Source organism: Meriones unguiculatus, chromosome 16, assembly GCF_030254825.1.
Source record: "Meriones unguiculatus strain TT.TT164.6M chromosome 16, Bangor_MerUng_6.1, whole genome shotgun sequence".
Lineage (NCBI taxonomy): Eukaryota > Metazoa > Chordata > Mammalia > Rodentia > Muridae > Meriones > Meriones unguiculatus.
The window spans coordinates 10,467,154-10,534,595 of record NC_083363.1 but is presented as its reverse complement, the minus strand read 5'-3'; the positions used below and the strand labels follow the sequence as shown (position 1 = coordinate 10,534,595).

Below are 67,442 nucleotides of genomic sequence, written 5' to 3'. Positions count from 1 at the left end.
GACAGGGTTTCTTTGTGTAGCCTTGGCTGTCCTGGACTCACTCTGTAGACCAGGCTGAACTTGAACTCAGAGATCTGCCTACCTCTGCCCCCCCCCCCCCCCCAGCACCAGGACTAAAGGAATGTGCCACCACTGCCTGGCTTCTATTGTTAGAGTCCAAGAATCACCGAAGAAAGACCCCAGACTCAAGTAGTATGCTCAAGCAAGGAGTGTTTATTCCACGCAGAAATTTTCCAGCGTGCTGGGAGCCACCATTCCTTAGAGCAGGTCTACAAAGTAAGCATGCAGGCTCAATTTAAAGGCAATTAGGAGGATTTCCAGAAGGAGGTAAGCTTTCATTTGATTGGTTAGTACTGACTTGGGAGGTAGGGGGGCTTAGGACTGGCAAAACTGTTAGGAACTTACCAGAGTTGCTAAGGACTTTTCCTCAGGTTTATTGAATCATTGCTCAACTCCATGAGTTAACCTTTACGCTGATTGGTTGCCTGCGAGCTGCCATTTTTCCAGAAACTGTTTTTCTATGTTCTGAAGAACACAAACTCAGGCCTGGTGAGGCAAAGTTGAAAATGAAGCCTGTCATGGAGTCAGATGAGCCAAACAGATTGGGGCCTTCTCACTAGGTTCTTCATAAAATCTCTACTCTGAAATACTTTGTTCTCGAAAGAGTAACAAACTAAGTGGTGGGGATGAGAAATGCCCTACACGCTCGTTCCTGTATTTGAACACTTGATCCCTGGTTGGTGGCACCGCTGGGAGAGATTATGGAACTTGGCTTTAGGCGTTCCCCCCCCCCGCCCATTTTATAAGACGTCTCAATCTTTCCAGTTATAGTAATTTATTTTATTTTACCTTTAAATATTATGTGAATGGAACAAGGATCAGAAGCTTTTCACGACGATGGTGCTGAAAGCCAAGAAGGAAGAAGCTCCTGCTCATCCCAAGACTGAAGCCAAGAAGGCGGTGCCCGTGCCGAGAGAGGAGATCCAGTCACAGGGGAAGATCTGCACTTCCTCCCTTGTGGCTCTGGAGGCAGCACAAATACCCTCTCAAAAGCATGCCGGGAAGAAAGAAGCTTGACCATTCCACCGTCATCAAGACCCAGCGCCACACACACACACCCCATCCCAACCACAGAGTCAGCCATGTAGAAGACTCACGACCTTATCACACTTGTGCTCATCATCAGCTATGTCAGGGCTGACAAGCGCCAGATCAAAAAGCCTGTGAATGAAGCAACTTTGACACTGATGTGGCCAAAGGCATGTGTTCGGCTGGCTTCTCACTGAGATGTTCTGAATGTTGCCAAGAAAATTGGGATCATCTAAACTGAGTCCACCTGATTAATTCTTAAAAAAAAAAAAAAATCACAATAAAAGTGTTTTGCCTGCATTTATGTCTGTGCACCACGTGTGTGATGGGTACCCTTTGAGGCCAGAAGGGGGTGTCAGATCCTCTGGTACTGGAGTTACAAAAGGCTGTGAGCCACTATGTGGTTGCTGAGAACTGAACTCACGTTCTCTGCAAGAACAGCCAGTGCTCTTAACTGCCGAGTCGTCTCTCTAGCCCCAGTCATAACACATTCTATTATGTCAGAATCAGTCTCTGTTGCTTGCAAACCAAGAACTGCATTGCCAACACAGAGTAACTGTGAGTTCAGAGAGAAAACTGGTCTGGAGAGAAACGTTTGCTTGAGCACAAACACCTCAGACGCGTCAATGTAAAACCCACAGCTCTCATTTTGTTGTTATTGTTTTCTGAGACGGGGTTTTTCTGTGTAACAGCTGTGGCTGTCCTGGAACTCACTCTGTAGCCCAGGCTAGTCTTGAACTCAAGAGATCCTCCTGCCTCTGCTTCCTGAGTGCTAGGATTAAAGGTGTTCACCACCACTGCCTGGCCAACAGCTCGAATCTTGTTTTGTTTTTGTTTTTGCTTTTTAAAAACCAGCTCTCATCATAAAGGAAATAAGAGATAGTTTATTCCGGGGCCATTCTGACTCCCCATGGCCCCAGAAGATAGATCTAGGTTACCCCAATTTCCATGTTCCAACATGGAAACAGTTTCATGAAGTTTTTATAGTTTTACAGAACAAAGAAAGTCACATATCAAGGCAACTTTAAAATACATTGGTGAGTACACCAGAGGAGCTAATGCCAATGAGATGGGGGTGTGAATTCTGAAGGCCCAAGATGCTATCGGATGACATTCTTAGCTCCTGGATTGGTGGAAGCTAAGTTCTGCTGTTAATAGCTTCTAAGAGGTTTTTACTTATCATCACAGTCGTTTGTTCTAAGTTAATAGCTTTTAAGAGAGTGTAGTTATTATCATGAGGTGTTAGTTTAGACAACAGAATGGGGCTCAGAAAGGCTGTTCCAGAGGCTAAACTTAGATAAAGCAATTAGCCTCTGAACCTACAAAATACCAGTCTCCCCACAGTACTGATTCCAATCAGTCTGTCTGTGTCTCTGCTGACACAGACTCCTCCCAGTGGTTTTTTGTTCACAGCCAGACACAGCTTCTTTTCAGGGATTCTTGTTCACACATGGAACTAGAAACCAGCCCTTCCTCTACCACGTTTCCTTGAAAATATGACTCTCGAGGTGGATCTACAAAGAAGAAGCTGAGGAGCCGACCTGGGCCCAGAGCCTGTACCCTGTCTCCTGTATCCTCCATTCCTCAGCCTGCACACTGCGTGCCCGTCACTGAAGAGCATTCAGGAAATACACAGGAAACTGTACTTTCTCAGTATGTGGCGTGGGTCCTGTCAGCCGTGCTCCCAAGAGCCCTCCCAGAGGATATCGAAACACAGTGAGGGATCACACAAGCAGAACTATGTTCTGTGGGTGAATCCCTGAACGTACTGTGAACAGAGCTGCCAGCTAGCCACCTGAGGTTGAACAGAGGTGCTGGACAGGGTCTTGTATTGAGCAAACATCAAAATGCCAGACCAATGAGAATTTCCACAAGGCAGCAAGAAATACTCCTGAGCTCCTCTTATGTGCTTGAATGTTTTCACTTTCAGTATCTCTGAAAGCCTAAGGCAGCAGTTCTCAATCTCTGGGTTGTGACCACCTCAGGGGTCAAATATATATCAGATATTATCCTGAATATCACATATTTACATTACAATTCATAATAGTAACAAAATTACAGTTATGAAATAGCAACAGAATAATTTTATGGTTGGGAGTCACCGCAACATGAGGCACTGTATTAAAGGGTCCCAGCCTTAGCAAGGTTGAGAACCACAGGCTTAGAGCACAGCCATTTCTAGCTGATCTACTCCGGATGCTGCTGCTGCTCCTTTACACTCACACATACTACATCTGAAAAACATGCTGAGTAAAGCTGTCTCCCCACCGACCACCTATCATTGTGGTGGTTTGAATAAGATTGGCCCCCATAGGCTCATATATTTGAATGCTTAGTCACCAAGGAGTGGAACTGTTTGAAAGGATTGCCAAGGAGTGGAACTGTTTGAAAGGGTTGCCAAGGAGTGGAACTGTTTGAAAGGGTTGCAAAGATTAGGGCATATGGCCTTGTTGGAGGAAGTGTGTCACTTGGGGTAGGCTTTGAGGTTTCAAAAGCCCATCATGCCAGGTCTGATCTCTCTCTCTGCCTGCGGATCAGCACATAGGGCTCAGCTCCACTGCTATGCTCCCTGCTATGCTGACAATGGACTAAGCCTCTGAAACTTGAAGCTCCTCCCAGCTAATGCTTTCTCTTATAGAGCTACCTTGGTCATGGTGTCTCTTCACAGCACTAAACAGTGACTAAGCCAACACTACAGTGTAAGCCAATCCTGACTTTGTCTACCCAGAGTTGCCATCGAATTCTACCAGCTGAAGGGCTCAGTCCCACAGGACTGGCCCTATTTCAAATGAAAAATTCAAGCCCAGGTCTGCTATATTCCTACTCATCAGCTATATAAATTGGGTACTCCTATGATCCTCTCCTTGGGTATAATAAGTTGCTGTAAAGCTGGTCTTAGTGATACACACACACATAAATACATATGCATGCACACACATGCATGATTTACTAGAGGAACTTATAAAAGTCAAAAAGGCATTTTCCTTTTGTTTACTGGCTTATTATAAAGATACAAATCAGGAACAGCAGATGAAAGAGACGCACTGGGCAAGGTTCTGGGAGTCGGGCTGGTGGCTGAAGCTTCCATCTCCTTTCCGGGTACATCATCTTCTCAGCCCCTCACTGTGTTCACAAGTCTGCAAGCTCATTAGATCTCACTGTTCAGAAACTAAACAAACAAGCAGAACTCTCCTACACTCTCTTCTCTGCACAACACCCCCTCCCCTCCTTTGGGCTTTAAGACAGTATCTAATTATATGGCACAGCTGGTCTGAGAGTCTCAATCCTCCTGCCTCTGAATTACGGTATCATAGGCTCATCCTACTTCAAGAGTGTTTGTTTTCTGTTGTGTTGTTTTAATGGGGCTTAATGTACAGTTTCCTCTCCTTCCCAGGGGTCAGGGGTTGGGGAAAATTCTGACCCCCATCACTTGGCCTTTCTGTTGACTGGTTCCATTCTGCAGCTGCCTAGGGGTTCCTAATTCTCAGCACTAGCAGAAACTCAAGTATGATCAGAATGGGCTGCTTCCAAATAACAAAAGATGGTCCCATCACTCAGGAAATGCCAGGGGCTTTAAACAGCTCAGTGTCAGAAATGAGGGACAAGGACCCAATACAGATCTAGTTACACATCCTCCAATCCTGCTACTAGCTGTCCACACCCTGCTTCTGCCCTGGGCATATTCCTGTCTAGTCCCTAGCTGACTGGCTTTGCCATTGGTTCTGGGCAAAGGGGAACACAACAAAGTTCCTCCCGTGGAATCTTTGTCATATGGCCCATTATATAATGAGAAGGGGTGATAAGGCTAGTTCGTTTTCATGACTGCGTGACTGCCTCGTGTGCATTCTCTGCGCCTCCCTCAGTCCTTTGTGAATTGTCCTTTGTTGTGTCTGAAATGACTCAATGTGTCTTGTGGTTCTATGAGGCTCTGTCTGGGCAAGCTCTTGTATTCGCAAGTCCTGAATCCGTGAGTTCAATTAACTGCAGACTGGAATCCTAGAGAAAGTGATCATACTGTGCTGAACACCAGCACGCCTGTCATTCTTTCCCATAGCGACTCTTCACGCCGCACTCACATCATTAGGGTATTGGAAGTAACCTAAAGATGATTTAAGCTCTACAAGAGAATGTGTGTAGGCTCTATGCAAAAATCACACCATTTTATAAATGACTGGAGCATGTACAAGTTTCAGGGTTCACTTGAACCTGTGGCTATTTGAGGACAGCTGTATTTTTTCAGACTATTGCTTTATTACTCTCTTCACTGTTCAGACTGGGAATTGGACCCACACAGACAAAATGACTTGGCAGAGCCCCAGGCACAGGCCAGGCTGCATACAGGTAGTCCAGCCTCCATAGTCCAGAACTGAGGCTGCACACTTGTGACTGGAAGCCAAGTGGTTAGGAAAGACAGTGCATGGAGAAAACCTGGATGCCCTTTGGTTGGAGATGAATGTTAATCTTGGGCTTCCCTGCAGGGAGTGATGGAGAGTGGTGGATTCAGGTGTGGGGGCCAGTCTCTCCTGCAGCAGTACCTACACCTGTTGCCATGGTTCCCCTTGGATTAAAGTCTTCATTAATGATGCCTAAATGGCGATCAGCGCTTTTTTTCTTTTCTTTTAATAGAATAGTTTCTTTAATGGCATCTAAAACTCAGGGAAAGCCTGGGGGCTCAGGAGAGTCTCAGTTTCAACAGCTGGTGGTAGCTCATGAGAGGCAAGTATAGAATCGGATTGGGGCCTACCATGGAGAGATTCTCTCCTCAGTCTTTTGAGTCTGCAGTGAAGCTGGCATGCAAATAAATGCTCGTGGAAAGAGTGGATTAAATAGAGCTTAGAATGATGGTATCCTGTGATTCTAGAACTGGGAAGAGAGTGTGGTGGCAAGAGGGCACCAAGTTCAAGGGCAGTCTAGGATGCACAGCAAGGCCCCATTTTATAAGCAAGCTGGATGTGGTGGTGCACTCTTGGGGGTGAGGAGTGAGGGCATCTGGAGGATCAGGAGTTCAAGGTCTTCCCCTGCTACATGCCAAGGCCAGCCTGGGATACATGAGAAACTGCCTCAGACAGGTCTGTTGTATTTAATAAATTGGTGACAGGCTATATAATATTTATTATTCTTAGCCCTGTAATTATTACAGCATTATTATTTAACCCACTATCACACTCAATAAAACACAGACACCTGTTAGTTTTATAATTGCCTAATTTACCTTGGGCGGAGCAGACATTCCACTTAACGCTGTCTCAATAACCTCCCCATCCACCTTCCAGCCTCCATCCAATGCCATCCACCTTAACCATTCCTGTTTGGGCTACCTTCTGTCCATAATCTTATTAATACTTGCTTACATTTTTCATCTTGGTATTTCCTCCATCCATACCATCCTTGGAGTCCTTCCTCCTGGCCCACATGGTTCCTCCTCCATGCTAACCCATCCTAGCATCCTCCTTCCTCCTTTCTTCCTGTCTTTCTGTCTGTTTCCTGGGATTCTCCTGAACCCAAAGCTTGTAGGCCTTTTAATCAACCAATCAGGAATGATGTCTTAGGCAGGTTTACCGAACAAGAACAGGCAGTAACCAGATCTTGAGGGCCAGTAATTAGCATCAAAATACAAACATCAGACCAACCCCCAACACTGGTCATCTTGAGCCCAGGCTGTGAGGGTAACTGGTCTTATCCTCCATCTGCCTTTCCATCGTGCTGATTCAACATAGCCTGCGCGGCATGGCATCAGGAGGGCAGCAATATACTGCTAAGCCCCTCCCTACATCTAACTCAATACCCAGCTACATTATTGCCACACAAAAAAGACTTACATATCCTGGCAACCAGGACCTGCAGGTTAAAATCACAACAACACAGCCACGATTAAACCCTCATCAAATGAAGTTTCATCCTGATAGTGCCAAGTGTTAGTGATATGAACTGAAGCACCCAGAAGAACGGGGGTGGGGTGCACGTGTGTTAAAGATTTTTTTTTTTTTTTTTTGTGTTAAAGATTTTATGAGGCCAAATGACTGAACTTGGAGACTGTGGAGTCAAAACCTTGCAAACCAGAGCCAAATTTTCTTTGGCTCTTTAAGTGTGTCTGAAAGGCTTCATTGTCTATCCCGTGTCTGAACTAACATCTTAAAACGTATTCTTGGCAGAGCACTAGCTTTTGACAGTCCAAAACCTCAGGCTGTTGTCAGCTACTATCTGGAGGCTACAGTAGAATTTCCCCCACTACGTTCTAACGCCTGACCTGTAGCCCCCATGACAGGAAGTCCTTTGATTTATTATTTTCTTTGTTCTGTAACTAGCAAAGTCTCCTGTAACCTATGCAAACCTGAATGTGTCTTGTGTTCCCCGACCATGCTGCTCATATCTGGCTGCAGAAAAAAACTCTCCCTAATTTCCTCTGAGGTGAGAACTGTGGTTTTGTGCCAACAGTGGTGACTGGCTAAAATTGCTGCTGCTCTGCTGACCATGAAAACCTAAGTTGGTACGGCAACTCAGGAGAGAAGTCTGGGTGTTGGCAAATTCAAGTCGTAAATAGCTCTGGATCAGCAACCCTCAGCAGGTCTTTGGTCTGCTTTGGAGAAACTGTTACTTCAGTGTCTGAAGGCTCTTCACACCGGAAGCATTATTTGTAGCACTATTTGTAGCACAGAAAAACCGGAAACAACTTAGATGTCAATCATCCAGTGAACAGAGAAGAAATAAGTCTTGGTATATAACAGAATAAACCTCCAACTGGATTAGAGGGAGAGTACGGGTAAAATCCTCATGCTGCTGTAAGTAGAAATAAACGTTATTTGTAGGGGCACTAAAGTTGGAAGCCAGACGTGGCGGCAGACACTTACAATCTGAGCAGTGGGGAGGAGGAGGCAAGGGCTCAAGGTCAGCCTAGGCTACATGTGACCTGGGTTCACCAAAAACAGTCAGAGAAAGAAGCGAAGGAGGTCGGGGAGGAGGAGAACCACAGCTACGAACATTCTTACATTATGGCTGTTGTAAGAAGGTCTGACTATGAAGTGGAAGGAAGTGTGGGAGGGGCAGGTACAAGCTGGTTCTCACATTCCCGTGTGCCCATCACTGCTTTAGGGATAGCGGGTTTCTTTGGTTCTCCCCGAGATATTTCTTGGGCACCCAGCCCACAGTGTCACTGGGGCTGATGGGTCTGATGTGTGCAAGCCCTCTTTTCTCAGCTTTTCACGAGGAAGTGCAAGGTTCGGCCTCAGCAAACATTAACTGACGGTTTATGGGGTGGAGTCACAGCTGTCTCTCCAGCAGCCGGGCAAAGCATTGAGGTCAAGAGGTCAAGCACATGGCCTATACCGCCTACAACCTGCTGGAAAAATAGGAGCTGGTCTTATCCGAATGCCAAGTCCAGCCTGGAAACTCAGCAGGCTTCGCTGAAAGTTGAGGTCAAACCCACCAGCTAGGGACAGGGCTGTCCAGAGAAAAGCCCTCCCCTCCCCCCAGCCCTGACTCCCAGCCCTCGGCTTCCAGGACTGAACCTTCACCCGGTATTTTTATCCAGGGAGAAGGCCGTGAGTGTAGGTGAGATGCGCATGGACACCAACTGTTCCTGACCCCTCCTACATCCTGGGGGGGGGAGGAGGGAGGGGCGGAGTATCACTTATTTTGAGGACAGGATATGATAGAGTGCCCCAGCCACAGAAATCCGTCTGCTGATACTATCCCTGTCAGCCACATCTGTCTGTACCCTCTACAGCTGTATCTATTTCCGCAAGCCCAGGGTCCACTCCTCTAAGAACCCTGACCAGCTCCTAAATCAAGCAGAACAATTGTGGCCCAGAGCCGACCCACAGCAGGAACAATAGAGCGGCTCCTATTAACGACAATCCGTAAGCCCAACAGGTACCCATCCTTGCTCTCCCCGGTCCCTCCCGCAGCCCGTCTGCTCCTCAGCGCCTCCGCCTGGGGACCTAGACTGGGAACGCACCCCAGCCAGGCGCGGAAGCCTTGCCAGGACTGCTCACATCTGCCAGGAGTGGCCTCATGCTAGGTCTGACCCGCCCTGGCACCACCCAGTCCTGGCTTAATACTGAAGATTTCCTACACTACGCATACACTGTTGTCGCCAGGTGGCGACAGACTACATGGTCTGCAGAAAACAGTCTTTGACATTTATTTGCGCGCGCGCGCGCACACACACACACGCACACGTGCGCAAGCCCCCCTCCCCCTTTTGTTTTTGAGACAGGGTTTCTCTGTGTAGCCCTGGCTGTCCTGGACTCACTTTGTAGACCACGCTGGCCTCGAACTCACAGAGATCCGCCTGCCTGTGCCTCCCCGAGAGCTGAGATTATAGGCGTGTGCCACTATGCCCAGCTGTGAAAGCCCTTTTTAACTCACGTGCCACAGTATGTATGTAGCAGTCATAGGACAACTTGTGAGAATCTGTTTTCCCCTCCCAGCAGGTGGATTCTAGGGCTCAAACTTGGGTCATCAGGCTTGGAAACAAGCACCTTTAACTTCTGAACCTCCAGTGCCCACATTAATATTTTTTTAAATGGGTATGTCTGTTCATTTTTTAGTACATTTATCTTGTCTTAAAATTCCTAGTCCAGAGCCAGGTGCGGTGGCATACGCCTGTAATACCAGCACTCAGGAGGGCAGAGGCAGGTGGATCTCTGTGAGTTTGAGGACAGCCTGGTCTACAAAGTGAATCTAGGACAGCCAAGCTACATCGAGAAACCCTGTCTAAAAACAAACAAACAAACACACACAACAACAACAACAACAACAAAAATAGTCTAGCACCTAAAATTCCTATGAAGCCTCTTTGGATTCTGGACTTTGGCCAATTAAAACACACACACACACACACACACACACACACACTAATCACCATCAATGCCACAGTCATTGGAAACTGACTGTTCTGTATCATTTGGATAGGAGGGGTCAACCCAAAGTGTTGGGTGGCCTAACAGGAATTGAAGGAGAAGTTACCACATGGCAGGCCCAAGACTCAGTTTGTCATGGGGCTTCTCAGACTCTTCCAAGCTAGCATGTACATCATCTGAAATTTGAGTTCAAGAGACTCCTACAAATTAGAATCTATATGATTGACTGGTGTGGTTAGGTCCTATACTGCGGGGCATTCAGCCACATTTATAGGCGCAGATAGCGATTAGGATAAACTATACTGTGACAGAAAATACATGGTTATAATAAATTGGCCATTATCTCTATGGATTTGCTATATTCTAACATTCCTAATATGGACAGTGATACAGTTGGTTGGGCCCAGTTACTTTTTCCCTTTTCTTAGTAGGAAGAAGTTCTGTTGCCCTTGGCTCTGGGAGTTTGAATTTAAAACAGAAACACCCTAAGCTGAGCATGGTGCCACATGCCTGCAATCCCAGCGTCGGGAAAGCAGAGGTAAGACAACTGTCATGAGTTCAAGGATGGCCTGATCTACATAGTGAGCTATAGACCCACTATGCTAAATCGTGAGATCCTGAAGGCCGCTCAGCAGGTTGCCATGCCAACCTCATGACCTGGGTTAGATCCCCAGAACTGCTGATAGAAGGCCAGAACTGACTGTACAAAGCTGTCTTCACATGCCCACGTGTGCACCACGACACGCTGTATGCCCTGTGTGCACGTGCTAGGATTCGAGGCATGCACTGCCATGCCTGGGCTTTCAGACGCTTCTAAATTTCAAACAAAGTAGGCTGCCCACATAGTCTGATGGCCTAGAGCCTTCGGGTTAGTGTTTCTTGGTGATTATGTGCTCGTAGCATTGCTAAACTAAAAGAGGCAAGGTTGCAGTGAGCAGGAGAGAGGAGTTAGAGAAATCGGGTGAGCAGCAGATGGAAAGCGCCCACAAACAAATGCTCCGGTTCTGCTGCTCTGACAGGAATGCTCTGAAACCACTCTTCACAAGCCAGTGTTCTCCCTGAGGGAAGGGAATGGCTAACCAGCTCTGGAGAGTCTGCCAACCTGAGGAAGCAAAATGGTCACTTGGGCACAAAGGCACTGATTTGGGCGAGTCCTCTAGTGAAACTGGTTGTTCTTAGGGCCCCACATTGGTTTTTGACGATGCCTAGTGCCAACCTTAGTGTTTGGGTTCAGGGGAAGTTAGTCTGAGAAGAATCATCGTTAATGGTTATACCTGCTAATCAAGAGCCTGTTAGGCCAGGTACAGGGATAAGCAATGAGTGACTAGCAAAGGAACTAAAGCTAGCCCAAGTTAGTCTTGGCTCTAGATGTACAGCAGTACAATTCCCCACAACCACCAGGTTCTGGCCAATCAGCCTCGTAGAACTGCTGGCATGGGTGAGTTCACAGGCTCAGCACAGCATCCGCCCCGTGAGCAGAGCAGCTGCAGCTGCAGCCTCACCCCCCAGCCCCTCCTCTGACTCTGTATTCTGCTCTGGCATAGGAGGAAGTACAGAACTGTCGGTTGCAAGAGGACAGGATGCTGGGACCCTTCTCACTGCAGCCTTTTGTCCCTCCCCTCCCCCACAAGGTGAAGATCAGGAGTCCCCATTAGGCAGGCACGCAGGGAGCAGCCACCTTTAAGCAGTAGGTCAGCCATAGGGCTGGCTATGGCGATGCCCATGGGGGCTCCCACAGCTCTCATAGATGTAAACGTTCTTTCTGTCCTGACCTCTGTTTGCCTGTCTGGAAAACAGGGACACTTAGTAAGAGTTGACGGGCCCAGGGCACAGGTTATTATGCCCTCAGGTCTCTGTGTGTGCTGGTAACAAGCCTCCTGTGAACATCAAACCCCGCTGATGCTCCGCTCAGACAGACTCAAGTTGTGGGTGTTAGGCAGCCACTGGACAGCTCAGTCCAGGTTGGCGATGGGGGTGGCCTGGGGGCAGCTCCTAACCCAATATAACCTTCCCCTCCTCCCTGGAGCTGGCATGGGTTCACTCAAGTTCTGGATCTTATTTTCAACTTAATGGCTTAAGAAAAAAAAAAAAAGGAGAAGAATGAAAATAAACTCAACCCTATGACTGTGGGTCACCTACTGGCTGTTCTTTGATATTTGAGGACTAAGCAATGAGGCTGATTGCAGAGGGGAGATTTGAAACCAGCATAATTAACAGGAGAAAATGTGTCTGGGCTGCAGTGGCACACACCTTTAACCCCAGCATTTGGGAGGTAGAGGGGCGTGGCTGCCTCTCTGTGAGTTTGTGGCTAGCCCAACCTACAGAGTTTCAGGATAGCCAGGACTACATAGAGAGAGAGAGCCTGTTTCAAACAAAACAAAATACGAAGGGGAAAATGTCCATTGTGGGCTGTTCTAAAAGCACAGTGGAGTTTACTTTTGGAGGGGAAAGGGGGAGGGTGGGGGTCACAGGAACTGGGAAGGGGGAAGGGCAGGGGGACACAGGGACTTGGGGCAGCAGTTATGCGAAGCGAAGCTTCTGTCGGAAGCCCTGAAGCCTGCATTCTTATATGTGGGTACCTTCTCTCAGCAGACCACCCCAAGAAGAGGAGAGCAGGGAAATGGCCAGCCACCTGTGGCCTGGCACGTTAAAACAAAGGCTTCTGTCTCCCACCAGCAGGTGCACTACTGATGGACTGGCTACCTGGGAGGCAGGTAAGGCAGGGGCTAGTTTGAACCCAGGAGTTTGAGGCAGCCCAGGCAAACATTGCCCAGCACTACTTGTGTCTCTAAGGCCCCTAAAACTTGGAGTCTCCAGAGCCTCTCCCCACCAATATCTCTCCAGGTAGAGAGTTACTGAATGGCCCAGAAGTGTCTGCGTTCAGCAGTCCAGGGGAACAGAACAGGGCCTGGATTTCTGTCCCAGGCCCAGCTATGATTCCCACCCAACTTCAGTTTCCCTCTCGGCAGAATCCTGAGACTCTAAGCAGGAAGCACTTGCTGTGGCATTTCTGTTTCTGCCCCCTCGAAAGGCCCGTCCTTCCCTCCAGACAGACTACTTGTGGCATCCCCGGGCTCCAGGCTCCCAGGAGCATGCTTCTCAGATCCTCAATGCAGGCACCTGCCTTATCAGGCTCAAATCTCAGGGGAGACAGACATTCTGGCCTCCTCCATGACAATGGTCCCTTCCCACTGGCCCCAGCTTGACCCTGAGCATGGGGTGGCCAGTGCCTGCAGAGGGAGTCCCTCACCTTTCTAGCATGAATCTTCCTTTCAGACCTCCCTCCACAGGCTCTTAACAAATGGAGCTGTCCCTGGCGGGGGAGGCGGGGGAGGGGTGCTGGTTACCCCACGGCTGCATATCACCGCCCCCTCCTGAGTGGGCTCCGCTCTGCCTGGCCTTCATAACATAAGTAGATGCTGTGGAATGGGGTTCTGCAGCCTGCACCACCCACCCCTCAGTGCTTAGGTCCAAGCTCTGCTGTCTAGGGGGCACTTACGGGTCACCTTACATGCCACAACCCACGGGAAATCGTGTCCACTTTAGGGCTTTCTGTTCTCCATAATCAGGCACTGGTTCCCTCTTGCTCTTGGCATCCACCTGAGACAACCTGAACCAGTTTCTCTCTCGGCCAGACTATACCCTCAGGGCTCTGTTCAGAAGATACTTCATCTTCCACACTGGTGTCCAAAGCTGGGCTCCTCCCTCCGGCTGACAAAGCCATATCTGTTTGAGCATCTTCCTTTCCCTCCTGCCCCGTCACTGGGGGCTTTGCCTAGCTGTATCCCACAGTCCCTTCCCAGACCACCTGTCCCTGAGCTGCTCACTGCCTCTCTTAGTGTTGAAATCCTTTCCTGGCTCAGATCCTCTTGGCCTCCTGTCTTTGACTGCCTCCCAGGCCTGGCTTCCTCTCCATGTTAGGCTGGACACCCTGGGAGGAGGAGACTGCAGCTGCTAGTCTTTACACCCATTGATCAAGTGCAGTTTCCTAGTCCCAGATAAACACCTACACTTTCCGTCTCCTGGGAAAAGCTTTGCCTCAATATGGCTGTGCCCATGTCATTGACACACATTAACTCAGGACTTCGCTCACTCAGGGCTTCCTCCATTCCCTACAACCTCTCATAGGCCTAGGCTACAAATGTCACTGACCTACTGATGACTGACATTCACCGGTGGACTTTTGGTCCATCCCCCTCTCCCAATACCACACTTGAGATTTGTCCAAGCAGATGTCATATAGATGCCTCAGAATCAACTCAGGCCAGAACGAGACTCTGCCTTCTGCCTTCTCTCCAGCATTCCGCATCTCTGCGACAGGTAACACTGTACACCACACGCTCTCCAAGCTCAGACCTCTCAATCACCCTGGAGCCCTCTCTCACAGCTTACGGCTAAAAACCGCTCCACTTCCTAGACCTCCAGGCTCCACCTGCTCAAGCTGCCACTGTCCCCTGACATTCCCTTTGCTCACTGAGTACTCTGCTAATCTTTTGCCCTTCAAGATGTTAAAAAAAAATTTTTTTTTTAGAATTTTATACTCACGTGTTTTTATCAAGTCTACCTATTTTCCTCCCCTTCCCTCAATTCTCTTTACCTTTTCCTCCCTGTTTACCTCTTTTTCCTCTCTCCCTCCCCGCCTCTTGAAACCCACCGAGTCCACTTAATGTTGCCAGAATGTGCATGGGTGTAGGCCCATCTGCTGTAGTGTGAGTAAGTTTTCAGGAGCTGCATCACTGAAGGAAACAACCTCTCTCCCCAGAAGTCACCAACTGTTAATACCTTCTCAGATTCAGGTGGGACTTTGAGAGCCCTTCCCCTACCTTATTTCTGTGAGTTCATGCGAACAACAGTCTAGTCACATCCAGGCCGTTACACTCAGAAATTTCTTTTTAAGAAACAATATGGCTGAGGTGCAGCTCAGTGCTAGACGTTCTGCCTGCACAGGCAAGGATCTGGATTTCAAAGCCAAGAGCATTAAAATAAGAAATACATAAAAGCCGGGAGTAGTGGCACACTCCTGTAATCCCAGCGCTTGGGGAGGCAAAGGCAGGCGGATCTCTCTGAGTTGGAGGCCAGCCTCGTCTACAAAGTGGCTCCAGGACAGCCACGGGCCACACCACACAGAGAAACCCGGTCTTGAAAAAAAAAAAAAAAAGAAAAAGAAAAAAGAAAAGAAATGAGTGCATAAATGAGAAAAAATGTGTAATGACATATATACGTAAAATTTCACAATGAAATTCATTACTTTGTATGGGAACTTCATACAAAACCTTTTTTTTTTTTTTTTTTTTCCAAGACAGGGTTTCTCCTTGTAGTTGACCAGGCTGGCCTCGGACGCAGAGATCACCTGCCTCTGCCTCCTGAGTGCTGGGGTTAAAGCTCTGTAACACCAGCGCAGTACCTCCGCCTGCCCCTTGCCCGTCACTTTACGCCTCTTTTCATAGACCCGCCCCCGTGGCGACCCCGTGGGGTTTTGTCATTGGTCCTTCCCTAGATGTTGTCAAACGATCAGTTCTGGTTGGCCACGAAGCCTCCCACGCCTCCGCAGCAGCCACAACAACCGCCATGTGCTCTGCCGTGGGACTTCCTCATTGGCTAGCCGCCTCGGCCGCCTGAACTTCCCGCTGCCTCTCCCCATTGGCTTTCCAGGCCCGGGCCCGGCTCTCCCGACGCTGATTGGCCGCTAGCGTGGGGCGGGGCTTGGGGCGGGTTAAGAGCGCCGCGGACCAGGCGAGCGCGGAGCATTTCCGATGGCGGGACAGGGGCTGGCGGCGGGCTTCTTGCAGGTGCCCGCGGTGACGCGAGCCTACACGACGGCCTGCGTCCTCACCACCGCCGCCGTGGTGAGCGGGCCGGGCGGGCGTGGCGGCGCCAGGACTCCAGGCCCTGGCCGGCAGGAGGGGGTTAGGGCGGTCGCCGGAAACCGGCGTCTAATGCGCTCCCCGTCCCACAGCAGCTGGAGCTCCTCAGCCCCTTCCAGCTCTACTTCAACCCGCACCTGGTGTTCCGGAAGTTCCAGGTGAGGCGGCCCGGACTCGGCACATGTCGGCCAGGGCCTTGCCCTTGCCCTTGCCCCACGCCTCACCGCTACCCCTACCTCTTCGCAGGTCTGGAGGCTCATCACTACCTTCCTCTTCTTCGGGCCTCTGGGATTCGGCTTCTTTTTCAACATGCTCTTCGTGTATCCTGAGCCACCTAGGGGGTTGGGATGAGTCCAGGTTGGGGTTGTGCAGGGCTAGTAACAGGGAAACTGAGGCCCAGTCGACGTGGCACTTCCTATACCAGTGTTGCAGCTTCCGCTACTGCCGTATGCTGGAGGAAGGTTCCTTCCGCGGTCGCAAGGCTGACTTCGTTTTCATGTTTCTCTTCGGTGGTGTTTTCATGACTGTATCCTTCCTTAGGCTGTTTTATTAGGTCAAGGGACACCTCCTTCTAGCCTGTCGCAGCCCTGGGGTCTAACATGGAGCGCGCAGACCGGGAGGAACAGGCATTCAGAGCTTAGCAGCGATATAGCCTACCTAGGTGCCCCAGCTGGATCTGAACCATGAACCCAAGTGCCAGAAGAAATGAGTGGGCATGGGAATCGATGGAGCCTGGGCACCAGAAGACCACAGAGAGGGATTCTTCTTGATCTGGAATAGACCAGGGATATGAGGGAACCCGTGGAAAAAGTCAGAGAGGTACTGAAGGCAGCAGACTGCTCCGGGGAGCCTTGACTCTGGCCCAGCTGCTGGGAATCCTGGGCAGCCTCTTCTTCCTGGGACAGGCCCTCATGGCCATGCTGGTCTATATATGGAGCCGGCGCAGCCCTCAGGTGAGGGTCAACTTCTTCGGCTTACTCAACTTCCAGGCACCATTCCTGCCTTGGGCTCTCATGGGCTTCTCGCTGCTGCTGGGCAACTCGGTCCTCACAGACCTGCTAGGTGAGCCTGCCCGCCCTTCCCACTCACCCAGGCCAGCTGCTCCCGTGGGCATGCAGCTCACATCCCTTCCCCTTGCACTGGACCTCTTACGCACCTCCCCAAACCCTCTTCCGGTCCCAACTCCTGTTTTGTTCTCAATGTCCCCTCAAACAATCCAGCTTGCCCACAGGATTTGCATCTGCAGTTGACACAAAACCTGGTCCTAGGGGTGGTTAGTTTCTGCTTCCTGGCTCCTACTCCCCCAGAGTTCTCAGGCACCTAGTCCCAACCCCTCCCCAGGTACTTTCCACTTTTGAACCCCTTTAAGCCTGTCTTTCAAGGCCAGTTCTGGCCTGAACCAGTAGATGGCAGGGTACTTGTGCTTTGGAACCAGGGTTATACTGGGCTGTGGAAGATGACCTCTGCCAGCCTTTGGCTCTCTCGCAGGGATTGTTGTGGGCCATGTCTACTACTTCTTAGAAGATGTCTTTCCCAACCAACCTGGAGGCAAGAGACTGCTGCTGACCCCCAACTTTCTGTGAGTGTTGGACAACTATTTTCCATCCCTCAGGTGGCAATCTACCTACTCCATGGGGGAATTTGTATTTACCACAGCTCAGTATAGTTGTCCTGTCTCCACAGGAAGCTACTACTAGATGACCCCCAAGAGGACCCCAATTACCTGCCCCTTCCGGAAGAGCAACCAGAGCCTTAGCTGCAGCTCCTGGTAGGTCCACTTTGGTCAGGTTGCAGCTTCTGGCAGAGCACTATCTTTCCCCTTCACCTCAGCTCCAGTCAAGCACCCTATCCAAAAGCCTGGATCACCAGCAGCCTTGGTGCCTCAGCCAGCAACACCCCACATGTCTCTGTGCCATCTCTCTTCTCAACTGTAGGTGCTAGGACATGGGGCCCAGAGAGGGTGGAGACTGCCTATGGATGCCTAATAGAGCTCTGAACTCACTAATTACAGACTCACAGTTCTCATCGTCATGTGCCAGTGCCTTGATGGAGCACCAGGAACAAGTCCTACACACCCAGACTTCAGTGGCTGGGTCCAGAATTCCTGCCTGTGGGCTGATGCCCATCCACCTAGCTTCTCTGTCTTCATTTTAAGCAAGCGAATCTTCACCTTCCTCTCCAGCTGATGACCCAAATGTCCCGTGGGCTCAGGTTCAGAGGACAAGTCTGGTCCTTAGCCATCTTAGTGAGCCCACGACCTCGAGGTCTGTTTTAGCATTATCCTGTATACAGCAGTGGTAGCTCTGGGACGGTCCCTTCTGCCTTCCAGATGAGGCCTGTGTGGGTCTTTCCTACCTCTCTCTCCTCTGAACCAAGGATGTCCAGTGTGGCCAGTTTTCTTTATTGCTCTACATCTGTTCCATTGGGGCTTACTCCAGGATGCCCAACAGCATGGAAATTCCCGAAACCACTGCCTGTTGTTTCTATGGTAACAAAGATGTTTTCTACTGAGTCTGATTCAATTTTGTAGTGAAACCTGGTGAGGCCACAGCTGTGCTGCTGTGTGGAATGAGGATGATTAAAACCGGCAGGAACTGAGGGGGTGGGTGGTGGCAGCAGAGAGCACTCCCTAGGAGGACCCACTAAGAGTGAGGGTGGCAGCAGTCTGGAGCTGGGGTGCCAGCATCAGTGTCTTCAGTCACAACCTTTATGCCCAACTTGCCAAGCAGAGCTTGCCTCATTAAGAGCCATGTTACCTTAATGGATTACCTTAATGGATCCTATGTCCATTCTACACCACAAATCAAGGACAAAAGGAAAAGAAGCTTACCCCAAACACTGCTTGGAGAATGGAGTTAGAGGGCTGTACCTCCTCTCCACACACAGCCAACTCAAAAGGATGGCACATGGCCATGTGCTAGTTCCCTATTACTCATAACAGATGGGGGAAGGAGAAGCTGGCCCAGACCACATGGAGATAGACAGTTAACCTTTTTAGGGGGTTGCTAGAACTTAGACATGGAAGACTTTCTGTTTGCACACTAGTGATGTCATGGGCAGCTGCTGCCTACACATGACCAAGTCCTCTAGAAGGGACTTTAGAGCAAGGTCCTCCAGCTGGCAGCAGCCTGTCTGGATGTGACCAAAGCCAGCGAAGGAGCCTCTGACACACTCCTGTCAACCTCTTGGACCTGAGGAGCACAGAGAGCCCCTGGGCAGCTGGAAGGCTCACAGGAGAATAATGATGGGGCTCTGCTCTGGGGGCCTGTGGCTGGCTGTGCAGGCCCAATCCTCTCCACTTCCCACCTGAAAATTAGCGGGTGGGAAGGACGATGGACTGGCACATCCACCTTGGCCACAGACCCCTCCCAGGCACAAAGGTTCCATCAGGCCCCACTCCTGGCTCCTACTTTTATGGTATCACACCAAAGAGATTGAACATGTTACTTTTTATTTAAAAAGTGTTCCTAGCCCTGCCTGGGGCTCCTATACAAAACAGAACACAACCTAAATGAGGCTGCTTTCCGACTCTACACGCTGGAGCACAGTGCTAGGAGTTAGCAAATGGAATGTGTGCTGAAGGAAGGCACCCAGGAGGCTCCTACCCCATTCCTCAGGATGGCACCAGCTGTCCCGTTGCCTTTCTCTTCACCACAGAGGAAGAAAAGGCAGTCTTTTGAGACGCTCCATGAAGTTGAGCATGGATGGCTTCATCACCATGCTGGGGCAGTGTTGGCGAGACGCCTCATTCGCCTGAAGTAGGAAACAGGTGGTTAGCTGAGGCTGGTCACGGCCCTGGGTGGCCACCCTCCTGGGTATGTTATTTTGCTAGAGTAGCTAGGTGTGGGGGCCATGTAGCAGGAAGAGTCTCCAGCCTTTTCTTGACCTTGCCAGTTGGCTGCACAGGCCTTATTTATCTCTATAGAAACCTGTGAGGAGATATTGTTCTCTCCAAGGAAATGTACCCTGGGGCCTGATCCCCAAAGAAACTGCCTCTTGAAACTAGGTTTCTAGGGAGAAGATAGCCCTGCCTCTGTCAGGGATGATGGGTGCCTGTGGGTATACCTTGTGTTCCTGTCTTGATCCCGGATCTTCTTCTCCATCTCAGCATCGGTCAGCGTCTCCAGCAGGGGGCACCACTGGTCAGCATCTCCTGTATTTCGGATGGCGATCTCCACCGTGGGAAGTGGGTTCTCACTGAGGGAAGGGAGACAGGGAAGAACAGGGCTAGTTAACAGAACAGCAGTTAGGAAGTGCCCCAGAAAACACTGCTTTCCACCCTGCTGTCCCTTAGCAGAGGGCCAGGCATGGCAGGGAGACCCACTTTCTTGTTGGCTCCTTCAGCAGCAATGCTGATGGGCAGCTGGGGAATGGCCTCTATCACTGTCTCAAGCATGATGCCAGGACCTGCCCCAGCAAGAAACACATTCGATAGCCTCCCTTCAAAGCCAATTCTTGATAAGAATTGAGAGCGCTTCTGGTGGGTACAGCTGTCCTGTTTACCCAACTGTTCAGGGCCGGTACCCACCAAGATAAGAGGTGGTGGTGTATAAAGACTTCCTCACAAAGCTCAGCCTCCTCACAGAGGCCCACTGGGCTGCCCTGCTCTCAGGTGTTGTATACACTTACTCCCTGGCTCACTTCATGGGGTCCACACTAAGCCCTGGAGAAGCCAGCATATTTGTTTTGAGACAGACAGCTGGTTGGCAGAGAACTGAGGCTAGATACGATACCTCCAGACCTGAGCCTTCCAGATACCACCTGACTCTGCCTGAAAGTAGAGGGTGGCCACCTGTTCAAACGTCTTGCCAAATGTACACAATGGTGTGAGCAAAGTGGGGCAAAGGCAATGTCTGTGGCTGTGCGCCTCTGGACCTTCGTTTCCAAGTTGGTAAGAGGAAGCTAAGGAGGTGCCCAATGTGTTAGAGCAAACCCTATCCTGGCAGGAAGCCTCACAGCATGGCTCTAACCAGGTACTCTCCTCCTCTCCACTGTCACACTGGCCTTCCCTAGCTTTTAGCCCTCTCCCAGCTAGATGGCCTTCCTGTCTCCTGAGGCACAGTCCCTCAGGAGATGGTCACCTTACTCTACCTATACAATCCTAACCAGGTGTGTGCCCACCCTGCCGTCCTGCGGTACCTTGTCAACTCTGGGAAAGGAGGAACCTGAGGGTTACTTGGCAGAGGAAAGTGGGATAAGCACAGCTGAGTGGGCTGTTTGGTTTTGTCTAAAATATGGGAGCAGAGTTTACCGTCAGGAGAGTTAACCTTAAAGCAGCTAATATTCACTGTCGAAGTCTCCTCAGAATCAGGTCTTTACACAGCCTTCTTTAGGCTTCAGGAATAGTGGACTTCACAGAAGCAAACTCCTACACTTGGTTTGACGGCAGTCACGACTCCTCACCACTGTACTATGCTAGTACAGGCCAAACCTGGCAGCTAAGAGTGAACCCAGCCCAACTCAGAAAGGCTGGGCTGGGACCAATTCTTGGCATAAGGATTTCAGGGACCTCTAGCCTGATCAAGGCCAGAGTCTGACTGAAGTTGGTTCCACAGACCAGGAGAGCCTAGGCTCCTTGGCAGACATAGGTCTAACTTGCTACTGAAGTTCAGCTTACAACACCCACACCCACAGGCCCCACAAAACCTGGAAGTCCAAACTCCTGATAGTGACTCAAAGGCCCGAGGCTGTCAGCCCCGGCCCTTGTGGTCTGTTCCTGGAGCCAGCCTCTTCTTGGCAGCTTGATTTAGAAATCCAGGAACAGCCCAGCCAGACTCATCCCTCATCTTCAGGTCATCTCCCTCGGGAGGGCAGCCTTGAAAGGCGCCAAGCCCAGGCTGAAAGAGTCAAAACATGTTTTCCTCTGAACTTAAATAAGAGCTGGCAAACAGCCCCAGGGGCCCCTTTGTTTACCTCCCCTTGACTCTGGGAAGATTTCACACCAATGGGTTTGTTCAAAAATAGAACTGCTAGAGCTGACCATGGAAAGGATGGGCTTAGAGCCAACACTAGCTGCGTCAGGTTTGTGGGGACATGCAAGCAGAGACACTGCCCTAAGTCCCAAAGTCTGTGGGCCACTGGAGTCAGCCAGCATCCATTATACCAAGGGAGTTCCTACTCATGAACTTTGAGGCCAGGGGGGGGCTCTGGACATTCTCCTGCCACATAAGGGCTGCTGGAAGACGACAGTGAGAGAGGAAGGACTGATGCTACTGGAGTGGACTTGAGTTTGTTTTTGATGTAGGGTTTTTTGTTGTCTTTTAAGACAGGGTCTTCTGTAGTCCTGGCACTCAGTATGTACATCAGACAGACCTCTACCTCAGAGATCTACCTACCCTTTCTCCCAAATGCTGGGACTAAAGGCATATGCCACCATACCAAACCTCAATGTTAGATTTTGTTTTCATGACCTGTGACAGGCAAGCTGAGAAGCAGTATCATTTTCATTATAAAAAAAGAGAACAGAGACTGCCCAAGGCCACTCAACTGGGGGGAAAGAGACCAAATTCTATAGCCAGCCATGTTTGCAAGTCTTGGCTGCCATGCCCCTTCAGTGCTCTCTGGAAAAAGGCAATCTTGTGGGCAAGCTGCTAATACAATAGGCATTAGGCAGTGCTTTTTAGATGTAACATGTACACAATATATATTTCCATATATATGTATTGTACACATAAATGTGTGTATAAGACAGATGACACTAACATCTGGACTTAGAGCCTTCATCAAACTATCAACTTTTGTGCTACAAAGGACGCTATCAAAAGTGAAAAGGCAGCCCAGAAGATAGAAAAAGATATATACAAATCCTACCTACTGAGGAATGTATATCCAGACTAAATGAAGAACTCTTAGAAACCAACAATAAAACCTGTTAAAAATATAGGCTAGTAAGAAAGCTTGGTATGGTCCCAAGTTCAATTCAAGTACCTACAAGGTGGAAGGAAAGAGCTGACTTCTACAATTTGCTCTCTGTGCACATGTGCACCCGCACCCCTCCCCCAATAAACTGGGGTGGGGCCAATTACCTGAACAAGCCATTTCCAAACATGTTCCACACACACACACACACACACACACACACAAAGGGGCAATAAAAATGAAAAGATGCTCATTAAGAAATGCAACTCCAGCCTGTATTATTTTACATTCACCAGGATAGCTAGAGTCAGAAAGTAAGAGCAAGCACTGGCCAGGATGTAGACTCCGAATCCCACAGCACAGGTGGGATCTGTAGGATGATGCAATCACTGTAAATAAAACAAACAACAACAAAAAAAAACCAGTTCAGCAGTTCCTCAAATACCAAGTGTGATAGCTCATGTAATCCAGGCTCTTAGAGGAGTCTGAGCCAAGAGGACTGCCATTACTTAAGGGCTAGGCTGGGCTACAAAGTGAGATCCTATCTCAGTAAAACAAAACAAAATAGAAGTTAACAGAGTTACCACTTAATCCAGAAATACTACTACTGTATAGATAGCCAAGATACTGACAAGAGTATTTAAACACAGCAAATATCCTTAGCATAATTTACAATAGACAAAAAGTAGAAACAACCTACAATTGAATGGATAAATCAAATGTATTTATTTAAGCAGAGGAATATTATTCAGCTGCAAGAATGGAGTTCTGATGTTACAACATAGATGACCTGAAAACATTATAGTAGGAAGCTAGTCATAAGGCCATATACTGTCAGCCCAGGCTATGTGGCAGGACCCTTACTCAACAGAATGAAAACCAATCAGACCAAACCAAACATGCAAATAAAGGGCCAGACATGGCAACTCATACCTATAATTCCATTTGGAAGATAAAGCATGAAGATCAAAAGTTCTAGACCTGCCTAGACTACAGAATGATTTCAAGGCCAGCAACTTAGTGTGACCCTACCTTGAAACCAAAAAGTAAAAGGAGGCCAGACCTTTAACTCAGGGGTTGGGAGGCAAAAGCAGCAGATCTCTGTGAGTTTGAGACCAACCTAGTCTACAAGTGAGTTCCAGGCCAGCCTTATGTTCAATTTCTAATAATAACAAAAATTAAATACATTTTAAACTAAATCAAATGTCTAGTATGGTAATGTGAATTGTCTCTCAATGGGTTGGTTGTTATAAAAATAAAACCCTTACCAGGCGGTGGTCATATACACCTTTAATCCCAGCACTCAGGAGGCAGGGGCAGGTGAATCTCTGTGAATTTGAGGCCAACCTGATCTACAGAGTGAGTTCCAGGACAGCAAGGGCTACACAGAGAAACCCTGTCTTGAAAAACCAAACCAAAGCAAACCCCTCTCTACCAGTATGCGCTGGCTAATGGAGTTCTAGGTTACCTGTCCTCTGTGGTGCATGCCTAACCAGCCCAAAGGAGATCTAGCAATCCCCTACCTGCTGATGCTGCACCAGCAGACGACCATGTTTCTCTGTCCCTCATTTAGGCTCAGCCAAGCCCTCTGACCAAGTAAACCTTCATCAAGTACACCAGCACACAATGCTGGCAGGGCTGTGGATGTAAGCACAGCCTGTCCTCAGAGGACAGACACTAGTGGCTGAGCTCCACACAGCACTACTTGGGATGGGCAGTGTGGCCTTCTCTCTGCTCTTCCTGCCCCAGCTGACCCTGACCATACAGCTTCCCCTTCAGCTTGGTGCCTACCCCAGGACCCTTTCTTCTGGTATACTAGGAGTCACAGCACATTGATGGCCATATGTAACACACCTGTCTCTCCCCTGTACCAGACAGGATGCTGTTCTCTGGTCTCTGGGTTTGGAGCACAGGATTAGCTCAGGAGAAATTATTAGTAATTTTGCAATTCTCCTAAGAGCAAGCTCCCTGCTGCCTTACCTAGCTCCTTCCTCATCAGACCCATTCCATTTCCCAATATTTGTCACAGCCCTTCTTTAAAAAAAAAAAAATGAAAAAAGATTTATCGGCTTCATTATTTTATGTGTAAGAGTGTTTTCCCTCCATAGATGTATGTGTACTATGTACATGGGCAGCTAGAAGTGGATGCCAGATTCCAAGTTACAGATAGGTGGGAGCCACTAGGTGGTAGAAGGGCAGCAGCCTGGGTCCCCTGCAAGAGCAGCCAGTGCTCTGAACCACTGAGCCATCAGTCCTTGGCACAGCCCTTCTGTCCTCGTTCTGGTTCTGAGATGTCTGTGTTGCTCTAACTCAGTTCTGTACTGTAGGAGTCTGGAGCCTGTTACTAGTCGGTCACACACCTACTTTTCCCCTCCTCGTGCTTCTTCTTGTTCCTGCCTGCCTTTATCCCCTGTCTGTCCTACCACTAAAAGGCACAGCCTTCTAATACATGGGTATCCTGATGCTGTTCACATGTCTGTGATCAGCAGCTCTCTCTGCTATTCTGTAGATACAACCACCGACTAGGGCCCAGTGGAGTGGGTACAGGGGAAAGGACATGAACATGCAGAGATTGGCAGACTGCCTGGGAGGACTTTAGTGTGCTTCCAACATGAGGTCATACAGGCTTAGAACTTAAAACTCGTTTAAGAGGTCATGGGATACAGTGCTTGCCATATTCTGTGCATGTCAGAGACCAGGCTGGGGCTCGTTCAACGAGGAACTGTAAGGATGGTAGGGACAACAATCATTTTCCTGTGCTAAGTGGTTAAGAAATCCCTATTTCCACATGCCCACGGGGAGAGGTGATGCAGTGCTGGGAACAACGGGAGCATCAGGAGTTCTGGTGGTTTCTGTCCTCTGGATGTGGATGTGTAGGAAGAACTAGGCTCTGATTCTCTATGTCCTGATTGCCACTACTAGGTCTCATGATGCCCAAATGGTCCAACATACAGGACAGGTTTGAGAGCTCACCAGGCCTGGTTGGCTGGGAAGATAAAATAGCCTTTTCTGATTCTGAGAACAACTGCTGGGGATATATTCCAGGAATCCGGGCAGGCCACAGTGGAAGGACATTTATTTGCTCATAGTTCTACCAGGCCTACACTTAGTCCCAAATTTTGAAATCTGACCACAGCAGAGCCAGACCCTTCTAGTCCACACCTGGGACTCATGCAATGGTCCCAAGTTCTGTCCTAACACTACTGGGTGGCTTCCAGAGGGTTTGCTCTGGAGCACAGGAAAACTGTAGGCAGCCAGGAAATCAAGGACCTGAAGCTGTAACGTAATGTAAAGGTCTGATAATGTAAATGCTGTTAAGTGTTGGCAACTGAAGATGGCAGCAGGACCCTTCATGAACCTCAAGAAGCTGCACTTCTCGAGCACTTGAGGCTGCCACAGCAGGGTGAAACTGACACTTGGTACCTGGCTGCTAGGAGCAGCAAGGGGCACCTGCATGTACACATTCTGAAAGTGGGTTCCTGCTCAACTACTGGCTTGTGGATGGATCCTGTGTGTCAGTGTCACTCCCAGGCCTAGACAACGTTACCAGGTATCACAGGACCTCAGCTTGACTCTGGGGAGCTAGGTCACCCTACATCGGCTCTGCGGCCTGCTGGCCTTGGCTCCACACAAGGTGAATGGACATCCTGGATGCACCTACAAGTAGGCTTCTTTCAGGAATGGCGAGGCATAGGACCTCAGAAATCAAGGCTGGAGAGCAGAGCTCCTTGGCCAATGGGCTGCTGGAGAAGTCACAGCAGCTCCTGCCTGCTTAGCTAATCAAGTGCTTGGGCTGAGGGGGACATACCCTTTTGGGTGGGCCTCATCCCCCTCCCCCTTTCTAAAAACATTTTGATTATTTTATGTGCTTGGGTGTACTGCCTGCAAGCATGTCTGCATGCCCCTTACAGTCTCGGTGCCCACAGAGAGCGCTGGATACCCTTGGGACTGAAGCTACTTCTCTTCAGCCCTCTTTGCTCTTGCTCATACTTACAGGAAAGCTGATTCTTGGCATGTCTGGTAAACCTAGCTGAGTAAAAAAACCTACTAACAAACTTCCTGAATTGCCATGTCTTTGTAAAAAGCCCTTTGTTCTTGCTTTTCCTAAGCATTCCAGTTTCCAAAGAAGTCTCTTTCCATTGTAGGCAAGGAAGCGGACAAAAATGTAAGACCAGAGGGAAGGATGATCATACTAGTTATCCTACCTGAAGGCATAGGTCTTCTGGTGCCAGCTCAGCTGTCCCCGAATGCTGTATGCAATGGTGGTGACAAACTCCCCACCTAACCCCAGCTCTGAGCACAGCTTCAGGGCAAACTTCTCAGGGGAGTTCTCCTTCTCTGACATGTCCCATTCGAACTGGTCCACCAGGGAGATGTTTCCCACATGGATGTTCAGCTGTGGCAGAAACCAATAAGCACAAGTGAGAGCTGGAAATATTGTCAGCCCAGGAATGCTGTGAGGCGGTGGGGACAAAGCATTCTCAACTGCCAGGTCTGAGGAAATTGTGCCTATGACTCAGGAGTTAAGTACCATGGCTGGCCCTGGTATGTCTAGTTTCTTGTTTACAAAAGAAGATCAAACCCACAAATCTCTCAGGTAGTCACTAGACACTGAGCTTCTGGGTACCTGATTCCACCTTAACCCCTCTTCTCATTACCCTTGTATCCCATGCTGAGCCAGTGTCTTCCTTGTCCTTTACACCTGTGGCAATCAATCGTTATGTAGCTATGCTGGATACGTACAGTGCAGCTTACATGCCACTCTTCAGAGACTGTTCTTGAGCCTGTTTTAGCCACTGTCTATTCCCTAATGTCACTGCTTTAGAATCATCTTACCTGGCAACTCACAGGTACACTGCCTTATCTACTCCTTACCCTTTAGAAAGACACGCCTATTCTCCGTGGAAGGAAAACACAAACTCCGCAAAGCTGTCCTCTCAACTCCACACATTCATCACAGTAGGCAGGCCTGTGTGGCACGCACGCACGCACCCCAATAGTAGTTAAAAAAAAAAAAAAATCAACACAGACACATGCATCCTAGCACACACACTAATTATAAAGCTAGAAAAGATTAAACACAGTAAAATATACCCATTAGGATGGCTATTATCAAACAAGGGAAGAAGGGAGGGAGAAATGAAGGAAAGAAGGGAGGGAGGGAAGTAGGGAGGGAGGCAGGCAGGCAGTAACAACTTCTGGTGACTATGGGGAGAAATTGGAACCATAGTGAATTGTTAGGGGGAATGTAAAATGGTGTAACTGCTGTGCAAGTTTGGTAGGTCCTCAAAATACTAAATAGCCAAGTGACCTAGGAATTTTAACTTGTGAGTAGAAACCCCAAAGAACTGAAAGCAGGAATACAAACAGGTATGTGAAGCATATTTCTGGCCCAGCCCAGAAGGATATTGCATTGATGCTATGCACCTCACTGTAGCCTTTCATACTCTGCCCACCAGCTGCTTTCACCTTCTAAGGCGGGGTTTACTGACTCAGGGCTCGGTGGAGATATAGCAGCACTGGCTGTCCTACCCACAATGTGACACTACTCTGAAAAGTCAGCCCACCCACTCCTGAGGACATAGTTAGGTTGTCCCTGAAGAGTGTCTTCCCAGAAACTACATTCCACAGCAAGAACCCTGCAGGTTTCCACCAAGGGCTGAGTGTCTTCTTAGCATCTACCTTGATGATGACGCGCTGGTCAGATTGATCCTCCAGGATGCTGTCTGTGGGGTAGGACTCAATCTGCTGTCTAATGGCAGAGGCAATAGCTGGCACGAAAGTCAGTGGATTCAAATCCAGGTCATCACAAAGGATTTCTGAAAACATCTCAGGGGTCATTAGCTTCTCTGAAATTAGAAAATGCAAATGTTCCAACCTGTTTGTAGTGCCTCATTTCATGATGCTCACACCTGTCCAGACTTCTCCCATCCCCTCCTCCTCTGTCAAACCTCTCCTCATGCAGATGTGCATGACTGGGCAACTGAACCTGGCCTTCCCAGACGCTCACAACAGCAGAGGATGAAGTGTCCTTTTCCTTCTAGGCCCCAGGCCCTGCCCGAGGGAATCTTTCCATGGGTCACATCCTATGAAACTAGAGTGTATTCTCAGAACCAAATCTGGGCAGTCAAGATTCCCTCTATTTGACCTATTCTTTTGCAGCCATGCCTACTTGCCTCCAGCCACCCTTCATCTGTGATATCTGTTTCTGTAATCTAAGCATTTGAGAAACTAGAATCATACCTTATGCAACTTTGGGAGTAACTTTTTTCTAGTCAGAAAAATTCTTCACAGAAGCTAGCCATTGTGGTGCATGCCTTTAATCCAAGCACTTGGGAGGCAGAGTCAGATGGATCTCTGATTTAAGGTTAGCCTGGTCTACACAGCGAGTTCCAAGCCAGCCAGGGCTACACAGTGACACTGTGTCTCAAACAAACAAACAAACAAACAAACAACAAAAATTCCGCAGAAATTCATACAGGTTGTTACTTCCTTTTTATTGCTAAATGACATTCTACAGGGGATTCACATTTTGTTTAACTACTCACCCACCAAAGGGCATAGAGGCTTCCTCTGATTTTTGGCTATTACGCACAGAGCTACCATCAATATCCACATCTAGGTTTCAGTGTAAATACATGTCTTCAGGACTTCTCTGGGACGCTCCCTCTACTGCAGCTGTTCCCTCACACTGCAGTCCCGGCTAGCTTTTCAACTGTTTTCCAGAGCAGCGTGGACTTCTGCATTTCCACCAGTGTGTGAGGGACTCCGGTCTTTCACATCTCACCAGCATTAACTGGCATTGTCACTAGTTTTAATTTGCATTTCTCAAATGGTTTATTAATAAAGCAGAATACCTTTCCGATGTTTACTTCCATCTATGCATCCTTAGTGAAATGTCTCTTCATGTCTCCTGTCCTAAGACATCTTTTCAGATTTATTTATGTGTGAGTGTTCTGTTTGAATATGTCCGTGTATCCCTTGCATACCTGGTGCCTGCAGAGGCCAAAAGGCATCAGATGCCCTTGAAATGGAGTTACAGACCACTGTGAGCCCCTAAGTGGGTGCTAGGAATTGAACCTGGCTCCTCTGGAATAGCAGCCAGCTTTCTTAACCTCTGAGCCATCTCTGAAGCCTGTGTTCTTATTCTAATTATACTGTTTGCTTTTTTGAGTTTTCCCAATTTGTTCTTTCAAGTTTCATACAAACTTCCTTCCCTGTGATCTTTTTAGAGACAGGGTCTCACTGTGCAGCCCTCCCTGGCTTGCCTGTACCTTGCTATGTAGACTTTGAGCTCGGAGATTAGCCTGCTTCTGTGCTCTGGGAACTGGGATCACAGGACTGTCTTCTTTTTCACTCTTCTGACAGGGCCTTTTCCAGAGCAAAGTTGTGATGACATCTAAATTTTAGTAATTTCTATTCTGAACTGTGCTGCTGGTGTCTAAGATTCTTTGTCTAGCCCTAAACACCCAAGATTTTCTTATTCCTTCCCACAACAAGTTTAATAATTTTGTGGGTTTTTCTGTTATTGTGTTATTGTTGTTTGTTTTGGTTTCGCAAGACAGTATGTCTCTGTGTAGCCTTGGCTGTCCTGGCTTTGTACAATAGGCTAGCCTTGAACTCACAGGGATCAGCCTGCCTGCCTCCCTCAGTTGCTGGGATTACAGGTGTGTGCCACCACACTCAGCTCCAGTTTTATGTTTTATATACTTTAAGTCTGTGATTCTTTCAGAGTTTAGTATTAGGTATGAGATTAGGTCAAGGTTTATTATCCTTGGATATTCAATTGCTCTGGCATCATTTTGTCTGAGGGACTATCTTTTTTTTCTCTAATCAATTGCATTTGCATTTGTTTGTTTGTTTGTTTTTGGGTCAAAATCAGTAGGGTTAGGAAAGGGGTGAAGGTAGAAACATGAGTTGACCTTGTGACTTTAGAAACAAAGCTGAGGGTGAGCTGTGGGGAGGCAGCTGGACTGGGTCTGAGCAATATCTTGGTCATCAACAGAATCAGATACTTGCCATGCCAAGCTCCTAGAGTGGTGCTTCTCAACCTTCCTAATGCTGTGACCCTTTAATACAGTTCCTCATGCTGTGGTGACCTTAGATACAGAATTATTTCGTTGTTAATTCATAACTAATTTTGCTACTGTTATGAATTGTAATGCAATATCTGTGTTTTCCAATGCTATTGGGCAACCCTGTGAAAGGATTGTTCAACCACCAAAGGGGTTGTGACTCACAGGATGAGCACCACTACCCTAGAGCTAACTAACTCACGGGAGGGTGGAGCCTGAAACTCACATACTGTGGTCACTGGTTTGTGTTTATGTTCTGCTGTTTGTTTTTTTGTTAGAGCCTTACAAATGTAGCCCAGGCTGACCATGACTGCGCGGCCCTCCTGCTTCTACTTCCAAAGTGCTACAACTACAAGTACACAGTGCTTGATTTCAGAAATGCACTTTTTTTCTTTGTTTTATTTTGGGAGCTTAGGTCTCACTATGTAGCTGTAGCTGTCCTGAGACCACGATGGCCTCAAAATCATAGAGATCTGCCTGCCTCTAAATCCCAGTACTGTGACTGAGGACATACCTACCACCTTTGGGCTCCAGTTTTATTTTTAAATAAACACAAAATATTGTTTCCCCATCGCTTTTTCATATATCCTACGTGTTGTTGACTCTCCTCCCTTGCTGTTTTTTCCATGCTGATTGATATACTTTTATCATTCACATTGCTGATTTTCACAAATTATTTTACTTTATCTTCTCTGTTGCTATATGGATTAAGCCAGTCAATAGAGCCACATACCACTACATATGTATTTATTTATTGAGAACTGTAAGCTTAAGGTAGTACAGACAGGCCCTGCCTTCTCTAATGAGTTCTCATTCACTTGCTACAGGGCCAACTGTCATTAACTGTGTCCTTATTTTGTCTCACATTAACATCTACTTTCTGCCATGAGTGGAGGCATTGTGAGGCCTCAACAGAAGAAAACTTTATTTAGCAGCTGAATCTTGGACGTCCCATCCTTCAGAGACAAACATCAGTGAGTCTCTTATGTTTACTTATGAATCACCCAGGTTTGGGTATCTTGTTATAGCAAAAGAAAACGAACTAAGACACATGCCCAGTCCACAAGGAACAGGGCACATGACAGAACAAACCCAGAGTTTACAACCTTAAAAACCATGCCACAAGGCTGCAAATGTCAAGTCTAGAATCAGCCTGAGAGGCAGCAGGTGGGAAAGTGGGCATTTTCACATAAGGCCATGGCAAACTGACTATCCACATACCATTCATGTTCCAGGTAAAAGCATCCCGCAGCTTCTGCCCATCTATCTCCATGTCCAGCCGGATGGGTACCAGCACCTCAGGCTGTGATGCATTCTCATGGATCACAGCTGGATCGTGGTCATCAAAGCTGAAAGTGACACAGTAGCAGCTGTCAGTGAGAGCTCTAGGGTTCCCTGTGTCTAGGTCCCCAGGAACACAAGTTTCCAGCTTCCCTCTGCACTCTGGGGCACTGTAAATACGGTTGGAAGAGAAAGGCCATTTCTTCCAGGTATTTGTCATCGAACACTGAGGAAGCATAGAAGAGGTTGCCAGGGGTTCCCAAGGCCCATCTAATGGGAGTACAGAGGAGGATAAACAAGCTCAAACATGTCTACGGTTAAGTTCTGCATCAGGGCAGACCAGTATGCTTCATAAGCACATCAGAAGAACCAGGAAACTGCTGCCCTGGAAGGAAAAAAAACGATACATGCTAGCAGGGTCTAGAAGCTCATGTCTGTAATCCCAGCACTGGGGAAGCTGACCCAGGAAAACTGCCAGGAGTCTGAGGTCATTGTGGGATACAGAGTAGATCTTGTTTAAAAAAATCAAACAAAACCCACCCCTTCCTCTTAAAGCTCAGAGAATATCTCTGAAGATAGGGTAGAAAACACTAAGAGCCATAGGTCAACACTTACTGAGAAGAGTGGGGAGGGAACTGTGAAAGGGAAAGTGTCTTCAACACTCAAAAGGTTCACTGCACTCAGGAACTCATAGCACCTTTGAAAAATCAAGCCAGCGTTCTAGCAGGAGTTGGGGAGGGCCCTAAATTTCAAGTGTTCTTCTAAGAAATCCAGAGGGAGCTTTCACAGATGGAGGAGCCCATCACAGGGGCAGAGACTGGAATGATGTGGCTGTGACTTTAAGCTAGGGAACTTACAGCCACCGGAGCTGAAAGGGGTGGGCATCAGATCCTCCCTAACCCCCCACGCCAGCCTCTGAAGGGAGCAATGACCCTCCCACACCTTGATCAGGCCTATGCACCTGTGTCAGACTCCTGACTTAAGTACTGTTGTAAGTCACTACAGAGGTTTCAGCAGCCATTGAGAACTGACCTGGTGAGAGTCATGTGGAAATCATCTGAAACCCTCCAGACAGGCTGTGGGGTATCAGATGTAACATACACCAGGGAAAGGCCCACACCCCCAAAAGGTGTGGGTGCTACGGAAGGGGAATACTCGAGAGACACACCAGGCAGCCAGGGAGGATGGGAAAAGCCAAGGATGACAATCTGAAGAGAACCTCATCGGAGGCAGTGGCTGGGTAGCATCTGTGAAAACTCAGGGTCACTGATGAGTGCCTCTCTGGGAACGAGACTACAGAGCACTGGGAAAAGGGGGAATGTGCAGAGCCGAGCACAGCAGTGCTTACTCACCACAAGGGGAAAGTTCTCTTCTTGTCCCGACCCATGCGGTTCCTGTTGATCGTGGTGGAGCATGGCACAGCATCCAGATGGTGGGAGCTGTTGGGCAGGGTGGGGACCCACTGGCTATTTCTCTTGGCCTTCTGTTCCCTGAAGAGACAGAGAAGAAAGTGACCCTGTCAAAGCAGGAGTCAGATTCTGCTCACTGGGAACCAACCCATGTTCAGTGGGCACTACTGTGTCCCTGGCAGGCTCCCAGATCCTGTGGAGGACATGTTACCCTGGGATACTCTTCCTGGCACCTAGAGGTACCTGTGTGAGAAGGGCACAGACATATTAGACACAGAGTAGAGCATGGTGGTGCAGCTTTTAACCCCAGTACTCAGGAGGTACAGGTACTGAGTGGTAGACGATTTTTTTTTTTTTAAAGATTTATTTATTTTGGGGGCTGGAGAGATGGCTCAGCGGTTAAGAGCACTGGCTGTTCTTCCAGAGGACCTGAGTTCAATTCCAGCAACCACATGGTGGCTCACAACCATCTGTAATGGAATCTGATTCCCTCTTCTGCTGTGTAGCAAAACAGTATTCATATACATAAAATAAATATATTAAAAAAAAAACATATATATATATATTTTTTTTTTGGTTATGTATACAATGTCCTGCCTGAATGTACACCTGAATGCCAGAAGAGGGCATCAGATCTTATTATAGATGGTTGTGACCATGTGATTGCTGGGAATTGAACTCAGAACTCAGGACCTCTGAAAAAGCAAGCAGTGCTCTTAACCTCTGAGCCATCTCTCTAGCCTGATAGAGGAATTTTTGAGTTCCAGGGAAGCCAGGGTTGAGGCAAAGTGAAATCTCGAAAGACGCCCCCACCCCCTTTTATTTTTGAGGGAAAAAAAAAAATCTAGGGCACTTAACACCTTTAATGCTAAGGTCTAGGGCTACCCTCTGGGCAAGGGTGGGGGCAGGGGCACAGGACCGTATGGTCTGAAACACTGCAAGTCTAGCTCGGCCCTTATGATCTCCCACCTTTGAGACCTGGGACATAACCCCAGGAACTGGGGACTAATTTGCACACAACTTAACAGCTGGCACAGCCGACCAGTTTCCATCTCAGCCTATGTGGACAAATGGTTCATGAAGAGTGTGAAATTTTAAGTAGCAAATTCCTAAGCCCCACCCAGATTCAGTGTCCATCTCTGGAGGGGGCAGGCCTTCTTTGCACCTTCCAGACAATTCTAGCGCAGCTGCACCTGCATTTGGAAACTGCGTATCTTTAGCACTCACCCCTTCTGTGCTGACCCCACCCCTTACCCTCAAATCCTGTCCTATCTCCAATCTTTTCCAAGAATCCCAAGACAGGACAAATATCTAGTGACAGGAGGGGTAGGCTTCCAGGCCCTTTGTCAGGCCGACTGAGCAGTGTAGCTGCTTGCTTCAAACGTTGGACACCGCTTTCCCTGTTTTGGCTTCAAGGCAAAAGGAATCTACTCCCTCAGCTGGTCCTCATATGACACAATCAAGAAACTGTTTACCGCTGTATAAAGGGCCCCCAGCTGACATGTGCAAACATAAAAGTGTCAGCCATATGTACATAATTTCCTTCTGTGACTTCCTGGGAAGGTCTAACTATCCTTATGTTCTTACCACATCCCTTGGGGGGAAAAAGAATCTGCTGAGCACACGTCTATAAAGCTCACAGGATTGGATGGACGCCACCCTCTCTGGAGGCTGAGGGGGACCAGAAAAGCAATCGAACAACAGAGATGAAGAAAAGTCTGGATGGAAATAATTCCCACAACCACATCAGTCTGAACAGTACCTTCCTCCTTCAGGACCCTCAGGCTCTGTACATTAAAACTTTCTTTTCTCTCTGCTTCTTGATAAGGTCTCACTATTAGCCCACAGAGGCCTTAAAACCACCACCCTCCTGCTTTCACTTCAAAATTCTGTGATTACAGGTGTGTGCCAAACTATTTTTTTTTTTAAGCTTTGAACTTTTAAAATGACATGAGTGACTGGGGATGTAGCCCAACAGGAAAGCATGGACATGATTAGCAAAGAAGGCCCAGCTCCATTCTCAGCCCCATCCCTACTACAAGATTACAGAGAAGACAAGCATTCCTCCTTTGTTTGTTTACCTCTTGTATTGCTAGATATGGACTGCTTGTTTCTCGTGTTCCATGGTCGGGGTGCAGCTCAGAGGTGGAACACAAGCTCATGGACTCCTGGGTTTGATCCTAGCATCACTACTTACCAAATCTACTGGCGTTTGCAGTTTACTTTTAAGTCTAGATGGGTAGACACTAGATACAACACAGTGCGTTTTTAATTATTTGCCATGTTGTTGCACAAATACTTTCATAAAAGTTCTGTTCTAGGCTGGGGAGATGGTTCAGTAGGTAAATGCGCTTGTGTTGCAAGTGTGGTGATCTGAGCACGTGTAAACATGGGGGGAACTCCACAGAGCTGTCCCCCGACTTCCACATGCATGCCATGGCAATCTCCCCAACCCACAAAAATAGATCTTTAATAACTATTTTTGGGGATGCGGGAGGGAGGGTGGAATGGGGAGGAGAAGATAGAGGGGCCTATGACAATTAAACTGAATTAATAAAAAAAAACCCACAAAAAAGAAAAAAATTGCACTTAAAACAAACTTATTTTTATACTTTTAAAAGAGGGAAACGCAGGTGGATTTCTGAGTTTGAGACCAGCCTTGTCTATAGAACGAGTGCCAGGACTACACAGAGAAAAACAAAACAAAACTTTGTGTTTGGACCTGAGGAGGTAGATGGATTGGTGCAGTGCCTGCCCGGCAGACATAAAGTCCTGAGCAACCCCCAGCACTGTGATAATCAGGCATGGCAGCACACACCTGTAATCTGTGTAGCCAGGAGGTGGAGGCAGGAGGATCTAAGTTTAACACCATACTTAACTATACAGCAAGTTTAAGGCCAGCCTGGGCTACATGAGACCCTGTCTCAAAAAGAAAAAGTTCTTTCAAAGTTCTACATGTATATATTAAAATATTGTTTCTTTTTGGGAGTTTTATCTGAGTCACTAATTTTTTTGGTAAATGAGTCCCAGTTTCAGAACATTCCAGAATTCAAGACTTGGCCTATTTTTCTTAAGAATTCCAAAGATACAGAAGGAACTTAGACACCTAGGTCAGATGACTATAAACACAGTAAGTAAAGTATTGAAACGTGTTTCAGTTCAATCTCATTGTAACCTGCTCTTCAATATGAGAACTGCCCACCCACCACACCTGAAGCATACGGAGATTAGGAGGGTGTACCTGAGGTAGGTGGGGGGCTCTGTGCTGATGGACACAGCCTTGTACTTCTCATCGTTGCCATCCAGAATCTCCTCTACCTCGGAGGCCTTCAGCAGTGTCACACTGGTGGCGAGGGTGGTGTAGCCATGATCTGTAGGCAGAGAGACCCCACTGTGGTCATCCTGCAGCAGTGTGAGTGAGCTGCCAACCAACTTGATTCAGCACATGAGGTCCTCACATGCGGGAGGTGGGGAAAGCAAGGTGTCAAACTCACTACTGCTGGGTGCTAGCCTCTTCCAAAAGGGCAACCAGGCTGACGGCCATCTTAGGGGAGAAAGCCTCTGCTGGGATGGATTTGAACCAATTCGCCTCCTAAGAGCACTAGCTCAGGGGCAGAGATGTTTGGGGCAGCAGCAGCTAGGGGCTGCCAGGAAGGCCTCCGAGTAACACCCCAGTGGGAAGAGGTCTGACACCACCACAATCTAAACACAAAGCAAGGTAGGAGACAGAATGAAAGAGCACTACTTTTCTTTTAAAACAAGGAGCCCAGAGAGTTGGAAAGAACTGTTTCACACGGAGCAAGTTACCATCCCTGAGCCAGTCCAGGTGTGCTGTCTAGAAAACAAGACAGACTTCATACGCTGTTACCCCAGCTCTTCTAGGAAACCTTTGTCAAGAGCTGCTACTTAGCTGCAGAACCTGGTTATCTTCGCTGGAGGAACCTCTTGGTTACAGGGAGGGAAGACACACAGCAGAAAGACCACTTAGGCTTCATGGGAACTAAAGGAAGGGCAGGCAAAGCTAGACAGCCACCATGCTAGTGACTGTACTCCACTTGTGGCAGAGGGGAAACAGAGGAAACTGTTCAGGCAGCAGTGGATCTGCTTTAGTGGTGACCAAAAAGCAGCTCTGGCTCCTGCATTAAAAGAACCCCCAATTTACCGTGACAAAACTACATTAGCACCTACAGACAAGACAGACTGCAAAGTGCTAGCGAACATGCGTGCACACATGCACGCACGCATGCACACATGCACGCACGCATGCACCGAGGCCCAGGGCAGCTCTCTACAGGGTGCCTCTGCGAAGCCAAATGTCCTGTCGCTCCCCTACCCACATGTTCCTGCCAGAGCCCCCGTAAGACGTGACGAGCATCACCACTCTGCAGAGCTGCCACAGCCCAGAGCCGGAACTAGTCTCCTGGCATCAAAGGGCTCACGTGGCAAGCCCTGGCACAGGGCAGGCCACACGGAATGGGCACATGCACGTGAACAGAGCGCACCGGCTGCTGAGATGAAGTACTACAGGGTAAATGTGCTCTGCGAGGGAGGCGGTGAAAGCCCCGAGGAAAGTGACGTTGGGACCACCATCTGCTACTAGGGCTGCAGGGGGATGACTACAGCAACACACTCACAGCAAATGGGAGCGAATCACAGCATTCCTAAAACGTTTTGAGACCAACATGTCTTCACAGCACCTGCTACCGCCCTGACCCCAGCCCCTCACACAGCCCCTGGCCCAGCCAGGAACACACAACAGCGGAGCACCAAAGGCTCGCTGGTCACTCTCACCTGAACCACGTGCGCACTGGCAGGGTGGCCCGCCCCTGGGATGCTTCCTACCACTAAGGTCAGGCTGCAATGAAGACACTGGAGTGAAAACGTTTTATCTTCATGACATAAGCGAGTGGTTTTGAAACAGGTTTACAAACCCTCGTGAAGACGCACCCTTAGTGTTAGGTTTTGTTTTTTTACCATGTGACGATGCAACTATTTTCTTCCTCTCTTCCACAGTGGCTAGTCGCCTCCAGAGTGAGGGGTATCTCTTGTACAGAGAACCTCGGAACATACGGAGGTAGTTCCCCACCTATGAGTAAAGCAAGAAGGCTCATTATGAGGGTCAGGCCATCCACCACTACACGAAAGGGTTCTGGCATAGAGGATTTGCCGGAGCAAGCGAACGAGGTTCAAGGCCTCCAGACGCCAGCCTTTCAGCAGTCGTAAAACACATTCTGCTGACATCAAGGGTTCAACAGCAGTGCACATCTGGCTGGCATCTGTGTATTCTGACATCAGAACTAAGTTCCAAAAGGCCTGACCAGATGTCTACGAGGGAGAACCCCAGAGCTTAGTAAGAAGCTTGTGATTCTGGTCTGACTAGAGATTGTTGGCACTTTTCTGAAATCTGAGACTCCTGTGACCTTCTTTTATCTTAAGGAGCAGACTTTGATATTTTTACAAGGCAATAAACACCAAAAAGTCTTTAATTTTAGACAGATGCAAGATAATCTGTCTTGTTGCCTGTGTTGCTTTGTTTAGTAACAAAACTCAAACCAGAGACACCAAAGAAATTTTCATTGTCTAAAAAAGCACTATATTAGTAATCCCTAGACTATCATGTAAATCACTACTTCCTCTAAGTAATAGCTTCAGTTTGCTTGTAGCAATAATAAAATAATAAGTACAGCCTTCAAGCGAAGCTAGTCTTTTATAAAGATACTCTATGGTCTCACCGACTCTTCAGAGATGATGTCTTTAGAGTCACACTGTGAGGATAACCAGTGGAGGCAGTACAAGGTACTGGCTTTGGCCTCTTACTGACCTGTCAAATGCTTAACAACCGTGCCTTTTTTTCTAAGACATATTCTCGCCACATAGCCCTCGCTGGTATGGAATTCGCTGTGTAGACGAGGCTGTCCTTGAACTCACAGAAATGGGCCTGCCTCTACTCAGAGATGGGACTAAAGGCGTGTACGGCCACGCTAGGCCCTCAAGTCTTAATTCTGCTCTAGAAAGGATCACTTCTATTTTTCTTTTCATCTATCTCCCTATCAAAGCTTACATTTATAAAGTGAAAGCAGTTTCTGCACTTTGCTTCCAGAAGAGATTTACATGACCAACAGCCAGAGCTGCTGAGCCAAAGAGCCGGACATCTATACATAGCAACTTGGTTTGTATACATCTATACAGCAACTTGGTTTGTGGGTTATGATCACGCAAAGTACCATTTCATTCAGTTTTGGAAAGAAGTTAGCAATGTTGTCCTCCACAGCTACTGTGGGGATCCTGCATGGCTTTTGTACCACGGACTCTAGGACATTAGGGCTGGACTGCTCGGCGTTTCCTAAATCAGTCTTTACCCTCTCTGGAATACAAAATCACGATTCTGGACTTGGGCATTCATTTCTTCAAAGTTCTGTGACTTGTGTGGCACATGACAGGATGACAGCGGCACACAGTTACAGCCACTGCACATGCCACACAATGCTAGTGTTGCTGTGTCTGGCCCATCTGTCTTAACAGACGAAGGGGCCGAGGGCCATCATTTATACAACACTGCCACAGGACCTGCAGATAGAAAGTACTACAGGAATCGTACTATGCTCTTCCCAAAACCAAAGCCAGACCCTAGAGAATGAAAAGGAAAAAAAAAAAAAAAAAAAAAAAAACCCTTTCCATTTCGGTATCAGGATAATTATTCTCATTCAACTGAAAGGTTGTTGATAGCTTTCTAAAACCTAACACATGCTATGACCATGATCTCAAAAAGCCATGTTTTTCCAGTTTAAGCATTTCAGATGCGTGAGAAAAGAGCTCAGGGGAAAAGCATGTGTTCAGCATGCACAAGGCTCTAGGTTCAACTCCTATCATGAGAAAAAGAGGAGTTGAGGCAGGCAGAGGGAGAAGAGGGTAAGGAGGCAGCGCAAGCTGTCACTCCGCCTCTAAGGCTCTTCCCACTGACCAGAAGCTCTCTTTTAATCACCCCACCAGGTGAGAATTTTCCTTTCAAAATTACCACCAGCCACTCAGAGTTGGCTGGTGGTAATCACACATTTACCCTTTCCTACGTCAGACCAGGTCAATGTTTCTTTCAACAAGTTCTTCTGCACAGAACGTTCAAAGTGCTCAACTGCCTTACGGACCTTGCATTTGAGCAAATGCCTGACGGCCAACAAGGACCATCACCAGCTGTGGGAGACGGACAGGCACTGTGGAACAGCAGCACTCCAGTGATGGTGTGAACATGTCACCGCAGAACTCGCACTTTTGTTTAGTGGAAAATGGTGAGAGTGAAAACCCTTAAAGTCTGGATGGTTCTAACACCCGTGCCATTACCTGACACCAACACGCTACTGAAAAACAGGAGTCAACCGTCGGCATTCTGAAATGGCTTTAGCTCTCCAGGGTGGCTACTTACCTCCTTACACGTCTACTGACTGACATTTAAACACAAGGATTTTATTTTATTTTTTCCTTTTGAGACAGGGTCTCGCTATGTAGATCAGGCTAAACTCAAACTCACCCTGTACTTCTACCTCCCGGGTGGGCAGATTAAAGGTGCGGCCCACTGCCTGGCTGCCCACATCTTAAAAAAATAAAAATGAGGAGAGAGAGACATCCACTGGGCATGGTGCCACTTGGAGGCAGAGGCATGTGGATTTCTCTGAGTTCGAGGCCAGCCTGGTCTACAAAGTGGAGTTACAGGCCTGCCAGGGTTACACAATGAGAACTTGGTTCAAAAAGAATCAGAAAGGGGACACATAAACTGGTTGGTGGTTGCCCTTAATTGGAAGGAGGCTAGTAAAAATAATAATAATAATAATAATAATAATTCATACACTTGGCTGGTCAGAAGGACTAACTGTAGGGTTTTTCCAAGGCAGTGGTTCTCAATTTTTGTAATGCTGTAAACCTTTAATACAGGTTCTCATGTTATGGTGGCCTCCAACCATAAAATTCTTTCATTGTTACTTCAAATCTGTAATTTTGCTGCTGTTATGAGTTGTAATGTAAAGATATGACACGCAGGGCATCTGATATCCTGTGAAAGGGTCTCCAAAGGAATAGCAACCCACAGCTTAAGAAACACCGTCCTAGGGAAATTTGTCCACCTGACTGAACAGAAGCTGTCTCTTCTACCTACGGGTTAGCGATCCTTCTGATTTATCCCCTATAATAAGACTCAAAACACGTTCACAGATACCCAAAATGTTAGTGCTTCTGGCCTGGGGGCCTCATCCATGCAAAACCAAACATTCTTCTCCAACCACTTTCTTAAAGGTCAGGAGGCTTCAGCAGCCCACCTCAGAAGCAAGGACACGAAAGGGAGGGGCTTTCCTAAGCCTCAGGCTTACAACTTGGAGCTCTCAAGCCCACGGCAGTGGGGTGCACGAGAGCTGCCCAAGGGTTCAAGAGCACTAACTGCACCTCCACCTGCAAGCGCCCAGGGGCTTCCCGAACGTCCTCTTCCCATCTGCTTGGGGCGTACCGGCTGGACACTCTAAGCTGGGGCAAATGCTTAGGTAAGAAAACCCAGAAGGTCCAGGCTGGAGAGGGCCCGGCCACGCCCACCAGGCCACGCCCCAGCTGCGCGCACGCGCCCGCCTCCGCGATGAATGGAGGCGCGCACTCGGGCAGCACAGGCCCGCCCCGGTAGCTCGAGCGGGCCAGCCGCAGCCCGGGAAGCCGAGAACGCGCCGCGGGGCTACCTCGGAACCGATCATGTAGAACTCGCCGTCGTCCTCCAGCTGGAACTTGACGGGCTTCTGCCCGAAGGTCTTGCTTAAAGCCATCATCATCATGGCGGCGGGGGAAACCGGCAGCCCGGGTCGAGCTGGAAAGAATCCGGTGGGCCGGGGCGGGGCCGAGGTGCGTTGGACCTAAGGGAACGGAGGTCAGGAGGCGAAGTACGGGCCGAGCGAGCCGGGCGGGCGCTCGCGCCGCTACTGGGTTCCTCAGCAGCCGCTGCGACGAGTAGGCCGCCCTCGGTGCGCATGCGCGGGGGCTGACGCTAACGTGCGCGCCGCCGCCTGTGCAGCGCACGGCCGAGCGCGCTCTCGCGGGCCCTTAAAGGAACCCGAGCTCTTCCCAAGTCTGGTATGGAAGAAACGTTCCCACCGACAGAAATAGCCACTGAGGCCCTGCCCCACGCAGTGGCTTTCTTAGTTGCACAGCCAGAGCTGGAACTCCTTCCGGGGGGTGAAGAAAATAAGTGAGACCTTAAGCAGGCAGAAGGACCGCTCCATCTGGAAGCCCGAGGGAGTCTGGGTGGGCATGGCGACCCCCAGGCTGGCGCCTCAGGTTCTCCACCCGAAAGTGCCCTGGGAACGGCTGTCTCCGCTGCAGGCCCACAGTTGTTCCCGAGGCAGTAGGCATGGGAAGAACGACAGTATTGGATGGAGGTTGGTACTGTTCAGAGACCCAGGTGATGTGCCAGGTGAACGGGAAGGGCCCACGTGCATTCCTCTGTTTTGCAAGCTTGGTGCCCACAAGCCCAGCCCTGTTCTATGCCTCTGCCCCTCGTTCTTTAACAGCCCTGAGGGAGGACAGTGCCTCTGGGAACTGTTCAAGCAGTCCACCACCTGTTGAACACAGCAGTGACTAAAAAATGCTTAAGCAATGTTTATTGTAGCACTATTACAGGAGCTAACTTATAGCCCAGCAAATTCAGTATAGGTCGAGGGAGTGGTGGTGCAGGCCTTTAGCCCCAGCCCTCAGGAGGCAGAGGCAGGAGGATTTCTGTGGCAAGCCTGGTCTACAGAGGGAGTTCCAGAACAGCCAGGGCTATGTAGACAAACGCTGTCTCAGAAAACAAAACAAAACAAAAGTGTGTACATGATGGAATTTTTTTTTCAGTCACACACACACACACACACACACGCAGAAATTATTTGCAGGAAAATGGATGCAACTGGAGACATGTTTTCTCTCATTGGTGGTTTCTAGAATCTGTAGACACATAAATTATGTATTATACAGAACATGAAAGTAAAAGTGACATTGTGTAGGGGAGCAAAGGCACTACAGGAGTGGGAGGGGAGATAATGGAAGGGGGAATGTGCAAAAATATAAATACTTCTATGAAAGTTGAAAAACAAACAGTGGCCAGTTAGTGACACAAGTGACCATAACGGTCAGTCTAAAGAGATGGCAGTTCTGACAGGAGTCATTATGAAGGAGATGCTAAAGAACCAGGAAGGGCTGTGATAACCATGAGTTTTGGCCACTGTTCTCATAGCCATGGGAAGCAGTGTTAAGGGCCAGGCATGATGGCTCACACCTTTAATCCCAGCCTTCAGAACTCCAGTCATAGGCAGGCTAATCTCTGGGAGTTCCAGGACAGCCATGGATATTTAATGAGACCATGCCTCCCCGAGAGGGTAGTTAGGCATGATCAGATAAAAGGACCACTGCTTTGGAGGATGACTTAAAGGGACAAAGGAGAAAATAGGCAGCCTGTTAAAAAGTTGCTGCGGGTGTCCTTCTCTGCTCGTGCAGGAATGAAGTAAGAGAAACCCTAAACATTGGGCCTAGCCCCAAGAAACAATCTAGCAGGGGTTGGGGGAGGGGAAGGTAGAGGGGACAGGTGGTGGAGATGAAGGCTTTGACCCTAAGTCTCAAATCCAGATTGCAGATTGAAATTGCAAAGAGAAAGCAGACAGGCACTTTAGAAAACACTCATGTTTAATGACAGTCTTGGTTTTTTAGAAAAGGCTTTATACACTGTGTATACATTTACATGGCCTTGGAGGGTACCTGTGCTAGGAAGAAACGGCCTGGGGCAAGGCACTGAGGTATGTGGGGCCTCTGAGGCTGTATCTCCGGGAGGAGGCAGCTGCCTCCCGGGCTGACTGTGTACCTTGTTGGCCTGGGTCCCAGGAAACACACCTGAATCACCTGCCCAAAGGTAGTCAGTCCAGCATCTCCCAGAGCTGCCTTATCAGGAAAGATACTGCCTGAGGCCCATTTGCGTTGCTGGGGCAGAATAGTACCCTGGGCGTCTCATCACCGACACCACTACCGACAGGAACCTCATTATAGGAATAGAACGAAGACAACGTGGTTCATTAGTTCCTGTGGAGCTCTACTTTGAGGGACAGAGATGGAGGCCTTAGGCCTCCAGGTTGACCGTGGAACATTGATAGGTGGAAAATTGTCGGCCCAAGACCTCCCTTATTTTTAAGTAATGCCAAAGCCTTTGCCCAGTCTGAGACAGTTGTTGGCAGATGACCACGACCAGCATGGCCCTCCCTGCAAATTGTGGCTGTACCCCAACCAACTCCCCTGAGGATACATAGGCTCTGTCTGTCCCATGCCTGTAGCCCAGAGCCGCAAATATGGCTGTGGGTCTCTTTAAGATAAGTGGCCCGGCAGGAGGCAGTACCCCCACATGGAACCAAGGTGTTGTCAGCGGAAAGTGTTGGCAGGCTCTGCACAGTCAAAGAAGTCAGGACCTATGGGGCGAGGAAAGCCTTCTAGGACCTTCACCTTCACAGGGTCAAACTTCCAGTAGAGATGGCCACGAAGGAAGTAGGCATAGCCTGAAGAGAGAAGGTGGTCAAGCTGGGTAAGTGAATTCTAGGCTGTGCATCTGCCAGTCAGGCAGGGCCTGGGGACGGACACCACACAGTGCTGAGTAAGGAGGCATGTCTGTGCTCCCCAGCACTCAGTAGGTAGGGGCAGGAGGATTAGGCGTTCAAGGTCATCCTTGGTTACATACTGTTTGAAGCTAGCCTGGACTACAAGAGACCCTGCCTTCAAAAGAAGAAAATAACTAAATCTTCAGACTCCAGAGCTGGCTTACCAGAACCTCCTTTCCCTCCAGGGAGCCTTTATGTCTGACCCCAGGGTTTGGTGCAGTGTTACTGGGAACCTCGGGTCAATTGCTGCCTTTCAGGGAAGCAAGCACTGCTCCTGTTATCAACCTCCCCATCCCTTCCACACCACAGAAGGCAATACCAGAGATACAGAGCCTGGGGCTACTCGGAGTAGTTCTCCCGGTGATCCCTGTGCTGGTGGGCACAGAATCGAAGGGGAGTTGTGAGAAAGAGAGCACTGGGCTTGGCTGAAGTTCTCTGCCCTTAGGAGTAAGCCTGGTGGCCCAGTGGTTAGGGGCAGTAACTGACAGGAGTCCTGGCTCTACCATCATTCCTCTGGTACGTTTACTGACCTTACCGCCCATTCCTCTGCCCCTTTAAAACTATGATAGTTAAGAGCTGTTATGGTCAGGCACGGAGGTGCACTCCTTTAATCCGAGGCAGATTTCTCAGAAGGCTGTTCTGAGACACATAAGGAGATTGGCGCTGTGCCTGAAGCATATCTTCCATCCTTGGTGAGCACTGGTAGTGGCCAAGGGACCCTGGACAAGTTCTTGTACCTCTCTGGCCTTCAATCTCATTTTTAATATGGGGCATAAAACTGGTTGGTCACCAGGAGGGGAGATAGCAACACTAGACAGAGAATCTGTGATCATGATGATCTAGGCCTCATGAAGTCTGTGCCTGGGGGGGGGGGGGCGGAAGGGGATCAGGATGACAGCCACTCACCTCCCTATAGCTACCTAACCCCCAACTCACCCTCAGCATCCTGGAAGGCAGCGTCTATCTCAGAAGGCACCCCTCGCCAGTCAGTGGCGCGTCGGGGCACAGGATTGTCCACATGTTGGCTCCTTGGGTGGAAACGCCAATAGTCTCCACCTCGGAAGAAGTAGATCTTGTTCTTCTCAGGACCCCAGACCAAGGCAGCATGGACCGGGGACTCCTGCAGGCCCAGCTTGGAGAGTGGTTCAGGGCCTAGGACTGGCTTCTCCCCGTCATATATCCAGTACTGAGCACCTGCCAGAGATGGGATGCTGCCAGGAGCTGCCAAGCCACCACTGCCACACCCAGTCAACTGTGGATCTGCTTGGCCACCATCAGGGACTCTCCCAGCCTGTGTCTTTTGTAAGACATTGCTGGCCAATAGTGCTTTCTCAGCAACCCTACCTCAGAGGGATGTTAGAACCAGCCTGGGAAGAGCCAGGTTGAGAAGATAAGCTTGGGTTCAATAAGCCCAAATTAAGGTTATTCTGGTTGAGGCTGCCCATTGCAGATGTTTGCTGACCACCCTGGGTCCCGGCCCCTGTAACAGGCCCCTCGGCTGGCTGCCTTGGAATGCACATACAGGGTTCCCACACCTCACCTGTGTTTATGAAGTCCTGCCACCTGGAACGTTCTAGGTTGTCATCTCTGCCAGATGGAGTCGAAATCACAGGCTCCAGGGTCACTGCCTACATCAGTTTCCTGCTCTGCTTTTTCCAAGCTTTACACCACAAGTGAGTCATTCTGCCTCTGAGCCCAAGTCCTCCTCTCTAAAGCCCCATCATACATGGTAGCTTTGGGGTTGACCATATCAGCATGCAACGGCAGTGTGCAAGACCTCCAATGATACCCTGAACTCAAGAGCAGTCACCTCTGGGAGACTCAGCTGGGCCCAGGGAGTAAGCCCCACTCTCTCTCGGCTCAAAGTCCTCAGGGCACTGTGTCCCTGAGTCCTCTGTCACTACTCCTGGCAGACTGCCAATTCCCACGCACCTTGGAAGAACCAAATCTGGCCCTGGGAATCCTCGAAAGCTGCATCCACTGAGCTGGGCAGTCCTTGCCAGTGCCGAGAGGCCAGAGCAGGATACCCAGGCTGCAGACGCCCACCGCGCAGGCGCCACACAAAGCCTGCCTTGAAGAAGAAGAGCTCTCCTCGGATGGTGGAAACCGCATCAAAGGAAGTCTCACAGACATCTGGCGGGGTTTCTGGCTGGGGTGGGATAGAAAGAGCACGTCGTCCTGGAGCCTCAAGACCAGCAGGGTTGCGAAGAAGACAGAGCTGGGGTCTTCCCTCCGTCTTCCCACCCACCTCATTCTTACCTCCAGCAGCGCGATCTCATTGGTATCTATCCCAGCCTGGGAGCCCAAGGCTGGGGTGTGGGAGGTGGGGGCCGGCCGGGGCCGGCCATAGAGGTATTGGATGCCTCTTCGGTCATCTGGGCCGAGGCTTAGAGGGTAGCGGAAGGTGTAGAAAGGGGACATGAGGGCCTTCACTGCTGTGGTGTGTTGCAAGCCCAGAACATGGCCAAATTCATGAGCTGCCACTTGCAGCAGGTCTGTGCCTGGAAGAGGGGGAGGTGAGTTAGACTGCCTCCACTTCCTGCCACCAGTTCTAGACCCCAGTGAGTGCTTCCTAGTTGCCTCATCTGGAATATGGGCCGCCAGCACATACCCTTGTTGTCCCCAATAGTCCAAGTTTCATCATAGTCAAAGTGCACATCCCCTTCTCGGTGGGTCTTGGGGAAGAAGGCATGGGCCAGGATGCCCCCAGGCCCATCAAACGGCAAGTTGTCCCCGTGCCAGTACCTGGGGGTGCGGAAGAACACAGTTAGAGGCTGCTGACAATGGGAGATATTCCCAGAGAGGTCCCAGGCCACGGGGTTCACCTGGTGAAGTCAATCATGATGTCAGCGCGTCCCTCGTACACCTCCGTGAAAGTGAGCGGCGTCACCGCGCTCCACACCTGGAGGGCCTCTGCCACCGTCTTCCGTACCTGCTCCCTTACAAGCTGCCATGGGAACCGGAGGATCCTGGGGGGAGGTGGAGGGGCCTGGGCATGGAGCCAAGAAGCCCCTGAGGACTGAGGAGTCAAGCCTCCCTTGGAGCTGAGTGTGGTGACTCATGTCTTTCCTCCCAGCACTGGGGAAGCCGAGGCAGGATTTCTGTGGTTCTGAGGCCATCCTGGCTATTATGTGGGGGCCTGTTTCACCACCTCCTCACAAGAAAGAAATGTTGCCTCTGGATGATCAGGGCGTGTGTGCAGTCAGGGCTGGGCCTAGCAGTGTCTGAGTCTCAGGCTTAGGGAGCTGTTCTAGACATGTGGGTTCACCTCTATCTGGGGTTGTGCTTGTTTAGAGACACACACTGAGTGGAAAGGACACAAGAGCAGGGGTCCCAAGACCTGACAGTACAACTCCCTGTGAGAAGTCTTGTATTGGAACTTGTTCAAAACTTCTGCACCCCTACCTCAGCTCCAACGCCATGGTGACCCTGGAGTATTTTCCCTCAGGCTAAGTCTCAGCTTCCTCACCACTCGCTGAGGGACCTCCTAGGTTACCAGCAAGTAGTCCACCACCACTCACGTCCACCTGCAGAAGGCCCAAGTTGTTATGGTGGACTTGAACAATCTACCAGGGCTCTGTCCCATTCCCTACAGGTCCCAGGCCCATGCCTTGATTGACTCTATTAAAGTCTGTCTGAGGGCCTCAAATCTTCCCCTAGGCGTGAACTGAGCTCCTCAGATGCCTACGCAAGAGGGCACAATCTGTGTTTGTGTGTCTAGACCAAGATTCCAGGCTACTGGTCCAGGAACGGCTGAGGGAGGTGGGGTCAGTGGGCATGCAGGTCTGTGCTGTGCGAATGCGGCATCTCGGGATGAAGGTGTGAGTACCACACAGTCCTGCTCCCCTGGCTTCTGGTCCCTACCTATAGGTGAGGTCTGTCTTCTCCCAGCGACCCCCCGACAGTACGAAGCGCTTCTGTCGGTTTCGGGCACTCAGGACATCAGGTGGGTCCGGCACACCACATCGTAGAGGTCTGGAGCCGCTAACAGAACCAGGGGCCCGGTGGGAGGCGGGGGCAGACGTCAAGCCATTAGGCAGAGCTGCGTGCAGGAGCTGCGGCCCTCTCTTCACAGGGTGGCGACGGTGGCTCTCCTGGGCGAGAAAAACGATGCAAGAGCCAAGTCAGACTTCAGATCCTGGACTGCTGGGCAAACAGAAGAGCTGAGAGGTATGCTGGCACAAAGCTGGCTCCATCAGCCTTAGGTTGAGCCTCTGGTTTTCTGACTCTTGTTTTAAGGCATCAATCTTTCTCCTTCCTCGTCCTGCTGGAGGGCCCTGAGCTGCATCCTCCCACCTTTTCCCCAGAGTCTAAAGGAAGAGATTACAATTCTCCATTTTTTGGGAAAGCTATAAAGCACCTGTTGCCCCTGCACAGGTAACCACTGAAACTATACCTGGGGACCCCAAAGTTTCACAATGAAGATGTGGACCCAGCCACATGGGCCTGTTCAACCTGGTCAGCAAGAGAGATGGGTTGGTTCCTCTTTTCAGCTCTACGAGGGGGAGTCTAGTGACCCTCTCAGAGAACGGCAGGGGGCCGTCATCTCCCTGCAGCCCCTCCCAGCTCCCAGTCCAGCTCATCAGCAGCGCTTGAACTCCCCTCTGCCACCCAGTGAGGCTGGCAGAGCAGCCACGAAAGGAGGAAAGGTAATGGAGACGAATGACCCTTCCCATCTCCACTGTTCCCCTCAACAGCCCTCCCCTCCCTGTGAAGCATCAAGGCCCGAAGCTCAGCTTCTGAAAGCTAAATTCTATTCACTGGTGGCTGCACCGTGAGCAGTCACTGTCTTCATGGGGCTCCCGTTCGCCATCTGTCCAATGTCAATAGCGTGAGAAGGAGCTGAGAGGCACCCCGTATACCCTGCAGCAGCAACTGACCCAGGGCAGGTCCTTCCCAGACTCCACCCCCTTAGCCCTATGCTCCCTCCCACACTTGGGACTACTGGGATCCAATGACCTCAGAGAACCCCCAGCCTCACCCTATAGCCGGTGAGAGTTTGGGAAGCAATCACTATTCTAACTTCAGCCTAAATGCCCAACATCCCAGAGCATGAAACAGAGTCCAGAGAGGTTAAAGACTTTTTCTGGCATCACACAGCAAGCCAGACCAGAGCAGGTTCAGCCCTGGGGCTTATGCCTCCCCAAGACCTCACCCGTTCCCCACCAGCTTGGCTCATCTCCAAGACCCACATTCCTAAGAAGCATTTCTCTTTGTAGTGCATTCCCTTTTCCTCAGCTAGCAGCCTTCCTGTGGCCTGTCTCATGGAGGGGCCTGACTCACTGGGCCCCACCCTCCTCTGGCTTGGCAGCTGCCAATCCACAGCCTCAGACACACTCAAGGGACTCTTGGCTGACCCAGTCTTCCTGGCATAGCTCAGACACTCAAGGTCAGCCCTGGGAGTAACTTCCAATCCAGACCATGGGAGGAACCCAGTGGAAGGTAAATAAGAAAGAGCCCAGACTAGGAAGCCACTAAAGACCAGGCAGCCTGAGGACCCCAGTTTGCTTTTGGTCTAACGGGAATGAGAGTGGTCAGTAGTAGGCAGCCCTGAAAGCAAGTCACCTGGTTAGGCTGTGATGAGGCAGGCGAGCGGCAGAGAAGTCAAGGCAACAGCCCATGTCACACACACTACTGGGTACTCAGACTTCATCCTTCTTAGCTTCTGCCTAACCTCCCCTCCCACCCCTCCCTGCTGCCTCCCCAAGGGAGGGCAGCTTCCCTGGCCACTAGGCTGTGGGGCTTTCACCAACACCGAAGGCTGGAGGACAGGATGAATAAATACGAAACTCTTTTGGTCCTGCTGACGGCACTCTAGGGATAAAAACATTAGAGGTGACCCGCTCTGCGCTTCTATAGCGGGACAGAGCCTCAGCTCAGATCCCAGGGCATGCTTGCCCCGCCCCCAAACCCTGCACAAGCTGGCATCAGAGTGGCGACAACTAAAGGTGACAACTGTGTCTCTCTCCGGTGTGCCCCACAGTAGGTACTGATATTCTCTCCTGCTTTGTCCCCTTATTGGGGAGTCAGGGGGAGTGCATTCACCCAAGGTTTCATGGTTTAAACTCCGATTTCTCCAGTTCCCAAATGCATGAGTTCAATCCACGGCTGGAGGCTATCATCTGTGCTCCACGTTCTAGGGCAGGAAACGCCGTACTCTGCTTGAATAACTCCTGATCCATGACACTCACCCCCCTTTCCAAACCCTTTTGTTCCCAAGGCCAGTGTGGGGCAAAACTGGCAGATGGACCAGTGTGGCTGAACTGAGGGACCAGGCCCCAGCCACCTGCCTGTCATACCTTCCTCCCATCATTCCTTGAGCTAGCTGGCTGCATCGGCTGGCCACTGAGGGCAGGGTATCCAACGGGTATTTGTAGGTCTGTAGTGGTCTCTGCCCCAGCCCCAGCCCAGCTTAGTCACTGCTATGACAGGTGCCTCACAAACCAGCCTGGAAGAAGGCTGCAGCCATTGGGACACACAGTCTGTGAGCCCCTCAATCCCTAGTCTTCCCCTTTGCCTCTCTGCACTCCCTTTCCTTTCGCTCTCGCCGTTCTTTTGTTCCCTGGGAGTCTACAGCACCCAGTTTCAGTGCCCCCTTTTATTCCGACTGCCACCTGATGCTCATACACACTCTCTGTCTCAGGTGCACTTTCTGTCCACTTCAAGCCTCCCTGCAGTTTGAGGCACCTCTCTCAACTTGGGCCCCATTTTCTCCGTCCTTTATTCTCCAGCCACCGTTCGCACCTTGCAGGGGTGCTCCCTGGAACCACACACCTGGAGGCTGTCTCACGGGCCCCAGACTTGCTTGGCTTCCTTCCTGTGGTGAACAAGGGGCCCTGGTATCCACTCCCTCTGCTACCTCTACCAACACACACTCCAGCATCTCTAGCTGGGGCTGGAGAAGCCGGTCCCCAAACTGAGTCCAGCGCGGAGCCGCACCTCACCAGCCGCAAACGCTCCACTTGCACACCGCCAGCGACCAGAAGTTCATTATCGCACCCAAAGAGACCTAAAAGGCTTTTCCGGGACCGACTGCGCTAGGGTAGCCAAGGCGCTCGGTGGGTCAAGCTCAGCCAGTGGGCCCAGCCCGCGTGCCCAGCCCTCCCTCGGGGAGGAGTGGCGGGCACTCACCGGTGGCCTGGCCCGGGCCATCAGCGGCGGCGGCAGGAGGAGCAGCAGCAGCAGTAGCAGCAGAGGGAGCGGGAGAAGGAGGGCGCGCGAGATCGCGCGGAGAAGACAGGCGGCCCGTGCCATCCGCCCCGGGGCTGCTGGGCCTGCTGGGCCGCGCCGGGCCACCGCCCCTTATAGCGTTCGCCCCGCCCCCACCGGCGCCGGGACCGCACCCCCCGCCGCCCCGCCTCCCTCTGCCTTTTGTTCTAAACTCAAGCCGGCGTGCAACAGCGAACCGCCTGGGTTGGGGAGGAGTGCCCCTTGGCCCTGGTGAGAGCCGTGGAGAGCTCTGTCTTCCTGTTCTCCAACCGCGCTTTCACAAGTCTCATCTTCTGCCAGGTCTCACGGTGGCTTGACCTCTGTCTGACTTCTTTTAGCCTGTGACAGGTGGGCAAATCCCCCATCCTCACAGCCCTAGCCAATCCGTTAAGAAGGTGGCACAGTAGCTCCTGTAAGGAACCGGTTATTGAAATATGACCTCGGGGGGAAACTAAGGCAGATGGCAAAAGTTTGACCAGCCAGCCTCTCTCACCTTAAAACAAACCAGGGACGGAGGAGAGGATGGGATGGGGGTGGGAGGAGGTTGGGAGGCTGGAAAGATAGCTCAGTGGTTAAAAGCACTTGTTGCTCTTGCAGACAACCCGGATCCCATTCCAAGCACCCACTTTCCTAGGATCTGATGCCTTCTTCTGATCTCCAAGGACACTTGGCACACACCGATGCACACACAAAAACACCAGACCAGAGACAATTACGGAGGATCTTGGAGGGAGGGACCAGACTTTTCTGTAACAGCAGGCAAATGATTGAGAGGAAAGGGGCATAGGACGTGTCTGAGATGGGCCCTGAAGGCTCAGTTGTTCCTTGGCTGGGGCCCTGGCCAGCGGGCTTTTCCTGACCAGTCAGGCCCAGCTATTTGAGCCAGGGAGAGAATCAAAGGTGAGAGTGAGGTCCACGTGCTGGAAAATGTTTATCCATTCTCGTCTCCGCAGGGGGCTATCCAAATGGGCAATGTACCCTCTGATGACTACCGACTTCTACAGTGCACTATGAATCTCCAAAGCTAAGATTCAGGCAGGCAGGCAGGCAGGCAGGAGGGCCCTAAGCTGCTGCAAGGTGGGGCCAGAGAGCAGTGAGTTCTACTTGGCCACCTGCAATCTTTTTAAAAAGCCTTTTAAAGGCTGGCATTTCTTTCATTCTTTTCTCCTCCCTTCCTGCTGGGCCCCGTTCTCTCTCTCTCTTTCTTTCACGGCCGAGTGTCCTAAGCGTACGTGTGCCCCAGGCAGGCCTCCAGTTTAAGATTCCTCTCTTAGTCTATTTGAGTGACAGGATTGCAAGTACACATCTTCATCTATAGAATTTCCAAGGTCTGTTCAGCCTCGTCTTAGCAAAGCCAGTCAAAGAATCATGAAGTGAATGAGGCATTCATATTTTTTTTTTTCCCTTCTCGAGACAGGGTTTCTCTGTGTAGCCCTGGCTGTCCTGGAACTCATTCTGTAGACCAGACTGGTCTTGAATGCAAGGATCCACCTGCCTCGGCCTCCCGAGTGCTGGGATTAAAGGTGTGCACCACTATCGCCCGGCTCTCATACATTTTCTGATGCGTATGAAAGTGTAGCATTTTAAAAACAAACAGGGCTGGAGACAAACATGGCTCAGCGGTTAAGAGCACTGTCTCCTCTTCCAGGTGTTCCTGAGTTCAATTCCCAGCAACCACATGGTGGCTCACAACCATCTGTACTGGAATCTGATACCCTCTTATGGCATGCAGGTGTACATTCGGATAGAGCACTCATCTACATAATAAATAAATCTTTAAAAAATATAAAAACAAAGAGTTTGCTGGATGCCTCTAATCCCAGCACTTGGGAGACAGACTCAGGTGTCTTTCTGTGACAGACCAGGCAGCCTGGTCTTCATAGTGAATTCCAGGACAGCCGGGCTGTATACAGGCCCTGTCTCAATGCAGAACAGGTGGCTGAAGTGCCTATTTAACACATCAAAGGGGACCTGGCCTCGAGGTTTCTCCCAGCGTATCTCAGTTCCCACCTGTCACAGGGCATGGCTGGCATATACTGCCCTCTACCCTGAACTTTTCAGGCCGGGACAGAGGCTCTTCACTCCAATCCAGACATTTTTGTTCCCTCCCTCCCCTCCCCTCAGTTTCTCTCTCTCTGCCTGCACACGCTCTTTCTCTCCCACACCCTTCTCTGCCTCCCTGTCTGTACGATGACTTCCCTGGCCCAGTTCTTTGAGACGGGTGACCCCACCGAAGAGCTGCTCCTAATAAACCTGCCTTTGTACTTTAATTTGGCTTGAACTGGCTCATTTTGTCGGCAGAGAATACCTATCAAAAACAATCCCCCAACACCCCAAAACATTCATCTGTGCAACATAAACAGCCTTCAGCGTTGCCAGGGACGCACGGCCGCCTTTTGGGGAACCTGTAGCTTACCAGCCAGAGCCTAAGGTGTTACCATCCTACTAAAGGATCCGGGATTCAGGTGTGCATCACCACCAACCATCTCCTGTAATTGGTGCTGCACCTCGGATGCCAGGAGCCTGGGGGACTGAGGTAGGGTGGTCTCAGGGTCAAGGGCCCTCCTGAGCTCACCTGGACAGGCATGGCTCAAGGATGCCAGCACGTTCTAAGAGTCGAAGAAGGAATGAGACACTTCTAGCTCGGATTCTGCCGATGGCGCAACCGCACCACTGAAGGTCTTTAGACTCTAGTCCTTTGGTGATTCTGGGATAGTTATTCTCAAACCCTGTCTTGTTATAGGAGCCAGGGAGCACGGCCTGACCTGGAGTCTCTGTTCCCTCTTCCGCTGGTTTGCCTAGGTGCCTTCTCTTTCCTCCTGGGCTCGTGGCAAATCCCTATTCCACTGCTTGGGTTCTGCGATGGTCCTAACAGAAACGCCTGCCCTCGCTGCCCTTGCTTAAACTTGGGTTTTCAATGCTGCAGGGGGGGGGAACTCTCTAGGACCCTAGGAGCTTCGCCTTGCCCTGGGTTGGTTCAGGCGCCCTAAATCCAGGAGGGTACTTTGGCACCTCCCACTTGCGGGGCGTGTCCCCGAGGCTCCGCCTCAGATCCCACCCCTTTCACCTGACGCGCCGGACGCTGCAGCGTTAGTTCCTCCGGCACTGAGCTAGGGTTACGGTCCACGCGTCCTTCTCTGTGCTGCTTCGGTCCCACCGCTGTCATGCCTCGGGGAAGCCGCAGCGCGGCTGCCAGGCCGGCCAGGTGTGAAGGGGACAGGGCCCTCGTGGGGAGGGGTGAGGGAAGCGTGGGTACTCGCCCAAGGGCGTCCAGAATGACCTTGGAGGCTGCGGCGCCATGTTTGCGGGGGGAGGGGGGAGACTCGCAGAAACACGAGTCTAAGATGAGGGTCCCTGGAGTAGAGGGGTTTCTTCCCGGAGCATTAACCCTGCCTCTTCTTGCTTCCCGCAGCCGCCCAGCCCACGCTCCTGCGCACCCACCACCCTCAGCGGCCGCCCCGGCACCTGCCGCTTCGGGCCAGCCGGGTCTTATGGCTCAGATGGCATCCACTGCCGCAGGCGTAGCCGTGGGCTCAGCTGTAGGGCATGTCATGGGTAGCGCCCTGACCAGCGCCTTCAGTGGGGGCAGCTCAGAACCTGCCCAGCCTGCTGTCCAGCAGGTGAGCGGGAGGGCTCAAGAGAAAGCAGGCAGGATTCGCTCAAGGTTTGCTTAAGTGTCCAGTGAGGAGTGACCTAGTGTGTTTAGAGACGCTTCAGGCCCAGGATTTTGGCCAAAGGAGGGTCCTAACCCTCATGGCTACTGTTGAGCCCACTGTCGCTCGCTGGAAAGCTTGCCCCAGCCCTCATTTGAGGGTAAAAATGTCTCACTGACAGAGACTGACAACCATAGATCTTCCAGGGTAGAGAAAACCCAAGCTCAGATGGGTGCAAACGCTTGTCCAAGGACACCTAACCCTATCGGAGCAGGGTGAGATGCAGTATTTCCCAAGCTCTTGTTCTCCCCGAAGCCGAGGCTGCCATTGTGGCATCTACTCCCTGGTGACCTGTGCCCCACCAAAGTCTCGAGCCAAATCCAAATGCTTGTTAGCAGTGTGAGTCCAGCATCATGAGAATCGGCGTGGCTGAGCCAGGAAGGTACTGTAACTTGGCGTAGGGCTTGCGCTCTGTGAACACATGCAGCGGACAGCATTTTCTGGAACCTTCGCTTCCCACTCCTGCCTTTGCCCAACATGTCCATTTTGAGGCAGAAAGAGAACTCCCGTCTGTAGCTGTTGAGTGGCCGTTAGAGGGACGCTGGTTCACCCTGTGCTGGGGATGCAACTGAGGCTAGGCAGTCCTGGGTCGCTCCCTTTGGGGTACCAGGGCTAGGGAAGTGGGAGGGGGGCAGGAAGTCTCCAGCTTTGGTATTTTACTGTGGGTACGGACTTTGAGCCGACAGTTGCCACTTGTCCTCTTCCCCAGGCTCCTGCCCGTCCTGCCTCTCAGCCCCTACAGATGGGGCCCTGCTCCTATGAGATCAAGCAGTTCCTGGACTGCTCCACCACTCAGAGTGACCTAACCCTATGCGAGGGCTTCAGCGAGGCCCTGAAACAGTGCAAATACAATCACGGTGAGCAGTTGGATTGGTGCCAGTGGGGCCGGGAGGGGCAGGCCCTCTTGGTACCTGCGGGCTGATCAGCGAGCGGTCTGTGCTGTGGTCCCTTTACAGGTCTCAGCTCCCTGCCTTGAAGAGGCCATGGGCTTGCTCTTAGCCTGACCCCTCACCGACAGCCTGATGGAGATAATATGGTTCCCCAGGAGTAAGGAGGGTAATTCTTACCCCACAGATTAATGGAAGACATAAACACTCAATAAAATAGTTTACTTTAGACCACAGCCTGCTGTGTCTGCTGGGAGGTGGGATCAGGGGAGATGGGTGATGGATGATATCTCATTAGTGTGCTATGCTTCATCTTTGTGGGGGTGGGAGAGAGGATGAGGGGGCAGGGAAATCTTGTTATGTAACCCTGGGCTGTCCTTGACTCTCTGGGGTGGGGTGGGAGGAACCCTGTTATCTGCGTTGTGGAGAGCCAAGGACAGGACTCTCCTAAGTGGGGAGAAGGATGAGGCATTTGTAAGTGGTCCAAGCTTCTGGGACCCGAAGTCAAGAGAGAAGCCTATTGTCTCTGCCCACAGGAACTGCCCCCCCTCACCCTTCTTTTGTCCTTGGATCTTCTTCTTTGCACTCAAAGGGGTGTGTGTGTGTGTGTGTTGGGGAGGGGGCAGTGCTCACATCCTGTCTGTGACCTTTCCCTTCTTGCTGATGCAATCTCTTGGTAATGCCAGATTCTGAAAAAGGAGTCCTGCCGGGCTGCTGTCTGTCTGCAGTTTATCGTAATGCGGAGGTCAGGGCCAGTCTCCTTGGATCCAAGTCCAGCTGCGCCATTTGGCTGTGGTGTGCCAGGTCATACGACCTGCTGGAATGGAAGCAGGACCTTCAGACCCCAGCACGGACTGCGCCATCACACACTGTAGCTACTTTCACTGGGTTCCCTCAGCAGTTGTGCACTGAGCACCAGCTTCCTAAGCGCAGAGCATTTCTGCCTTTAGGATGCCTCTACTCCAGCAGTATGGTGGGACTTACCTCTAGGTACAGTGTGTACTGTCCTGGGGGTGTGTGTGTGTGGAGGCTGTGCCTCTCGCCACTCGTGTCTGTCTCGCAGTAAGGGATCTCCCTTTGGGATCTTCCTGGGTTTCCGTACCTTTTCGGTGCCTGGCTCCAGCTAGCGGTTTCTAGATGGTAGGGAAGTCACCCTTCGGGACCTTGAAGGGAAACCTTTTTCCTGGTGGCTGTGCCGAATGCCTGGGCGTCTTCTCTGACTGTTGCTTGTGGCTGGAAATCTGGAGAGCCAGCACAGCTCCTCTGGAAGGCCCAGGAAATCCTGTTGTTGGGAGCTGGGAGATGTGCCCCAACCTCACTTACCCTGATGCTCACCTGCTAACTGCGGATACTGGTGTTCCAGGTTATCCAGTAGCGACTCATAGTAGGGGAAGTTCCCATCTTTTCCTCCTGTGGAGCACAGGACCCTAGACTGTCCTGGTGGTCCCCATACTACCTTTCGTTCTGTATCTGTTTCCCAGCCCAGGCCGCGGATTAGGACAGGCTTTGGATAGGGATGGCTGGGGAGAGGACGCAGCCAAGGCTAAGGCTGACTAGGCTCTTAGTTGGTCTGTGGCCTGCCACCTCTCCCCACTTACTAATGATCTGTACCAGGACATAGGTCCCTTGCTCCTGTAGCATGGAACAGGCCATGGAAGGAGCCTGGGCAGTCTTCTCCTCTAGCCTCACCAGGTGCCCGTCCTCAGCCAGGAGGGCTATGGTTCCTGGGAAGACAAAGGAAGAAGCTGGGCAGCCTGTATCCTGGTATGGGACCCTAAACCTTTCCTCCCTGGGCCCTCCAGGTCTTCTCACCTTCTGGGGGGACCTGCACCTTCTGTTTCAGATACGTAGTGAAGGCTATGAGGCTGCACCAGGGGTTCACCAGCTCCCGGCAACCAGCTAAGAGAGGGGCGTAGATAAGTGGGTGGATGTCATGGCCTCCCCAAACTCAGAGAATCGATTCCACTCCCATGCCCAGGGATGCCACTAGGATTATGGGGCAAGGAATATGCTTCAGGCCTGAGACCCTAGGCAACTGCTGCTCAGACTGCATTGGAGACCACTCTGTCCATCTCTTGCTGTGTAGAGGATCGGGGACCACAACTGGAGTCCTCCCAGATTCTGGCTCTGCCCCCTTGCCTGACATTGCTTTGTCTCCTCATGGGAACAGCTTTCTTAATCCCTGGTGCCCCCCCCCCCATTCCCCCAGTCTGTATCTCTTCCAGGTCTCCAGGGTAGAGGGAGGCATAACTCTTGAGTATGGTCCCTACGTTCTGGGACAGGTGATCCTGCTTACCTCCAAACAGCACAGTGATGAACATGGCTGCAGAAGGAAGGAGACAGATCCTGGATCTTTGAACCCCTCCTCCTGCTGCTGCTCCCTTCCACACGGCTCCCACCTAGGAAATGTGCCTATGAGGATTGCTGGGTTAGGTGGGCTTGGCTCCTCGCTCTGGTCTGGCCCCCTGTGCACCCACTTGCTCAGCTAGTCCAAGACCACTGGCCTCTTCTTTCTTTTGCTGCTCTCTTGGTTGCCAGCAGCTCCTTTAGCTCCCAGTGGTCTCCATAGCAGTGGGAACTGCCAAGACATCTAGGCAGGAAATGCTTTATCCCCAGTATCCTGGTAACTGGACCTACTGGGGGCGGGCCCGCGGGTGGGGCTCTGACCGGGGCCACAACCCAGGCTCCAGACTGAAGTCCCTAGGATGCCCCATACTGTTTGAGAGACCATGTCTCCTAACCGGGAGAGACAGTGTGCAGACTGAAGGACTGTGGGTACCCTCACCAACCCTGAGAGGCCCCCTAACAATGACCATTTCCCCTGTGGCTCTCTTCCCTCCTCCCAGCCTTCCAATTGTTCTGTTCTTGTTTCCTTTTGTCTTCTCCTGTTAGTCACATTTATGGAGGTATAATTTACGTTTCCTTTGGAATGTTTTTTTTTTGTTTATTTGGTTGGGTTTTTTTGCTTTTGGAGACAGGGTTTCTCTGTATAGCCTTGGCTACAGTTAGACCAGGCTGGCCTCTGCCTCCCAGAGGGCTGGGATTACAACTGCGTGCCATGGTGCCCGGCTGTGTATGTGTTTTTGTATGTGTGCACGTGTGTACAGTCAAAGGATAACTTGTGGAAGCCAGTTCTCTCCTGCTTTGTAGGTCGTAGGGATCGAACTCAGGCTGTTGGGTAGCTGACATGCTCCTTTACTCACTGAGCTATCTTGTTGGCACCGTTTTCAAGTTTTGACAAATCTTTAATTACCACAGCCAGGATAACACAACGTTTCCATCACCCCTTCCCATGACCCTTTGAAATTGTGAGAATGAAAATAGTATTTAACCACTGGGCAGTGCTATCCTATACCTTTGATCCCAGCACTTGGGAGGCAGGGGCAGGCTGGCCTAAAAGTCCAGGAGAGCCAAGGCTACACGGAGAAACCCCCTCTACAAAAAAACCAAGAGGGGAAAATAGAAAAAAAGAAAAAAGAAAGGTCCTTAGCCCTCACCCTCCTACTCTAAATAACTAAACTGGATGGTTTATAGGTGGGGATTTTATGCATGTATGTCTAATGACAAGAACTAACCACAAAAGACTGCCACAACCATATCTTTGCACAAAGGCCACCACAACCTTACACGGAAATCCTCCCACAAGGCCGTCCACCCAGCAACCTCTGTGTTGAGTCTTGGACTCCGGCCACCTCTGTTAGTGATCCTTGTAGCCAAGGATTATTGTTTCCAAATACCTTATGCAGGCCACTTCACCTTTAAGAATGTCCCTTTGCTTCAAGCCTCCTTGCAGAGCTCCCAGTTTGCTCCAGCGTACATACAGCGTTCGGATCCCTCCTGCAGTGTCATCTTAGCTCCCCTAATCCCTTCATCGAGAGACTCTCTGTTGTTGGGGTTCATATCCTCAGCCCTAGTCCCTGGGCATCTGCGGCTGTCCCCTATTGGTCTATTCTACAGCCTCATAAATGGGCTCAGAGCATATGGCCCGTGGCACATGCTTCCTTCCTTCAACGTGATCCTGGTTGTGAGTCTCCATGGTCGTTTCCCTCTCACTGCTGAGGCCTGGTCTGTCGTTTGGGTGTTCGGCGGTTTGTTGACTTCCTCGTTCACTTCCTGTGGTTGTGGGATTTGGGGAGATTACGAATAAAGCTAGTATAAACTTTTGCCTTGTGTGCCTTTGTGCGAGCAGAAGTTCTCATTTCTCTGGTCTGGTAAACACAGGAAGAACTGCAGGCTCATCTCCTGAATGTGCGTTCAACTCTGAGAAAGTACCGGTGTATTTTCCAGTGTATACTGGCTTTGTGTTGTCTTGCTTTCTGTCTTTTTTTTTGGCTCTGTACCTTCTGGATCTATGAGCAGACAGAAGTACTTGCTTGTCATTTCTCACTACTAATTGGTGTCCTTGCTACTCCCCCTCCCCCCGACTCCTTTTGTATCCAGAGACTCCTCAACAGACTCTGAGCTATAATCCCAGCTATTTGTCATTCGCTGTCCTATATTCGCCTGTCTCTCATTCTCTTCCTCTGTGTCTCTTCTATGTTCTACACTCTTAACCCTTTTTTTTTTTCTCTCTATTTTGGCTTCCATCTCCATGGTTATCCTCCATGGTTTTTATTTTATTTTATTTTATTTTATTTTTACACACAGTGTTGTTATTTATGTCACACTGTGTATGTACACCTGCACACCAGAAGAGGGGACCAGATCTCATAGATGGTTGTGATCCACCATGTAGTTGCTGGGAATTGAACTCAGAACCTCTGGAAGAGCAGCCAGTACTTTCAACCTCTGAGCCATCTCTCTAGCTCCTATCCTTGATTCAATCTATTCCTTATTCTTTCTTTTTCATTCTCTCACATTGCATCTCCTGTCTCTGCTTTCGTGTTCTGTCTTCTCTCCAGGAGCCTCCACTAGAACCCTCCAAGCATAATGTCAGAGAGATATCTCATGGTTAAACCACATGTCCTGCCGTCTGCAGGCACATTTCTGGACTGGTGAGTTGGAAGAAGTCTGTGCCCTCCATATAGCTCACCATTGATCCATTTTACCCCTAGATAAACAATTTTCTTTTGTCAGCCTCACTATTTCCATTTGTAAACAGGAAATACACATCGCGACCCAGCAGGGTCCTTGTGACTTCGTGATTATTCTGGCTTTCACAGTACTTCTTTGTTGTTGAGGCAGGGTTTTGTATGGAGCCCAGATGGTCTTGATTCCTGATGTTACAGAATTAATATGCCTTCCCGGTGAGAAATTACTCGACCACTTAGAAATCAACGATGGAAAAATTCTTTAATAATAATTGTGCAGGATTGCTTCCGGCTAATGCACAAAAGGGAACCAGTTTTGATCAGAAATCCCTTTCAACTTACATAGTTTCACGGCCCCAAGTTACACTTTTGAGCAATTAGACATGTTTTACAGAGACTGAAATTACAAGGTTTGGCTGTTGGACAAATGGGGAGATTTCCAGTGTAAAATTATTGCCAGAGCTATCACAAGACAGACCACAGCTGCTTTTCCTGGGCAGTGGTTTACCAGGGCCATCCTGCCTGGCTGGCAGAGTGCTGCTTTTCCTGACATTTAACTGGAGGCATCGGCCAGGGTCGTCTTCGCTAAACTGCCTGGCAGAGGCACGTTCCTTTAGCTGATATTTACTTTTGTGTAACTTAATGTTTTTAGAGCAAGTTTCTTTTTTCATTTCCTCTTTCAGTGTTCTTCTTGCTTCAGCCTGAGAGATGCTTGGATTATCATTGTCTGCCACTGTGCCTATCTTAAATGGCACAACACTTTAAAAAAGCCACCACAGTACCCAGCATGCAGCAAGTACTCAGAACAGTTACCGTGGAAGCAAATGGTATTTGCAGAGCTTGTTTGAGTTTGGGCTATTTTGTGAGGACTTATGTCCTACAGAACACAAAGTAGATGCTCTAAGTGTGAAGTGGTGGCACCTAGAGCCAGTTTCGGGAAGGAAGGATGGGCTTCAGGCTCCGAGAGCTGCCTTTTCCTGTTCTGCTGTTTTCCTGTCCTCATTCCCTGTCTCAGGGGTCAGGTGGCCCATCCCATCCACCTGGGATTGAGTCTCAGAAAACAAAAACCAACCAACCAAGCCCCTCAACGTTAATGAGAATGTTTTTGAGCTGGGCATGGTGGTACAGCACTCTAGAAGTAAAGGCAGGCAGAATTTGCGGTGTTTTGTTGGTCCTGGTTAAAGACTAGAAAGAGCCTGGATGCTTAAATAACAAGAGAAGGGGTAAGTAATCATAATGTCTGTGATAAACTACACACAGTTATGGGAACGAACCGTATATTTCTGCACACATGGCTGATTTTTTTTTTTTTTTTTTTTTTTTTTTTTTTTTGAGGCAGTGTCTCATGTAGCCTTAACTGCCCTGAAACTTATTACATAGACCAGGCTGGCCTCTGACTCAGAGATCCATCTGTCTCATTGGGATTAAGGGCTTGTGCCACCGTGCCCTGCCCTCATGGATGACTCTTAATGTTGGGTAAAAGAATTTCTACAGCAAACAAAATTAATGTGATAAAAGCCCAGAATACTGGATCCTTCGGAGGTGGCACTGGTCAGTTTTCCATCACTGTGACAAGCACCCGAGATGATCAATTTATAAAGAGGGAACGTTGGTTTTACCCTGTAGATTTGGAGTTTCAGTCCATGTGGCACTGTTGCTTCTAGGCCGGTGGCGAGGCGGCATGTCATGGCAGCATCGTGGCAGAGAGGATGGGGTAGAGCAAAGTCATGGCGGGCCAGGTGGCAAGAGAGAAGAATCTGTGGCCCTTGTACACCTTAAAGGGTGTAGTTCTGCTGATCTAAAGACGTGCCGCTAGGCCTTTGTCTTCAAGAGTGTCAGGCTGGGGACACCTGAGCCTTTGTCAGGACAGTGGTTCTCAGCCTTTCTAACGCCACACTACAACCCTTTAATCCCACCTCGCATGTGGTGACCCCCAACCATAAAATTATTTCTGTTGCTACTTCAAAACTGTATTTTGCTGCTGTTATGAATCGTAATATAAATATCTGTGTTTTGCAATGGTCTTAGGTGACCCCTGTGAAAGGGTCTTCCGACTCCGATAGAGGTCCAGAGTATTGGGAACAAGCAAAAGAAACGTGTTCTAAGTACCACCATTTCATTTTCAGACTCCATTTCATCATAGCGAGAAACTAAGTTCAAGGTCCCAGGTCCCAGGGGAACTGGGGACTTCCTGATAGCTGAACAGCCTCTGTTGTAAGGAAACAGTTGTCTGAGTCCAGACATCTCAAGGACAACTTCTCCATCTTGCTGGCATGACCGCAGGCCCAGGAACCTATTCCTTGCCTGATTGATGGAAACTCCCTTGATCAACCCCTTATGTCAAAATATGATTGGACAGTGCTACCGCCCACCCTGCTCCCTCTCACTTTATAGTTTCATCCTTTAAATATGCTGTACAACATCCCTTCAAGGTCATAGTTCAGCTCCCAAGTCTCTTCTGCAGCCCTGATCAGTCAGCACCGTCATCTGCATGGATCTTGTGTTTGAGTTATGTTGGATTTACGTGGACTCCACAACACAGACCGGCAGGTTGGGAACATGTTCTCGATCCAAACTATGGCAGGGGTAGATATTGTTAATGACCAGAAGAGGGTATGAGGGGGCTCTCTGGAAAATTCCAGCTTCTTGCAACTGGATGCGAAGGTTTCCAATCTCCCACTGGCTGGGTTGGCAGGACATTTTGGAAGACAGGACCTACCATTGGCCCCCAAGATGCACACTTCCCTCTTCAGTCAGTGGGCTGATTTGCATGCTCTGTTGTGGCTCAAGAGGCTTCCCCGTGCCTGTACTGCAAGCACCCAGAGCCCAGCCCAGCAGAACCACTCTAGGACAACCTTCCTGCTTATGGCTGTGGCCTGCCCTGGTTGCCTGCTTCTCCTTCTGATGGGAGCCTTCTTGGCAGGTAAGATACATCTGGGGGTGAGGTGAGGGTTGGCAGGAGCTCAAGAAAACCCATGCAAAGAAGCATATCAATAGATTAAGTGGGGAGGGGGGATCCTAGAAGGGGCATGGAAATAGAGCGGAGACCTGGCTGCAGGCAGCTCTGTCCAGGACTAGGGGCAAGCCACTTTCTGTGTGGACCTTGGTTTCCCAATTTGTGGGGCTCCTTAGACTTGATCCTGCGGCGTCTCTGAGGAGAGGGCAGCTGCTCACCTTTGTTTGTTACAGAGGAAGCTGATGTGGGCAGTCACACAACCTTTAAGGTAGTGTGCTATGGCCAGCGGCTTGAAACTCAACATGGGAGGTTTTGGCTACAGTTAGCCTGTAGCCGAGGTTTGGAAGAACTATTAGATGGAGGGGCTAGGGTCCACAGAGAAGGGGGAAGTAGGTACTAGAAGGTCCCGGTTTCATGCTTGAATACTAGGCTTTCAACTGAAGGTGGATTCTTGGAGACAGGACAGTATGCTGATTTAGGGGTTCATTCACGGAGGAAAATGGAGTTGTAGAGAAAGTCTCAGGGAACCAGGTCCTCCATGCTCCATCCAGGGCCAGTTGCATGGCACCAGGCTGTGAACATTTTGGGAGAGTCTCTTTGCGATCTGACAAAATTTTCACAGCAAGGCAGGGAAGGAAGGGGTCCAGGCTAGCCAGCAAGGCAGGGAAGGAAGGGGTCCAGGGTAGTCCTCAGTGAGTCTGTATCTTTCAGTCTTTCAGCCAGCCCTGACGGAGCCTGATGCACTGCTGGTCTTCCCAGGCCAAGTAGCTCAGCTCAGCTGCACAATCAATTCCCAGCATGCCACCGTGGGAGACACCGGCGTATCCTGGTACCAGCAGCAGCCAGGCAGTGCTCCTCATTTTCTGTACTACCACTCCAAAGAGGAGCACTATCGGCCGGATGACGTTCCGGACAGATTCTCAGCTACCATGGACGTGGCCCACAATGCCTGTGTGCTGACCATCAGCCCCGTGCAGCCGGAGGACGATGCCCGTTACTTTTGTTCCATCTACTATAGCTCTGAACCCTAGGGCTGGAGTCCGAGATGAATGTCCTCCGTCTGTCTCCTCCTTCTCCTCCCTGATCTGGAACCCCCTCTTTTTCCTCCAAGTCTTACTCTCCTTCCTCTGCAAAAATGAGTTAATAACATTCAACATGATGACCACGAGATCCTGGGTAAGAAAGTGACAAATCAAAAGGACATGGGGGTTGGGATTCTGGTGGCTGCTGAATAAAGAGGAAACACCTGAGAACAGGGCCCGGCCTTGTCCCTATCCCCTAAGGGTTTAGCTTTGTGCCTGGCCTTCCAGTGACCCGAAGCACTGAAGGCAGAGAAAAGGGAAGTAGCATTTGCCACCCATCAGCTCTGCATGGCCGATTGTGGTCCAACGCTCGCGGGTACCCCCGCCCCCCACAGCGTTCATGCTCGCGGCTGGGGGAGGGGCAGCCCCTGTTTCTTTCCTGAAATCTCTGGTCAAGTTCCCCGGCTGATCCTTGATGGTCAGAGGCAGGTGTTCTCGGAAAGGGCCCTGAGGGCCAGGGATGAGGATGTTGAAAGCAGGTAGAGGGTTAGGCAGCGTCCCTCCCCCTCAGAGACAGCACGTTCTGGGGAACGCTTTCCCACAGATGGGTAACCAAACCTGTGCGGTCATGGGTCAAGGGGCAGCACAATTAACAGCAGGGCACGTCAGCTGTTAGAAGCTGAACTGAGCGGGGCCGAGCCAGTGCGGGTCACACGCCTTTCATCCCTACGCTACGCTTAGAGGCAGAGGCAGGTGGATCTCTGTGAGTTACAGGCCAGCCTGCTCTGCGTAGGGAGTTCTAGCCACCCAAGGGTAGTTACACGCCGTGAAACCTTTCCTCAAACCAAAACTCAATTCCTGGGCTAGGGGTTCCAGCTCAGAGATAGTCAAATTTGCCGCGTATAAACGGCATCCCTGGGCTCGATCCCCAGGATGGCAAAAGCAAAGAAACACACATAAACAAACAAACAAACAAACAAACAAAAAAAACCCAACAAAACCCAGGCATATCCAGCTTCTTCCCTGGTTCCTCAAAGTACCACCTCATTTCTGGAGATGAGCACCCAGAGGCCGCAACTTGGGGGTGTGGGTATGGGTGTGGGTTCAGAGCCCCAAGAGGGGCGAGCTTACACTCTTGACTATCTTCTGGTCCTTCACGCTTTCATCGCTCTTCATCTCACTGTGGTCTTATGTGAGCGGTGGGGAAGGGCAACAGGGAGGGGATGGGGGACAGGCATGGCCAGGGTCACCCTTGAAAGAAGGATCTTGCTTCTAGCCTCGGGAAAGGTTCGGCAGTAATTTGAGGCTCTAGACTCAGTGTTCCCCCCCCCCACCCCGTGCACTCTGTCCAGCGCTGGCTCCTGGCTGCGCTGCGCTGCCTAGCGTGGTCTCGGAAGTGCCCGCAGGCGTGGGGTGGGGGACGTCAGGAAGGAGTACAGGATGCGAGGGGGTGGGGCGGGCGGTTGAGGAGTGGGGCTTCAGGCCCCCGGGCACCCTTGTGAGGCCCTGCGCCCTGCTGGCGCCCCAGCCCTGGTCCTCCCCGCTCCGG

General features: G+C 50.2%; 6 protein-coding genes and 2 long non-coding RNA genes across 11 annotated transcripts in view; 5 read left to right on the top strand and 3 right to left on the bottom strand.

Annotated features, from left to right (window-relative positions):
- The window catches only part of LOC132648349 (uncharacterized), a 2,042-nt gene extending 649 nt beyond the window's left edge, over positions 1-1,393 (top strand). The window contains exons 2-3 of the long non-coding RNA XR_009586726.1: positions 106-327; positions 877-1,393. This is a non-coding gene — a long non-coding RNA (uncharacterized LOC132648349). The remainder of the gene's footprint in view (positions 1-105; positions 328-876) is intronic.
- Positions 1,394-7,776: 6,383 nt separating this feature from the next.
- Positions 7,777-11,961, top strand: LOC132648218 (uncharacterized). The gene is made up of 3 exons (XR_009586589.1): positions 7,777-7,868; positions 10,379-10,488; positions 11,495-11,961. It is a non-coding gene; the product is annotated as an uncharacterized LOC132648218 (long non-coding RNA).
- A 3,707-nt stretch (positions 11,962-15,668) lies between these two features.
- Positions 15,669-18,325, top strand: Derl3 (derlin 3). Of its 3 annotated transcripts, none has more exons than XM_021653750.2 (8): positions 15,669-15,796; positions 15,907-15,972; positions 16,061-16,134; positions 16,247-16,340; positions 16,681-16,876; positions 17,303-17,393; positions 17,498-17,582; positions 17,749-18,325. In XM_021653750.2, exons 1-7 carry the CDS (start codon positions 15,704-15,706, stop codon positions 17,568-17,570), a joined length of 687 nt encoding a protein of 228 aa, XP_021509425.1. In that variant the 5' UTR covers positions 15,669-15,703; the 3' UTR covers positions 17,571-17,582; positions 17,749-18,325. The 3 variants fall into 3 exon arrangements, with proteins under 3 accessions (XP_021509425.1, XP_021509427.1, XP_021509426.1); XM_021653752.2 differs by having other exon boundaries at positions 15,679-15,796; positions 15,910-15,972; XM_021653751.2 differs by having other exon boundaries at positions 15,679-15,796; positions 17,826-18,325.
- Positions 18,326-19,248: 923 nt separating this feature from the next.
- Positions 19,249-42,447, bottom strand: Smarcb1 (SWI/SNF related, matrix associated, actin dependent regulator of chromatin, subfamily b, member 1). Of its 2 annotated transcripts, none has more exons than XM_021653763.2 (9): positions 42,146-42,447; positions 38,385-38,523; positions 36,679-36,808; positions 33,381-33,518; positions 31,969-32,096; positions 28,355-28,521; positions 26,878-27,068; positions 19,880-20,011; positions 19,249-19,567 (listed from the first exon to the last, which is right to left on the bottom strand). In XM_021653763.2, the coding sequence occupies exons 1-9, from the start codon at positions 42,236-42,238 to the stop codon at positions 19,528-19,530; spliced, it is 1,158 nt and encodes a 385-aa protein (XP_021509438.1). In that variant the 5' UTR covers positions 42,239-42,447; the 3' UTR covers positions 19,249-19,527. The 2 variants fall into 2 exon arrangements, with proteins under 2 accessions (XP_021509438.1, XP_021509439.1); XM_021653764.2 differs by having other exon boundaries at positions 38,412-38,523.
- A 1,655-nt stretch (positions 42,448-44,102) lies between these two features.
- Mmp11 (matrix metallopeptidase 11) lies at positions 44,103-52,340 on the bottom strand. Its single transcript, XM_021653762.2, has 8 exons — positions 52,208-52,340; positions 48,941-49,170; positions 47,902-48,045; positions 47,688-47,821; positions 47,336-47,577; positions 47,009-47,225; positions 46,013-46,270; positions 44,103-44,977 (listed from the first exon to the last, which is right to left on the bottom strand). The coding sequence occupies exons 1-8, from the start codon at positions 52,328-52,330 to the stop codon at positions 44,844-44,846; spliced, it is 1,482 nt and encodes a 493-aa protein (XP_021509437.1). The 5' UTR covers positions 52,331-52,340; the 3' UTR covers positions 44,103-44,843.
- Positions 52,341-55,331: 2,991 nt separating this feature from the next.
- Positions 55,332-57,114, top strand: Chchd10 (coiled-coil-helix-coiled-coil-helix domain containing 10). Its single transcript, XM_021653746.2, has 4 exons — positions 55,332-55,490; positions 55,698-55,905; positions 56,708-56,855; positions 56,955-57,114. Exons 1-4 carry the CDS (start codon positions 55,450-55,452, stop codon positions 56,972-56,974), a joined length of 417 nt encoding a protein of 138 aa, XP_021509421.1. The 5' UTR covers positions 55,332-55,449; the 3' UTR covers positions 56,975-57,114.
- A 16-nt stretch (positions 57,115-57,130) lies between these two features.
- Positions 57,131-59,467, bottom strand: C16H22orf15 (chromosome 16 C22orf15 homolog). The gene is made up of 7 exons (XM_060369348.1): positions 59,363-59,467; positions 59,182-59,284; positions 58,698-58,784; positions 58,484-58,609; positions 58,221-58,295; positions 57,988-58,148; positions 57,131-57,702 (listed from the first exon to the last, which is right to left on the bottom strand). Exons 2-6 carry the CDS (start codon positions 59,204-59,206, stop codon positions 58,009-58,011), a joined length of 453 nt encoding a protein of 150 aa, XP_060225331.1. The 5' UTR covers positions 59,207-59,284; positions 59,363-59,467; the 3' UTR covers positions 57,131-57,702; positions 57,988-58,008.
- Positions 59,468-64,633: 5,166 nt separating this feature from the next.
- Vpreb3 (V-set pre-B cell surrogate light chain 3) lies at positions 64,634-66,143 on the top strand. Its single transcript, XM_021653743.2, has 2 exons — positions 64,634-64,838; positions 65,583-66,143. Exons 1-2 carry the CDS (start codon positions 64,649-64,651, stop codon positions 65,900-65,902), a joined length of 510 nt encoding a protein of 169 aa, XP_021509418.1. The 5' UTR covers positions 64,634-64,648; the 3' UTR covers positions 65,903-66,143.
- Positions 66,144-67,442: the final 1,299 nt, after the last annotated feature.

Coding starts and splice junctions, on each gene's coding strand:
- Smarcb1 (XM_021653763.2), bottom strand. CDS start 42,238: ATGATGATGATGGCTTTAAGCAAGACCTTCGGGCAGAAGCCCGTCAAG. Junction 38,524..42,145: donor TCTACATGATCGGTTCCGAG/GTAGCCCCGCGG, acceptor CTTTACTCATAG/GTGGGGAACTACCTCCGTAT. Junction 20,012..26,877: donor CAGAAGACCTATGCCTTCAG/GTAGGATAACTA, acceptor CCCTTCCCTCAG/TGAGAACCCACTTCCCACGG.
- Derl3 (XM_021653750.2), top strand. CDS start 15,704: ATGGCGGGACAGGGGCTGGCGGCGGGCTTCTTGCAGGTGCCCGCGGTG. Junction 16,877..17,302: donor GGTCCTCACAGACCTGCTAG/GTGAGCCTGCCC, acceptor GCTCTCTCGCAG/GGATTGTTGTGGGCCATGTC. Junction 17,394..17,497: donor CTGCTGACCCCCAACTTTCT/GTGAGTGTTGGA, acceptor CTGTCTCCACAG/GAAGCTACTACTAGATGACC.
- Vpreb3 (XM_021653743.2), top strand. CDS start 64,649: ATGCACACTTCCCTCTTCAGTCAGTGGGCTGATTTGCATGCTCTGTTG. Junction 64,839..65,582: donor GATGGGAGCCTTCTTGGCAG/GTAAGATACATC, acceptor TGTATCTTTCAG/TCTTTCAGCCAGCCCTGACG.
- Chchd10 (XM_021653746.2), top strand. CDS start 55,450: ATGCCTCGGGGAAGCCGCAGCGCGGCTGCCAGGCCGGCCAG. Junction 55,491..55,697: donor GCGGCTGCCAGGCCGGCCAG/GTGTGAAGGGGA, acceptor TGCTTCCCGCAG/CCGCCCAGCCCACGCTCCTG. Junction 55,906..56,707: donor CCCAGCCTGCTGTCCAGCAG/GTGAGCGGGAGG, acceptor CCTCTTCCCCAG/GCTCCTGCCCGTCCTGCCTC.
- C16H22orf15 (XM_060369348.1), bottom strand. CDS start 59,206: ATGTTCATCACTGTGCTGTTTGGAG. Junction 58,610..58,697: donor GGTGCAGGTCCCCCCAGAAG/GTGAGAAGACCT, acceptor TTGTCTTCCCAG/GAACCATAGCCCTCCTGGCT. Junction 58,149..58,220: donor CCAGTATCCGCAGTTAGCAG/GTGAGCATCAGG, acceptor TGGGCCTTCCAG/AGGAGCTGTGCTGGCTCTCC.
- Mmp11 (XM_021653762.2), bottom strand. CDS start 52,330: ATGGCACGGGCCGCCTGTCTTCTCCGCGCGATCTCGCGCGCCCTCCTT. Junction 49,171..52,207: donor TGGCCCGGGCCAGGCCACCG/GTGAGTGCCCGC, acceptor TTTCTCGCCCAG/GAGAGCCACCGTCGCCACCC. Junction 48,046..48,940: donor AAGACAGACCTCACCTATAG/GTAGGGACCAGA, acceptor ACCTCCCCCCAG/GATCCTCCGGTTCCCATGGC.